At 36.9% G+C, this 72,089-nt stretch overlaps 2 protein-coding genes across 13 annotated transcripts; both read right to left on the bottom strand.

The window, feature by feature from the left end:
- Positions 1–31,610: 31,610 nt before the first annotated feature.
- Positions 31,611–48,554, bottom strand: LOC107808191 (uncharacterized). 2 transcript variants are annotated; one of them, XM_075237049.1, is made up of 11 exons: positions 48,122–48,259; positions 46,124–46,213; positions 40,514–40,580; positions 39,875–39,999; positions 39,017–39,125; positions 38,877–38,940; positions 38,733–38,788; positions 37,781–37,888; positions 34,438–34,587; positions 32,176–32,346; positions 31,611–32,013 (listed from the first exon to the last, which is right to left on the bottom strand). In XM_075237049.1, exons 2-11 carry the CDS (start codon positions 46,129–46,131, stop codon positions 31,780–31,782), a joined length of 1,092 nt encoding a protein of 363 aa, XP_075093150.1. In that variant the 5' UTR covers positions 46,132–46,213; positions 48,122–48,259; the 3' UTR covers positions 31,611–31,779. The 2 variants fall into 2 exon arrangements, with proteins under 2 accessions (XP_075093150.1, XP_016488171.1); XM_016632685.2 differs by lacking the exon at positions 46,124–46,213 and having other exon boundaries at positions 48,122–48,554.
- A 1,852-nt stretch (positions 48,555–50,406) lies between these two features.
- On the bottom strand, positions 50,407–58,731 carry LOC107808198 (uncharacterized). Of its 11 annotated transcripts, none has more exons than XR_012702187.1 (12): positions 58,567–58,715; positions 58,211–58,360; positions 56,981–57,316; positions 56,175–56,333; positions 55,020–55,100; positions 53,081–53,173; positions 52,757–52,849; positions 52,537–52,680; positions 51,310–51,417; positions 51,074–51,125; positions 50,888–50,985; positions 50,407–50,791 (listed from the first exon to the last, which is right to left on the bottom strand). XR_012702187.1 is itself a non-coding variant. In XM_075237046.1 (11 exons), exons 3-11 carry the CDS (start codon positions 57,074–57,076, stop codon positions 50,954–50,956), a joined length of 855 nt encoding a protein of 284 aa, XP_075093147.1. In that variant the 5' UTR covers positions 57,077–57,316; positions 58,211–58,360; positions 58,567–58,717; the 3' UTR covers positions 50,407–50,953. The 11 variants fall into 11 exon arrangements, 9 of the variants coding, with proteins under 9 accessions (XP_075093147.1, XP_016488180.2, XP_016488190.2 ...); XR_001653089.2 differs by having other exon boundaries at positions 50,587–50,791; positions 52,757–52,852; XM_075237046.1 differs by having other exon boundaries at positions 50,407–50,985; positions 55,020–55,097; positions 58,567–58,717.
- Between the last annotated feature and the right edge of the window lie 13,358 nt (positions 58,732–72,089).

Raw genomic sequence — 72,089 nt, 5'->3', positions numbered from 1 at the left:
AATAAAACAATAATAAAAAATAAATTTTTTAAATGACAAAATAAATTTCTAATATAGGTAATTTTACAAAAATTAAATTTGTATCTTAAAACTAAAAAAGAAAGAAAATTTATGTAAAGAAATAAAATGACAGTGAAAATATTATTACAACATTTAGATATGTTCAAACAATTACGAAAATATTTTTCTATGATTAATATCTGAATCGAGTGCAGTTAGTTTGAGTTTGAATACATAGCATATTTTTTTTAAAAATGCGGACCATTTTAGAAAATAGAGTGATAAGAATTATTTGAATTTGAGATGAGATTATTTTTTTGTTTTTTAAAATATTATGTAAAGAACTAAAATGACAGTAAAAATATTACTACAATATTTAAAAATAATGTGTTCAAATAATTAAGAATTTTTTTCTATGATTAAATAAAATTTAAAAAATACAAAATAAATTTCTAATATTGGTAATCTTACTAATGAAAATTAAAAATTAAATTGTATCTTATAGCTAAAAAAGGAAGAAAATTTAACTGCATCTAATACAAAATTAATTATAAGAAGACTCAATACATTTGGAACATGATAATCAAATAACTTATATATTAATATTTTATACTAATTAAAAGTTACAATTTAAAATAAAATATGACATTATTTTGGCTGTAGGTAAAACATTAATATAAAAACTAATTAACATTTGTAGTAGGAAGAGAATGTACATAAAAAAAATAGAAGTAATGTGAGGATACTTATACTTTAAATTAATTTAAAAATAGATAAAATAAAATAATTAAATTATATTTAAAAATATTATTGATAAATTTAAATGATTAAAATATTATGAATAAGAGGATAAAAGCATAAAAATATACCAAATTTCAAGAATAAAATTTTTATTTTTATTAAATACTATTAAAAGGATAAAAAGTAAGACATTAATTTAATTATAAGCTAATAAACAAATTATATGATAGTATAATAATATGAAATATTAAATAATACAATAACTATATGAAAAGAACAAAAAAAAAGAATTTATGTAAAAGTGATGTGATGAATAAAATATATTTAACTTCCATATAAAAATAAAGTGATAATAAGAATTTTGTTAAGATAATATGATCTAATGTACTCGAACAAAATAGATCACAATATGGCATGTTTAGTATTCTTTAATATCGACAGCGGAACGAAATACAAGTACCAAAATTAAGGGGTTGGGTTGCTACAAATATATATTAAAAAGTTTGGTTGTTCACTACGAGATTTGAACAATAATTTCATATCATGTTTCATAATTAAATTCTCATGTTATATAATTTTTATCTGAGAGGTTTATATTTTAAGGTTATTTGTACATGATTCAAACAACCTACATCGCAATTTGAAATAATTTGTCTGCGCATCGCGCGGGTACTGATACTAGTATTATATTAAAAAGAGAGTAGTATGCATTGTGGTTAAGCCAAGTGGCAAACTAAAATGAAGTCACTTGACAATTTTAGGACAACATTAATAATTAAAAATTATAAATGGAAACATAATTAATGAAAGTAGTTTAATAAATCTTATACATAATCCAAATAGATCTTAGACAAATCCAATCTTTATATCTATATTTATATTTATATGTATATTTGTATCTATATATATATGTCTATATATTGATTCTCTCTCTCTCTCTCTCTCTCTCTATATATATATATATATATATATATTGATTCACTCATAGATTTTCTTCTATATTAGCTAGAAATATGGAGGTAAAAAATTAATTAAAAAACTAGAATAAAAAAATAAAAAATATAGAAAGACATAAATTGAGATAAGCTATGACTATTTGTACTTTGGAGCTATAAAATAAAACTAAAATTTAATTACGATATTAAAAATTTATTGAGTTTAAAAATTAAATAAATTCAAGCAGTAAATTAACATCTTACATAAAATATACAATTTATTTATAAGTTAAAAAAAATTAAATAATCAAGAAAATATTTTAATGACAAGAATAACAAAGTCATATTAATATTGATAAATCATGCAAACAAATATTTTATACGTAAATATTACTGCAACATTTAGATATAATGTGTTCAAATAATTAAGAAAATATTTTTCTATGATTGATATTTGAATTGAGTGCAGTTACTTTAAATTTGAAAGCATAACGTACTTTTTAAAAATGCGGTCCAAATTAGAAAATAGAATGATAAAAATTATTTGAATTTGAGATGAGAAAGTTTTTAAATTTTTATCAATATTATATTAGAATGAGTGTGGTAGAAACAGATATTAAATTCAAACAAGCTAATAGAAATTCACATGACAATGTAATAGTATTAGTTATTGAATAATATAATATTAAAAATAAAGAAGAAATAGATAAAAAAAATAAAATTCAGATTTTTTATCATAGAGAAAAGGGTAAAACTTATTTAAATTTGAGATGAGAAAGTGTTTTATATTATGATAAGAAAAATCATAATATGGATAAGTCCACATTACTCAAGTCTAATAGATAAAATCAAAAACTAAAATATTGAATAATAAAAATAAAATTAGAGATAATGTGAGGAAATTTGTAAATCATAAGTTTAGAAAATAAAATAAATTTAAATATACACTACTTAAAAAATTTATAATTTTTGAGAAATATTTTAAAAACAAAACAAATATTTATTTATGATTACAAAAATTTATATATATTAATACATAGAGAAAAAATAAAAATTCATATTTTTATCATAGAGAAAAGGGTAAAATTTATTTAAATTTGAGATGAGAAAGATTTTTATATTATGATAAGAAAATTCATAATATGGATAAGTCCACATAACTCAAGTCTAATAGATAAATTCAAAAACTAAAATATTGAATAATAAAAATAAATTAGAGATAATGTGAGGAAATTTGTAAATCATAAGTTTAGAAAATAAAATAAATGTAAATATACAATACTTAAAAATATTATTAAAACTTAAAAAATTTAAAATTTTCGAGAAATATTTTTAAAACAAAATAAATATTTATTTTATGATTACAAAAATTTATATATATTTATCTATATTATATAAAGAAAAAATAAAAATTCAGATTTTTTATTATAAATAAAAGGGTAAAACTTATTTAAATTTGAGATGAGAAATTTTTTTATATTATGATAAGAAAAATCATAATATGGATAAGTCCACATAAATCAAGTCTAATAGATAAAATTGAAAACTAAAATATTGAATAATAAAAATAAATTAGAGATAATGTGCATAAATTTGTAAATCATAAGATTAGAAAAAAATAAATGTAAATATACAATACTTAAAAATATTATCAAAACTTGAAAATTTTAAATTTTCTAGAAATATTTTTAAAACAAAATAAATATTTATTGTATGATTACAAAAATTTATATATATTTATCTATATTATATAAAGAATAGTAGTGATAATGATATTAAATAAAGTTACAAATTAATGAAAAGCCACATAAAACGTAAAAAAACTATATATTAGATTAAAAAATAGCAAAATTATATTAAATTATTAAAAATTTACTATTAGAAAGAAAGGGAAAGACTATTTGAATTTGAGATTAGAAAGTTCTTAAAACTATGATGAGAATGCTCAAACTATGGAGAATACCACGAAATTGAAGTCTTATTTATGAAAAATAAAAAAATAAAAAAATATTTAAAAATACATAATATAGGTACTAATGAAAATTAGAAATTAAATTTGAATCTTAAAACTAAAAAAGAAAAAACTTTACGTAAAGAAATAAAAGGATAGTGAAAATATTACTACAATATTTAGATATAATGTGTTCAAACAATTAAGAAAATATTTTCCTATGTTTAATATCTGAATTGAGTGCAGTTAGTTTAAGTTTGAAAGCATAACATAATATTTTGAAAATGCGGTCCAATTTACAACATAGAATGATAAGAATTATTTAAATGTAAGATGAGATTTTTTTATTTCATAATTTTTTTTATTTTTGAAAATACCATGTAATGAAATAAAACAGTAAAAATATTACTACAATATTTAGATATAATGTGTTCAAATAATTAAGAAATATTTTTTTATGATTAAATTAAAATTTTAAAACTATAAATTAATTTCTAATATAGGTAATTTTACTAATGATAATTAAAAATTAAATTTATATCTTAAAACTAAAAAGAAAAGAAAATTAACTGCATCTAATACAAAAATAATTATAAGAGAACTCAATATATTTGGAAACGTAATAATCAAATAACTTATATATTAATATTTTAGACTAATTCAAAGTTACAATTTAAAATAAAATATGATATTATTTTGGTTATAGGTAAAACATTAATATAAAAACTATTTAAAATATAGTAGGGAAGAGATGTATAAAAAAATAAAGGCAGTGTGATTTATACTTTAAATTAATTGAAAAACAAATAAATTAAATAATTAAATTATATTTAAAAATATTACTGATAAATTTAAATGATTAAAAAATTCCGAATAAGAGGATACAAGCATAAAAATATACCAAATTTCAAGAATAAAATATTTATATTTATTAAACACTATTAAAAAGATAATAAGCAAGATATTAATTAAATTATTAAGCTAATAAAAAAATATATGACAATATAATAACATTAAATAATAAATAATACAATAACTATAAGAAAAGAACAAAAATAAAAAAAAGAATTTGCATAAAATGATGTGATGAATAAGACATATTTGACTTTCAGTCAAAAACAAAGTGATAATAAGAATTTTCTTAAAATAATATGATATAATGTGCTCAAACAACACAGATCACAACATGATATATTTAGTATTTTTTAATATTGACACCGAAATGAAATACAAGTACTAAAAAGGGATTAGGTTGCTACAAATAAAATAAAAGTTGTCTACTACGAGATTTGAATAATAATTTCATATCTTGCTTCAAAATTAATATCTAATGTTATAAATTTTTATATGAAAAGTTTGTATTTTAAGGTTATTTACACATGATTCAAACAGTCTAGATTACAATTTGATATACTTTGTGTCCGCGCATCGCGCGGGTACTAATACTAGTATCTATTAAAAATATTAAGTGGCTGTAAAGAAAAAAATAGACACACTTAGCATGAATAATAAACATCTAAACCTAAAAAGTAAGCACATTTAATGACTGGGTTCTAAACTTCTAACTGCTTAAGATTTAGACAGATTAAATGCAAACAAATGAAGATTAAAGCTATTTGGGCAAGCTTTCTAAAAATTACTTATTTTAATGAAGACTTTCGTCAGAATAATATTTTAGAGAAATTCTTTTAGGGAGAAATATTTTGTGTTTGTGAATTAATTTGATAAGTAATTTTTTTTAGTATTTGATAACTATGTATTAAAGGGTTTTTTTGAGACTCGTCCCAGGGCAACACTATTAAAACGCCTTGAGGCTTATGTGTGAGGCTTAGTTCTATGAGGCTTACGCCCCCAAACACCATACTATACGTCCTAAACATGCCTAACGCTCAACGTTGGGTGCTGCCCAACCGTTCCTACGCATATCATGTATCGAATTCACTAATTAGCAATGTTGACTATCAAAATTCTTCAACAAACGAATGATTAAAATTCCATCTATATGAATATGAAAATTATTAATAACTCAAGTAATGAATCATAGTATTGCATATTTACTAATTGAGAACATTGTGAGACGTTGTTTGAATATTTTTTTTGAAAAATAGATAACCAAAATTTATATCTTTACTTGCTAGATCTTTATGTCTTAGTTCCATGTCTCTCAAAATTATCATACATTTATTAGTTTGCTATTTGAAAGTAATTTTGTGTTTATTCATGAAGAAGTAATATTTAAATTACAGGATTGGTAAAATTAATTGAGTATTTACTTTGGGGGGGGGGGGGGTAAATGTACAATTTTTAATAATTTTTAAACAAATTATGAGTTTTAATTGCTTGAAAGTTAAGACGTTATAGTTGATTTATATTTCATACATTAATAATTTAAACAGTATTACATTGTTTATACTTGTAAAATATGTTAAATATTTTATTTTCTATGAGTTTCTTTATTTTTTTTTAATTTTCTTTCCTGTTTAATGTTTTAAAATATTTTTAGGTAATATATTATATTATTAATTTATAAATTTAAAGATCCATTGGGCTTACACTTTGCCTCGTACCAAGTAAAACACCTCGCTTCGCCTTGCTCATGCCTCCGCCTTTTAAAATACTGCTTGATAAAGAGATTGTGTTTGACCGCCCTTTTTAAAAAAGTGACTTTGAGTGTCAATGACGAAAAAAGACAACACTAAAACTCATTTTAAATTAGTGTTATTTGATTAGAGAAATAATTTAAATATTTTTATGAAATTTTTTTATTAAGCTTTTATTTCTATTTAGTTAAAATTTAAAAAATAAAATAAAAATACATTTAAAGGTTTTAAAACAATATAAGGCCCCATTTGTCCATAATTGTTTTTTCTTTTTTGTTCAATTTTTTTTTTCAAAAATATATTTTTCCATGAAATTTTGCAAGTTTTTGAAAACATTTCGAGAATGAATTTTTCAAATAATTTTCAGAATATTTCTCTTTCCCCACTCACAAAACTACAATATTTTTTCAACTGAAATGCATATCCAAACATAATTTTAAATTTCAAATATCATTTATTAACTTAACTCCAAATACTACTTTTTAAAAAAAAATTACATTTTTTATGTCCAATCGTAGTTAAACCCACAAAATGGAAGATCAGAAAAAAAATTGTATACTTGTGAGAGATAGATGGATTCAATTAATAAGAGGTAATTTGGTAAATAATTTTTTTTAAGGATTATTTTGTCATGAAAAAATAAACTTTCTAAAATTCGGAGCTTACCTATAATAGTAAAAAAATGTTCAACAACAACAACAACAATATATCCAGTATAATCCCACATAGTGGGGTCTGAGGAGGGTAGTGTGTATGCAGACTTTATCCTTACCTTGTGGAGGTAGAGTCTATTTCCAATAGACCCTAGACTCAGGCAAGCATATGTACCACAGTAATAACAAGAAAACAAGACGGGACAATACAGAAAAACTATGTAAAAGCAACATACATAATACAATAGTAAAATGATCGAAATGCAAAAAATGACAGGTATTCAAAAAAGCCTACTACCAACCAAATGCGAGAGTATGTACTAACACTATTGGTATGAGTAATCTAGACCACGTAACTTACTATCCTAATCCTCGACCTTCACACTTTCCTATCACGGGTCATGTCCTCGATCAACTGTAGCTGCAACATGTCATGCCTGATCACTTCACCTCAACTCTTCTTCGGCCTACCTCTACCTCCCATCTGGCCTCCAATGTCAACCTCTCACACCTCCTTACCGGGACGTCTGTGCTTCTCCTCCTCACATGTCAAAACCATCTAAGTCGTGCTTCTCATATCTTGTCCTCAATAGGGACCACACTCACCTTGTCCTGAATAACTTCATTCCTAATCCTATCTAACCTGGTATGCCCACGTATTCATCTCAACATCCTCATCTCTGCTACCTTTATCTTCTGGATGTGGGAGCTCTTGATTGGCCAACACTCATCCCCATATAACATAGCCGCTCTGACCACCACTCTATAAAATATACCTTTAAGTTTTGATGGTACCTTATTGTCACACAAAACACCAGAAGCAAGTCTCCATTTTAATTTTCCTATCCCCATGTATAATAGACCCAAGGTACTTAAAACATCCCCTCCTAGGGATGACTTGTGAATCCAACCTCACATTTCCTTCCACTCCCTGGGTAGTACTACTAAACTTACACTTCACGTATTCTATCTTGGTTCTGCTCACCTTGAAACTGTTAGATTCCAGTGTCTGTCTCTACACCTCTAACCTCTCGTTAACACCGTCTCGTATCTCGTCAATCAAAACAATATCGTTTGCAAATAGCATGTACCATGGCACCTCCCCTTGAATGTGGCGAGTCAGTACGCCTATCGCCAGGGCAAACATAAAAGGGTTGAGTATCGACCCCTGATGCAACCCTATCATGACTGGGAAATGGTCCAAGACCCCTCCCACTGTCCTCATACAGGTCTTTACTGCATCATACATATCTTTAATCACCCTAATGTAGGACACACGTACCCCTCTAGCGTCCAAATATCTCCACAAAACCTCTCTCGGGACTTTATTGTAAGCCTCTTCTAAATCGATAAACACCATATGCAAGTCCCTCTTCCTCTCCATATACTGTTCCATCAATCTCCTAACAAGGTGAATGTCTTCCGTAGTCGAATGCCCCGGCATAAACCCAAACTGGTTCTCCAAAATAGACATCATTCTCCTCACCCTTAGCTCTACTACTCCCACATCTTCATAGTATGACTAAGCAATTTAATACCTGTTAGTTGTTGTAATTTTGGATACCACCCTTACTCTCTTACAAAGGAACCATCGTGCTCATTTTATGCATAACACCATAACCTCCTCAACTCTAATCCGCCTGCAATACCCACAGTCACAACGACTCTCGGAGGATCCCAAATCACCCAGAACAATATCTTTATCCCCCTTCTCGTTCAAGAGACTATAGAAGTAAGTCTGCCATCTCATGGATATGCGCCTCATCCAACAAAACTCTACCTTCTTCGTCCTTGATACACTTCACTTGGTCCAAGTCACATGCATTTCTCTCTCTCACCTTGGCTAGCCTAAATAGCCTCTTATGTCCGCCTTTACCCTCAAGTTATTCGCACGAATGACTAAATGCTACAGTCTTAGCTGCCGTAACTGCTAACTTCGCCTCCTTCCTAGCCAACTTATACCTCTCCCTGTGAGCACGTGATTTTTGTTTACGCGACAATTACTCCAAAAGAAATCAAAAATAATAACAAATGGTCTTGCTGTACGATTTTTGGAATTTACGTGGCATTTTTGGTAGTTATTTGTGGTCTTGTCCATTCTTATTTAGTCTTATCAAACAAAAATACAAAAATATATGTCGTGTGTAATTAAACCATAATTCGGTTATTAAAAGGAAAATCACAAAAATATGCATCTTTTATTCTATTTGTCGCCATGGTGTGATTTTACCTATTTAAATATTTTAATATGTGTGCGATAATTGTGTTAAGTGCTAATTAATGGGTGTTTAATTTCACTTTAATTAGGTATTGTGTTTTAAATTAGAAAATAAAAGAAAAAAGTACAAATTGGTTTAAAAATCGGATTGGGCCTGTTTTCTTTAAGAAAATTTGAGGCTCAAAAGCAGCCCAAGGCAGCCGGTCCAAGAGACCCACCTCCCAGGCCACCAAATGACGTAGTTTGACACCAAAACTACGTCGTTTCAAGAACAATCCATCTCAGCCGTCCAAACCAAGTTGATCTGACGGCCCTCGTCATATATCCATACCCATTGTTTAAACCCGACCCGTTCAACCCCGGACCAACCCAACCCCTTGCATTTGAAATGACATCGTTCCTCACCAGCTGAAAGATCCTGGCCTTTCATCTCGCTTCATCCAACGGCCAGGATCTGATCACTCACTAACTATATAAACCCAAAACCTTACCCCACGCCCCCATCCAAACACCCCCCTTCATCGTCCTTGTGCACCTTCACCGTAAACCCGGCGACAACAATGCCGGTGACCACCACCTTAACACCCTAGGACCACTCAACCGCCCTGAACACAGATCCACCAACCGTTTAGTTCGAATCAATCCCTAGGTTCTCGAATCTTCATTTGAAGATTCGAGCAAAACCTCGATCTACACCAACCTACCTCGGATTCACACCAGCCTTTACCCTAGCCTCACTCGTGACTAAACCAAGCTTGGTTTGGTCCGAATCTACCCACAAATACCAAAACCCCAAATCTGAAGGTTCGAACCCTAGAACACAAGAACTATTGGAGTCCGTTTAGATTTAACGGAAGGTTGGGGTCTAATAGACCCTAATCGAGGTGTTCTCGGTCGAGAACACCTCGATTAAGATCTGTTCGACCTCAAATAGGCAAATCCAGCTCGGGCCTGGGTCATCTGTGTTTTAAGCTTATCAGAGTAAGTTTCACTATTCCTTTTTGTTGTTTGTCTTAGTGTGGTATTAGTTTATTAGCATGATCAATTAGTTTGTTTGCTCATTCTGAGATTTGTTGTCAGTTTTTCCCCATCTCCATGAAGACCTTTTATTCTATCAATTGTTATGATTGTTTATGGTTGAATACGTATAGTGATATACATATTTCAATTTGATTAACATCGTTGAGTCAATCATGCCTGTTGTTTTCCCTGTGTCGTGCAAAATTGTCAAAGACAGTTTGATGCCCTATTTGTATTATTTGTTTAATTAACTGATGGTCTACGTTATAATTAGTATAGTCGATTAGATAAACGTCGTCGATTAGTTTTATAGGACTAAATGTTCAAATGTCCTGATTCTGATAAGCTTCATATTGATTGATCGAACCATTGTCGTTTAGTTGATTGTTTGAAACTATCTGTGAATGGTTTGTTAGTTGCAGTACAATACTTGGAACTCAGTTAGGATAGTTGTTGAATTTGAACCCCCATAAGTTCAGAATTTCAGTTTGTTGAAGTTGGAATGAAACAGTAATAGTCAGAGGTTTTAAAAGGGGTAGTTTGGGGCTGTAAAGTTCTGAAATGCTTAAAGGCAGGTGGGCTGACAGTAAAGTATTAAAACATTGATTCAACTAATGGAATTAATTGACCAATAGTGGGATTAATGATATATTGAGTACGTTTAATGGCTGGAAACCAGTGACAGCATGTGTTTTGTCAGAAGTTAGGGAATTAGAATAATTGGACAGCATGTGCTGTCAGGATACATTCCTGCTGCCCATGTCTGATTTAGTCTAATAAAATGATAAACCATTTTAAAAAGAGGGCTGTTAGGGGGAATCTGATGGGGAAGGGCTTCCTTTATGGCTGTGAGTGGAAAACAGGAGGGGGGATGGGGAGTTTGAATTGTTTAACAGGCTGGTAGATGGTATGATGCTAGGCTATAAATAGAGGAAAGTTTACATTAGTTAAGGGGGGGATACAAGACAGAGACAGGACAGAAGCTAGAAAAAACTGGAAAAGAGAGTAGAGAGTTGAAGGGAGTTCTAAAAACCAGAAAAGATATTTCTAAAAAATCAAAAAAGGAGAAGGAAAACCCAGGCTGTTTCATTGAAGTTGAAATTCTGTTTTGCCTCACCCTCTTTCTCTGTTTGAAAAACCAGAAATTGTGTGCCATTATTGTGTCGGATTCACCTATTACCGCCTGTTGATTGACATTGGTATTTCGGAGTCCCAACTGAGTCTGCTTGAGTGTGATTGTTTGGGTACTGGGTATTTGTTTCATTGGATCATTTATGTTTGGTTCATCTGGGGTTTGATTCTGCTTTACTGTTGCTGCTGTCAAACTTTTGCTGCTGCCATTCCTCTTTGCTACTGCTGCTGACTTCTCTACCTTCTTCTTCTTCTTTGCATTTTAGCATTCCAGGTACACATTTTGAATCCCACACTGACGTAACCGTAACAGTTGAAAGCATGAAATGAAATATGTTGGAGAAGTTTAATCACTTGCTGCAATAATTATAGTTTTATAAGATATTGTTAGATTCGTATAACTCGCTAGTTTGTAACTCAATAGCATGAAACAATAGATAGTTTTGTACTTAACTGAAGTTTAGTTTTTTTTAGTATTATGATTTATAGTTGTTTGGTTGTACGAAGGATGCAATTATGCAATTTGTGGAATGCACGAATAGTTGACATAGTGATAACTAGATTCCCTTTCAGCTATATGTTGTATGTATAGGGTAGAATGCTTTAACCTTGCTAAATGCAACGTAGTTTTAATTTTTTGAGTTTTTTTTTAACTTTATCGGATCCCGTTAGGCAGTATATAGGACCACGTTCGAATCCCATTAGTAACAATTTCTAGTAGTTTAATTCTATCAATCTATTTAAATAAGTTAGCTTAAATTCAAACTCGAAGGACGTTTAGTGTGAGCTTAGCATGCTATTCACCTTGCCTACAATTTCTTTTCAAATTAAAAGCATGTTCAATAAGGTACAGAATTCCTCACCTCGCAGATAATTAATCCGATAATTGATAAGGGATCAGAGTTGGCCAAGCATGTAATTTAATTAGCATGTATTTTCTTTTCTTCCATTTTAGAGACAAACATAATAGAAAATGCAGTCGCTGTAAGTTTATCCTTTCAAAAAATGAGACGAGCCTCGCCAAATAACATGCACAAATTGTGGGGCCCTCATAAACGTACATATCAAATTGCTTAGAATTTGGGATGGGCCGTTCAAGTGAATTTCACGGCCTTCCTCAAAGATAATAACGTGTAAGACTCTTTAGGCGCGACTTTAATTAAATTACATCCCTAAATTCGGGTGCGCATTTATGTGACCCAAATCCAAATCTCAACGGAGTTGGAATGTATTAACAACTACGGGTGCATTGATTGTGACGTGGTTCGAGATACATCTTCACGACGTTGCAATTCTATAAAAACTACATGGTAATAATAGAAGCGGTTCAAACTCAATAAAAGCACATAAGTCATAACATGTATTTAAATCAGATATTTAGCCCTTATAACAATTTAAGCGACCGTGCTAGAACCACGGGATTCGAGGGTGCCTAACACCTTCCCTCAGGCCAACAGAATTCCTTACTTAGAATTTCTGGTTCGCAGACTTCTTTTGGAAAAGTCGAAAATTTCCTCGATTTGGGATTCAAGATAAACCGGTGACTTGGGACACCAAAAGCCAAACCTTTCCCAAGTGGCGACTCTGAATTAAATAAATAATCCCATTTCGAATATTGTCACTTAAATTGGAAAAACTCGCTCGCGCATCTATCCCTCGGGGCGGGCGCGCAAAAAGGTGGTGTGACAGCTCTGGCGACTCCGCTGGGGATTTAAACCCAGAACCACTGGTTCAGGGTTCAAGAATTCGAGTTTAGAATAATTGTTATATTTGGCTTTATCTGATTTTTACATGTTTGAGCCTAATGTGCTAAATGCTGCTTTTACCGCTTTGATATTATTTGACTGTATATATAAACTGTGCCGAATCCTTCTCTCTTCACCTCCGGGGATGTGCTTACTGGTTGAGACTCCCTATTCTGTTAGTGTCATACCCTGAAATAAAAAAGAGGCTCGGACAAGTTACGAAGCCGGATGGCCTTTTGGTTCCCGGTAAGTTGCCCCCTCCTCGACTCGAGTTGTCCGCTCGGGTACACAGTCTAGAACATATACCCAGGTTATAAACCTAGTATAGCAAAACCTCATGCCGGATCCCTAGTAGGAACGCTTATTTGCATCATGTTGCATTTGACATAGGGGACTCAACACAGGGGTTGGGTCCGTCTAGAACAGGCAACCTGAAATGAAAACACCATCTTGCTGCATCCCGTTTGTTTTGCGCATTTATTTGCTTCAGATCTACATGCTGACCGGTTTTTAAAAAGGGTTCAAAAAAGAAGAGAAAATAACAGCGTAGGGATATAATTACTTATTTTTGAAAAATAAAACCAATGTCCAAGTAGTGTCAAAATCTCGCCAGAATTTTCTTAAAAAAAAGAAAAAAGAAAAATGAAAACAAAATTTGTCTTTTAGTTTGACTTATTAAAAAATATATATATATAAAAACAAAAAAAAATCTTTTAATCACTTTCAAAATAAAAATTTGTAAAAGTAAAATAATCACTTTCAAAATAAAAATTCGTAAAAGTAAAAAAAAAGAAGGGAAAATTCAAAAATTCAAAAAATGTTGTTTCTTTTGTAGTATCTCTTTTATAAATTCAGACTAATAGTCCAAATACTTCCTTACAAAGATTTTTCTTTAGTCTTTATCTCTTTTCAAAATAAAAAAAAATAAAATATAAAAAATCAAGAAAAATATTTTTTTCTTTTCTTTAAAAAGATTGTATTCAGAAGGGGTTTTACTCTACGCTTGATCAAGCCCGAACTACGCCGGTTTGATTCTCGCAGGGTGCGAGATACGTAGGCAACCCTCATTGGGTCCAACCTCCCCGTTTTCGGAAATAGCCAAAATATCAGAATTTTAATTTATGAGTCGGGTGATGCCGTTTTGTCGAGAATAGCCAAATGTTCTCGAAAGGGACGCCGGAAGGCTATTTTTGCATAAACATCCATTTTAGTCATTTTTAAATTTTGACCAAATTGCCCAATGGCCTTAGGATCCTCGTCCCCGAGGATCTGCGAGGCCATGTTCCCAATATCGGGTCACCATTCCTAAAAAAATAATAAATAAAAAAATCAAGTGATGCTTTCGTTGTCAAAAACAGCCGAATGTTCCCGAAAGGGACGACGGAAGGCTGTCATTGCATAAACGGTCGTCTTTGGTCATCGTTTTTGATTTTCGACCGGTTGATCCTCGCAGCCTTAAAATCTTCGTTCCCGAAGTGCTAAAAGGCCGCATTCGAAAACCGAGTCCATCATTTTACAAATAGTTTTATTTTTTGAGTCTAATGAAAGCTTTTCGTTGGCATAATCACCTTAATAAATGTGCAGGATGAGCACGATACAAAACAAACCCTTTTCAATAATGACCAAGATCCCTTTCGAGTTGCGATTATGGTGGAATGATTTAGGCAAGGAGGGGCAAGACAAAGTAAAGAAGTATCTGAAAGATCTCCCGGATTTACTAGACATTTAGCTTCGGGGTGATATTATCAGATCATTGGTCACTTGCTGGGATTCAGCACACAATGTATTTCATTTCTCGGACTTTGAGCTCACCCCGACATTGGAAGAAATAGCGGGATACATCGGAGGTGATGAAGCCCCGTTAAGGTTCAAGTACTTGATTGCACCTAGGGCCGTCACGGTACACCGGTTTCTGGATTTCCTAAAAATACCCCGAACATTTCACCATCCAGATCTTGCCAAAGGTTTCTGCAGTCTCCGCCTCATATATGCTAGATACGGCCACGTGGGCGGGTTCAATAAGCCAGACTTCAAACTATGCAGTAGAGGTAACCGACAAAAGTGGGACGAACACAGGCTGGTAGCTTTTATGACAGCTTTTTTGGGTCTTATAGTGTTCCCAAGGAAAGATGGAAACATCGATCTAAAAGTAATTGGGGTCGTCAGTACCTTGCTCACCCGAGATAAAAGTACTCTAGTGCCTATGATTATGGCTGACATCTTCCGGGCTCTCATTGCTTGCCGAGCCAGGGGCGATTTTTTCGAAGGATGTAACCTATTGTTGCAAATGTGGATGACACGATCATTTATGCCACCGTTCCCCGCTCTTGGGTTACGGTTCGCCCGAGAAAACTTGTATTGGAGAATTCTACACAAGAATCAAAGGGTTTAGTCTACCCGAGGGAGTCACAGCTTGGACGTCATTTTTCCGAACTCTCACTGCCAACCAAATCCAGTGGGCGCTCGGATGGTTGCATGTTGAGGAAATCATATACATGCCGGCAACCAGGCCCCACTTTCTGTTGATGGGACTTAAAAGCATCCAACCCTATGCACTGTATCGGGTTTTGAGGCAACTTGAGAGGTATCAAGTAGTGCCGAAAGATGAAGACTTGAGTACCCAAGTGATTGAAATCAGTCTGGACGGTCGTTTCCCCGAAGAAGAAGTTCGCAAAATCTAGAGTGAGTGCCAACATATGACAGCAAACACTTGTGTGATGGATACGGCTAAAGGGGAAGTTGCTCCGGGGTATCACGCTTGGTTTAGAGGTGACATGTCCTGCGAGAGACCAGATAAAAGACCTCATCTCAAAGATTTCGTTGAGTCATCCCAAGAGCAATGGAACTGGTTAGCAAAGGAAAAGGGGTATCGGGCAGAGATCGGTGATTTGAAGCAACAGGTTGACAATATGAAATTCAATAACAGTATGCAAATCGCTGCGGATCGAGGCAAAAAGAATAGATTGGCCCAAGAAATTGAAGAACTTAGGGCCCAAATCCAGAAATTGAAATTGGCTCTTGATAAACAACCAAGTAGTCGATCAGACGAGCAGTTGATAAAAGGGATGAAAAGTGAAGTCAGGGAATGGAGAGATGGTTTAGAAGAGTCTGAAAACGTCATGACAGAGCTCAAGGTACAGTGGGGTACAAGAGCAGATAAGCATCGCCGATACTTGAATCAATTGAAACGCGACCACGAGAAAACAGTTGCCAAAATGAAGAGAGAGATGGCTACACTTGAGGTTAAAGCAGTTAAGCAGGCCGAGGATTTCCAAATTGAGAGCAGATACTGTTACGACTTGTTAGCCCAAATGAAGGTAGAAGTGCGGCAACTGAAGAATCATCATATGCAGGATTTTCAGGTTTTGAAAACGTGCAGTGATCAGATAAAACGCCTGCTCATAGAGAAGAAGCAAACCAGAGATAAGATCAAGACCATTGCCCACGCCATCATCAGACGGTGTCTACGGTGTGAAAATATGACCAGCATTACCGTTCTCTCAGCAGTGATGGGTTATATCAAGCAGACCATGCATGAGCTGGAACAACTTGAAAGGGATCTCACACCTAGGACCGCAGCGAGGCCGAACGATGCCCAGCGGGCGCCGATTCTCGAAACCTTAATGTATTCATAGGTCGAGTCTGTCCGTCTTTTGCATCAAGGTGTATTGGTCTGTTGAGTCTGTACTTTTTTTTAGGCTTGTTATTTTCTCTTTTTTCGAGAGTGTTCATTTGTAATAGATTGTTCAGTAATAAAATGTGTGCTTCTTTTACACTCATCTGTTTTGAACTACGTAATGATCTGATTCACGCGGCATCGTGATACGTAGGCAATCCTCATCGGATCCGGTCACATTTTTAACTGCAAACATTGAAAACAGTAATAAAAAAAAGAAAAAAATATAATAATAATAATAATAAAAAGTGATAAATAAAGGGAAGCCTAAAGAGAAGCCGGAATGACGTATGTCTTCGTTGCAAACATGTAGAAATTCACTTAACTGTATAGGTGCACCACGCCCCAACGTGAGATTACCTATCTGTTATTTGTTTCGAACTAACCGTTTGTTTGCTGCCGAGTCTTCCAGGTTTTTAGAAAGGTGGTTGGTTTGGTGGAAGTCTGGTCTCACATTCATACTTCACAAGGTCAAAAGAGAGTGTTCAGTTACCCGTTGTTAAGACAAGAGGGAGTATTCACACTTACTTCACAAGATCGAGGGGAGTATAGCGATGTCTTCGGAAATTCCTTTGCCGACAATTCCTGTCTCTGAGGAGAGTTCAATCTCGGCCGTCCCGACTTCCGAGTCAGCAACTGCTGAGGAAAACAGAATCCTGAGGCTCCGCATGATAGAGATGTTGGATGACTGGAATAATGGAAAGGAGCCACCGAGTGTAATCCTTGGGTTCCCTGAGTTGTTCTACAGAACAAGTGGGACTTCCAATATCCCCATAAGCTATCCAACTACCCCATTCGGGTACCCGGCCATTTCAGCCCACTCCGTAGGATCACCCTCTGAGTCTTGCCCTTGGATGTCGACGACGGATGTCGCTACAAGCATATTCACCGCGCTGCCCTGTCCAATCATGACACAACCCACTACACACAGGCCCAATTTTGACTCTTCCTCATTCGCCTTTCAAGCACCATCCTTCTCACTGGAACCAACTCGGTTCACCACCAGCACTCATCCTCAACAAACTCAATACGAGTTTGCACTTGGACAGGATCAAAACCCCAAAACTGCTGAACAAGATGAGATGGCGAAAAGGATGAGGAGCCTCAAGCAAAGTTTGAAAAACATGCAAGGTTTAAACGGGCAGAAGAGTGTCTCCTATACCGATCTATGCATGTTCCCTCACATGCACTTACCCGTGGGTTTCAAAACCCCAAAGTTTGATAAGTATGACGGGCACAGCGACCCCATTGCTCATCTCAAAAAGTATTGCAACCAACTGCGGGGAGCCGGAGGCAAAGAAGAATTGTTGATGGCATACTTCGAGGAAAGTCTGGTAAGAATCGCCTCAGAGTGGTATATGGACCAGGACATATCTCGTTGGCATATATGGGATGATCTTGCCAGAGATTTCGTAGGGCAGTTTCAATATAATATTGACATCGCACCAGACAGAAATGCCTTGTCAAACTTGAAGAAGAAACCCTCGAAAAGTTTTAGAGAATATGCCATCAAATGGCGCGAGCAAGCGTCAAGGGTAAAACCTCCCATGGACGAGATAGAAATGGTCACTACTTTCCTCCAGGCTCAAGAGTCCGACTATTTCCAAAACATGATGTCAGCCATGGGAAAGCCTTTCGCAGAAGCGATTAAGATCGGGGAGATGGTGGAGAATGGTCTGAAAACGGGTAGGATTTTGAGTCAGGCAGCCATAAGGGCAACCTCCCAAGCCATCCAAAACGGGACCGGAGGAATGGCAAGAGGGAAGAAAAAGGAAGAGACATCCATGGCGGCATCAGAGGCAGGAGAATATCATGATTCCAGGCCTTGTTCTTCAGAAAGAACCCCGCAACATTATTTCCCCCACCAAAATGTGACCTATCCTCCTTAGCCCTACATGGTCATGAGCACCCAGCCTTACGTCCAGCGGTCGCGGCCATTCAATCGAGGCCAAGCTCCACATCCCAGAAATCAGCCTCCTCACCAAAACCACTACAATCCTCGACCTTCCCAGAATAATTTCCGTCCTCGGGAACCACCCAGGAGACCTAACTATACACCAATTGGTAAACCCTACTCCACTCTATCCCTAAGCTTGTCCAGATGAATTTGTTGCAGCCCATACCACCAAACGGACAGAACCTGGGATCACCATCATATTAGCGGGGTGTCAGGTGTGCATACCATTCAGGTGCAGAAGGGCACGACACCAACAACTATTGGACATTGAAACAAGCTGTAGAGAATTTGTTAGAGCAAGGGAAGATTGTGTTGAAAGACGAGGATGTCCCAAATGTGACCAATAATCCGCTGCCCGCCCACAACAACGGGTTGATAATTGGGATGATTTGTGAAGACAAGGAATTTGATCTGGCGCTTAAGGCCATAATTGCTATTGCTAATACAGAAAGGAAGCCCAAGGCAACCCCGAAGCAAGAAAAGGAAAAAATTGATGTATCCAAGCAGGCCTATATGGTATGGGGGACGATCAAACCACCTCGGCTGAACGAGCCAGTGGTTGTTGGACGCATACCACAGAAGCCAAAATACAGTAAAGAGGAAGATGATAAGGCGTTCCCACTCGAAGAGAGTGAGGGAATATGTGAGGCAATGAGGAAAAAGCTATGCGAAACACACATGGTCCAGCCAGGAGAGGGCACTAGCACCGCTGAGGTATCGTACATGGGACCAAGCGTCAAGCTTCAAAACTGGAAGGCTACGCCATTCTTGATCAAACGGAAGTCCTAATGGACTTGTCCTGCCACTTTCTCTACACCACGAGCTACCCCAGGGTGTAGCTCAGATGTTTTCTTTAGTTTCCTATTTTTAATTTCCTGAATGTCAACCCTATTTATCTTCCCAATTTCAAGAAATGAAATCATGTTTCATCATTCACCTCCTTTTTAGAAGTTTTGCTATATTTTCTTTTTTTAGTTCTCTTCAATTTTGATGATGCAGCTTTAAATAACATGACATGCTTGCGGACTTCATACCCAGATCCCAAGAACTCCGTCAGACTTCAAAAAAAAATGAGTCAAAATTTGAAATATAAAGAATTTGAGAAAATAGAAAATTGGTTCATGGTTTGGAAAATATCCGTCACTGAAACAGAGTTTGAGTAAATGGATTTAGACCCGTACGGAATGTTAACCTTAATGACATCGGTTTGTCACGAGCAATTGTACCGACAAAGAAGGGTCCATACGTCATTGGAAAATATTGCCAAGAGGAGCATTTGTATCTGGGCGACGTCGAAAGAAATGACGCCGACCCCGCTATGAAAGCAGATGCAGTACTATGTCTAGATTGCTCCGGCGATGTCTTTGCACAGTTGGAGATGACGAAGGCTTTCATTCTCACTACCCAACCACTATCAACCATTTTGCAAACCCATTTGAGCTGGTTACTCTTCTTTGATTACCCTCTTTGGAACCTGAAATTATTATTGAAAATAAAATGAAAGAAAAAGAGAAATTGAAATGAAAAAAAAAAGATTTTTTTTAGAAAAGATACAATGAAAATGAGAAAAGGAAAAGGAAGTGAAAAACAAAGTAAAGTGAAAAACAAAAAGAAAATCCAAAAAAACAGAATGGCACGAACTACGCTTGACTTGATTCCGAAAGGATACGTAGGCAACCTCTCCTTGGGGTTCAGTCACACCAAAATAAAAACCCAAGAAGTCCCCCAAAAGTGAAACTGGGGCAGAAATTATAATGGTTCGGCGATGATCCCGCTCAAAAGGTTCCAAAGTTGTAGTTCAAATTCTTTTCACCTCAAACCTTGTCCAAGTCCTTCTGATCAATTGGCAAAAATAGGAAAGTAGAAAACTTCCTTGTTGGAATCTGATTGAAAGAAATAAAATGAGAGAGTCTTATCGGTGAAAACCTTCGGGCACCATGAGGCGACAAGAGTAGAGAAATCAAAAATGAGAGAGGTCGATTAGCGAAAACACGCAAAGGGCGTTAACGGCCGAAAACAGGATACTTTATCACTAAAAGTCCTGGAAAGGTTCTCCGTTTTGGAAACACGGATCAATAGGTGCATGAGAAGCTGGAGTTTGATGCGGATCGAGTATCCAGTCCAAGAAGCATGTCATGTTCTTTGAAGCCCGCAGGTACTCCAAATAAGTCCTTCTCTCCTTTGCCCGAAAGGGACACTTCTAGTTTTAAACTCATTCTCCATTATTTGTCTTCTTTGAATCCCTTTTGGTCTAACACTATTCCAAAACCAAGACAAAGAAAGGATGGCAAGACTGATTTACAAGACTTTCGTTTGATACACGCTAATATGCAAAAGGGACCCAGCCTCAGCAGGGGCATCAAGACGACCTCGACTGGCCATGGCAGCCTATAAAGGCAATTGAAGTTGAAAGGGTTGAGTTTCACATGGTTAATCGCCTCACCGAAGTTGAAGAAACCAAGGTACCCCCAAATGCTCTAAAATTGAAGTTGGAAGAAGGAAGACAGAAAAGAAAGGCCTGCAAAGGAAAATAAAGTTGGAAAGGTTAAGTCCCACGCGACTAGCCATTGCAGTTAGGTTTGAGGATCAAAAATTCCCTAATGCTCCCACAGGGTCTCCCTTTGTACAAATCCCCACAGGGTCTCCCTTTGTAAAAATCCCCACAGAGTCTTCCCTTGTACAATTCCCCAAAGAGTCTGCCCCAGCAAATCCCCAACGAGTCTGCCTTGTACAAATCTCCACAGAGTCTCCCCAATAAAAATCCCCACTGAGTTGGCCTCGTAAAGAATCCCCAAGCAGAATGGGATGAAAGAACCAAAGCCTTACACGGGCAAATCATCACAAAATCCGGAAATGCGAGTCTGATCAGTTTAAAAGTGGTCGCCTGTGAATCCAATCAATGGCAGAGTTTCTCAACAAGAATTAGGCCGAGACAAAGCAATTGGAACGATCAAGGCCACTGAACCAACCACCATTTTCAAACTGACAATTTTTCTTTGTTTAGGAAAATTGAGACAGGTGCAATCCAAAGCAACCATGCAAGAAGCAAGTGTAGCCCAAAAGAAATGAAGCGCGCGAGCGTTGAAACAGCTTTGCAGCAGGAAAATGACCAAAAGTAAGTTTCCCCGGAATTCTTTCATGCATTTTTGATAAATAAAGGAAAACCAAAGAAAAGAAAGAAAACAAGAAATAAAAATGAAAATCCCAAAAGAAAAATCATGGTAGCGTAGGACCTCATTCCTCAACTATCCCGGTATAAACCACGGATCTCCCTGTCATAACCCAAGGAGCTTTTTCTATCCAAATCCCCGGCATAACCCGAGGACTCTTACCTTTTACCGGCATAACCCGATGAATCTTCCCGGCATAACCCGTGGACCCTTTCCGGCATAACCCGATGAATCTTCCGGCATAACCCGATGAACCTTCCGGCATAACCCGATGACTTCCCCGGCATAACCCGATGAATCTTCCCGGCATAACCCAATGAATCCCCCGGCATAACCCGATAAATCTTCCCGGCATAACCCGTGGACCCTTTTCGGCATAACCCAATGAATTTTCCGGCATAACCCGATGAACCTTCCGGCATAACCCGTTCACTTCCCCGGCATAACCCGATGAATCTCCCGGCATAACCCGATGAATCTTCCCGGCATAACCCGATGAATCCCCCGGCATAACCCGATAAATCTTCCTGGCATAATCCGTGGACCTTTTCCGGCATAACCCGATGAACCTTCCGGCATAACCCGATGAACCTTCCGGCATAACCCGATGACTTCCCCGGCATAACCCGATAAATTTTCCCGGCATAACCCATGGACTTTTTCCGGCATAACCCGATAAATCTTCCCGGCATAACCCGATGAATCTTCCCGGCATGACCCGATGAATCTTTCCGGCATAACCTGATGACCTACCGGCATAACCCGAGAACTCTTTCCCTTTTCCGGCATAACCCGACGAATCTTTCCGACATAACCCGGATAGTTTCCAGCATAACCTGACAATCCTCCCAATTTAGGGCTTCGATCCCTAAGTTGAGCAAGTTTCCATTTAGCCAGCATTAGGGCTCCAACCCTGAACTGAGCATTTTTTCTGTTAGCCAGCATTAGGGCTCCAACCCTGAACTGAGCATTTTTCTGTTAGCCAGCATTAGCACTCCAACCCTGAACTGAGCATTTTTCCATTTAGCCAGCATTAGGGCTCTAACCCTGAACTGAGCATTTTTCCGTTTAGCCAGCATTAGGGCTCCAACCCTGAACTGAGCATTTTTCTGTTAGCCAGCATTAGGGCTCCAACCCTGAACTGAGCATTTTACATGTAGCCAGCATTAGGGCTCCAACCCTGAACTGAGCATTTTTCTGTTAGCCATCATTAGGGCTCCAACCCTGAACTGAGCATTTTACATTTAGCCAGCATTAGGGCTCCAACCCTGAACTGAGCGTTTTTCCAGTTAGCCAGCATTATGGCTCCAATCTTGAACTGAGCGTTTATTTTCTGTTTAGCCAGCATTAGGGCTCCAACCCTGAACTGAGTGTTTATTTTCTGTTTAGCCAGCATTAGGGCTCCAATCCCTGAACTGAGCATTTATTTTCTGTCAACCGACATCAGGGCTCCAATCCCCGAGTTGAGCACTTTTCTATTCAGCCAGCATCAGGGCTCCAATCCCTGAACTGAGCGTTTTTACCTTATGGCGACATTAGGACTCCAATCCCTGAGTTGCGTTTTGTAGACTAAAGTTTTCCAATCCCCTCATCAATACTGTAAGTTGTTATGTCGATTAATTCACGAAATTTTCCTAGTGAAACTGGGGCAGAAAAATTTCGTTCGTTTGTTTTGTTTGTCTCAGCAGGTCTGACCTCGAGGCGCATGGATCGAGATGACCTATGGGATGAGTCTCAATCCAGAATAAAGAAAAGAAGAAAAGGACAAAAAAAAATATGTTCCGAGATATTGGAACAAACAAAGGGCGGATCGCTCCAAATTTGATCAAGGTCCCGAGTTCCGCCAATCCCGTCTCACTCAATATCGCAGAAATAAACAGGTGCCCACAACTTGCAAGCATCAAGATTCGGATCAAAGTCTACAAGCAGAATCAGCTAAGACCCAAGATCAAGTTGCAAAAGAATTATAGATAGGAATTTTGTAACTAGCGGTTGACACATATAAATAGTTAGTTCAGTTTCAATTTCCTTTGGTTGTAATAAGGGAGTCAGTAAAGCAGTAGCGGCAACAGCAGCAACAGTAACAACAAGCATTGCAATCCCATGGTAGTCCCAACTACCAAAGTTTCCCGAACTACATTGACCTGATTCCTGTTTAGCCCAGGATATGTAGGAAATCTTCGAAGCAAAGATTCGGTCAAATCTTTCAAAAATGCGCTTCACACGGAGTATTCCAATAGGCAAAAATCGCTCATATCCGCTCACTTTATCTTTGCACGAAAACTCTTCGTGTTTTCGGACAAAGAGGGGCAGCTGTGAGCACATGATTTTTGTTTACGCGACAATCACTCCAAAAGAAATCAAAAATAATAACAAATGGTCTTGCTGTACGATTTTTGGAATTTACGTGACATTTTTGGTAGTTATTTGTGGTCTTGTCCATTCTTATTTAGTCTTATCAAACAAAAATACAAAAAATATATGTCGTGTGTAATTAAACCATAATTCGGTTATTAAAAGGAAAATCACAAAAATATGCATCTTTTATTCTATTTGTCGCCATGGTGTGATTTTACCTATTTAAATATTTTAATATGTGTGCGATAATTGTGTTAAGTGCTAATTAATGGGTGTTTAATTTCACTTTAATTAGGTATTGTGTTTTAAATTAGAAAATAAAAGAAAAGAGTACAAATTGGTTTAAAAATCGGATTGGGCCTGTTTTCTTTAAGAAAATTTGAGGCCCAAAAGCAGCCCAAGGCAGCCGGTCCAAGAGACCCACCTCCCAGGCCACCAAACGATGTAGTTTGACACCAAAACTACGTCGTTTCAAGAACAATCCATCTCAGCCGTCCAAACCAAGTTGATCTGACAGCCCTCGTCATATATCCATACCCATTGTTTAAACCCGACCCGTTCAACCCCGGACCAACCCAACCCCTTGCATTTGAAACGACACCGTTCCTCACCAGCTGAAAGATCCTGGCCCTTCATCTCGTTTCATCCAACGGCCAGGATCTGATCACTCACTAACTATATAAACCCAAAACCTTACCCCACGCCCCCATCCAAACACCCCCCATTCATCATCCCAAACACAGACCTCCCAAACCCTAGCCGCCCCTGTGCACCTTCACCGTAAACCCAGCGGCAACAACGCCGGTGACCACCACCTTAACACCCTAGGACCACTCAACCGCCCTGAACACAAATCCACCAACCGTTTAGTTCGAATCAATCCCTAGGTTCTCGAATCTTCATTTGAAGATTCGAGCAAAACCTCGATCTACACCAACCTACCTCGGATTCACACCAGCCTTTACCCTAGCCTCACTCATGACTAAACCAATCTTGGTTTGGTTCGAATCTACCCACAAATCCTAAAACCCCAAATCTGAAGGTTCGAACCCTAGAACACAAGAACTATTGGAGTCCGTTTAGATTTAATGGAAGGTTGGGGTCTAATAGACCCTAATCGAGGCGTTCTCGGTCGAGAACACCTCGATTAAGATCTGTTCGACCTCAAATAGGCAAATCCAGCTTGGGCCTGGGTCATCTGTGTTTTAAGCTTATCAGAGTAAGTTTCACTTTTCCTTTTTGTTGTTTGTCTTAGTGTGGTATTAGTTTATCAGCATGATCAATTAGTTTGTTTGCTCATTTCTGGGATTTGCTGTCAGTTGTTCCCCATCTCCATGAGGACCTTTTATTCTATCGATTGTTATGATTGTTTATGGTTGAATACGTATAGTGATATACATATTTCAATTTGATTAACATCGTCGAGTCAATCATGCCTGTTGTTTTCCCTGTGTCGTGCAAAATTGTCAAAGACAGTTTGATGCCCTATTTGTATTATTTGTTTAATTGACTGATGGTTCTACGTTATAATTAGTATAGTCGATTAGATAAACGTCGTCGATTAGTTTTATAGGACTAAATGTTCAAATGTCCTGATTCTGATAAGCTTCATATTGATTGATCAAACCATTGTCGTTTAGCTGATTGTTTGAAACTATCTGTGAATGGTTTGTTAGCTGCAGTACAATACTTGGAACTCAGTTAGGATAGTTGTTGAATTTGAACCCCCATAAGTTCAGAATTTCAGTTTGTTGAAGTTGGAATGAAACAGTAATAGTCAGGGGTTTTAAAAGGGGTAGTTTGGGGCTGTAAAGTTCTGAAATGCTTAAAGGCAGGTGGGCTGACAGTAAAGTATTAAAACATTGATTCAACTAATGGAATTAATTGACCAATAGTGGGATTAATGACATATTGAGTACCTTTAATGGCTGGAAACCAGTGACAACATGTGTTTTGTCAGAAGTTAGGGAATTAGAATAATTGGACAGCATGTGCTGTCAGGATACATTCTTGCTGCCCATGTCTGGTTTAGTCTAATAAAATGATAAACCATTTTAAAAAGAGGGCTGTTAGGGGGAATCTGATGGGGAAGGGCTTTCTTTATGGCTGTGAGTGGAAAACAGGAGGGGGATGGGGAGTTTGAATTGTTTAACAGACTGGTAGATGGTATGATGCTAGGCTATAAATAGAGGAGAGTTTCCATTAGTTAAGGGGGGATACAAGACAGAGACATGACAGAAGCTAGAAAAAACTGGAAAACAGAGTAGAGAGTTGAAGGGAGTTCTAAAAACCAGAAAAGATATTTCTAAAAAATCAAAAAAGGAGAAGGAAAACCCAGGCTGTTTCATTGAAGTTGAAATTCTGTTTTGCCTCACCCTCTTTCTCTGTTTGAAAAACCAGAAATTGTGTGCCATTATTGTGTCGGATTCACCTATTACCGCCTGTTGATTAACATTGGTATTTCGGAGTCCCAACTGAGTCTGTTTGAGTGTGATTGTTTGGGTACTGGGTATTTGTTTCATTGGATCATTTATGTTTGGTTCATCTGGGGTTTGATTCTGCTTTACTGTTGCTGCTGCCATTCCTCTTTGCTACTGCTGCTGACTTCTCTACCTTCTTCTTCTTCTTTGCATTTCAGCATTCCAGGTACACATTTTGAATCCCACACTGACGTAACCGTAACAGTTGAAAGCATGAAATGAAAGATGTTGAAGAAGTTTAATCACTTGCTGCAATAATTATAGTTTTATAAGATATTGTTAGATTCGTATAACTCGCTAGTTTGTAACTCAATAGCATGAAACAATAGATAGTTTTGTACTTAACTAAAGTTTAGTTTTTTTTTAGTATTATGATTTATAGTTGTTTGGTTGTACGAAGGATGCAATTATGCAATTTATGGAATGCACGAATAGTTGACATAGTGATAACTAGATTCCCTTTCAGCTATATGTTGTATGTATAGGGTAGAATGCTTTAACCTTGCTAAATGCAACGTAGTTTTAATTTTTTGAGTTTTTTTTAACTTTATCGGATCCCGTTAGGCAGTATATAGGACCACGTTCGAATCCCATTAGTAACAATTTCTAGTAGTTTAATTCTATCAATCTATTTAAATAAGTTCGCTTAAATTCAAACTCGAAGGACGTTTAGTGTGAGCTTAGCATGCTATTCACCTTGCCTACAATTTCTTTTATCAAATTAAAAGCATGTTCAATAAGGTACAGAATTCCTCACCTCGCAGATAATTAATCCAATAATTGATAAGGGATCAGAGTTGGCCAATCATGTAATTTAATTAGCATGTATTTTCTTTTCTTCCATTTTAGAGACAAACATAATAGAAAATGCAGTCGCTGTAAGTTTATCCTTTCAAAAAATGAGACGAGCCTCGCCAAATAACATGCACAAATTGTGGGGCCCTCATAAACATACATATCAAATTGCTTAGAATTTGGGATGGGCCGTTCAAGTGAATTTCACGGCCTTCCTCAAAGATAATAACGCGTTAGACTCTTTAGGCGCGACTTTAATTAAATTACATCCCTAAATTCGGGTGCGCATTTATGTGACCCAAATCCAAATCTCAACGGAGTTGGAATGTATTAACAACTACGGGTGCATTGATTGTGACGTGGTTCGAGATGCATCTTCACGACATTGCAATTCTATAAAAACTAAATGGTAATAATAGAAGCGGTTCAAACTCAATAAAAGCACATAAGTCATAACATGTATTTAAATCAGATATTTAGTCCTTATAACAATTTAAGCGACCGTACTAGAACCACGGGATTCGAGGGTGCCTAACACCTTCCCTCGGGTCAACAGAATTCCTTACTTAGAATTTCTGGTTCGCAGACTTCATTTGGAAAGGTCGAAAATTTCCTCGATTTGGGATTCAAGATAAACCGGTGACTTGGGACACCAAAAGCCAAACCTTTCCCAAGTGGCGACTCCGAATTAAATAAATAATCCCATTTCGAATATTGTCACTTAAATTGGAAAAACTCCCTCGCGCATCTATCCCTCGGGGCGGGCGCGCAAAAAGGTGGTGTGACACTCCCCGTTCGACCTCTTTTCTTCCTCGTCAATGCTTTCCACTAGCTTCAGATACGTCGCTTTCTTGTTGTTCACCTTTCCTTAGACCTCTCCATTTCACCATCAGTCTCTGTTGCGACCACCATTGTAACCCTTTGAGACCCCTAAAACCTCTCTAGCAGCTTCCTTAATGCACTACGCCGTCGTGGTCCACACCAGGCTCGCATCCCCACTACTCCTCGGAGCTCCCATAGTCAACAACTTAATCCCCAACTCCTGCGCTTTGTCTTCAGTCAAAACTCCCCACTTGATCTTAGGTTGGCCACACACCACCCTCTTCATCTTCTTCCTCGTGATCTCAAGGTCCATGACCATGAGCCTATGAAGGGTCGTATTGTTCTCACTCGGTATGACCTTGCAATACATGCAAAGACTTTTATCGGACCTCTTGCAGAGAAGATAGTCAATCTGGGTCCTAGCCACCGAGCTCCGGAATATGACCAAGTGTTCCACCTTCTTCGAAAAATTCGAGTTTGCTATCACCAAATCAAACGCTCTAGCAAATTCCAGCAGTGAAGTTCCCCCCTTATTTCTGTCTCCAAAACTGAAACCACTATGTACATCATCATAGTCCCCAGACGTTGCTCCAGTGTGGCGGTTGGAATCTCATCCAATAAAAAGCTTCTTAGTGTGCGGTGTACCACGCACCATCTCATCCAAATCCTCCCAGAAACGCCTCTTGACTTCCTCATCCAAGTCAAAAAACTGTTCTACTAAAGCTCGAAATTCAAAATTTTTTTTTTTTACCTCACTAAAGATATTTTTGACTTCCTAGAAACTTGACTAGACAATTTCTTAAGTTCATCCTGAATAAAAAAAAGAAAAAACAAAGAAATGTATTTTAGGGAAGTAGGCGAATTGACAATCGTATCCTCGGAGCCCTACTGAATAAGAGACCTTAAACGGAAGGCCAAGATTAAAAACCTTCTTTCAATCCAAGGGCCTACAACTTTCACAAATCCTTTTATAAGCTTCGCAGAAAACCCTAAAAAACCATTCTTGTCGCATCGTCTTCGTCTCAGCAGCCTCGGAGGCTAAATAGCTCTTCTGCTTTTCAAGGCTTCTCTGTTAATCTCGCGAAAATGGTGAGTTATCTATAGCTATTTGGACTTCGTTCTTTGGTCTTTATTATTTCGGATTTGTTTTAACATGTGATAATTTTGATTATTAAGACTCTCCCAAATGATGTCGACTTGTTGAACCCTCCTGCCGAGCTGGAGAAGAGGAAACACAAACTCAAGCGTCTTGTTCAGTCTCCTAACTCTTTCTTTATGGTGAAAATGATTCTTCAATTTGAAATTATGTGTATGCTTTTCAGATTTTTGAAATTAATGTCCGATTTGTTTGTTTTTCCTCCAGGATGTTAAGTGCCAGGGTTGCTTTAACATGTAAGTTGTCTTATTTGTTGTTTTGTTTTGGATATAGAAGTAGTGTTTGTTGTATTAGATAATTGATGATTGGAATGAATATGTATGTGCAGAACAACTGTGTTCAGTCACTCGCAAACTGTGGTGGTGTGCGGGAACTGCCAGACTGTGTTGTGCCAGCCGACTGGTGGCCGTGCTAGACTCACCGAGGGTTGTTCTTTCAGGAGAAAGGGAGACTAAAGATGAGAGAGAGACTACTTGCTTTGCTTTTAGAGTGGAAGTGAAAAGGTTTTATATGGGAAACAAAAATTCAGTTTTGATGCAATCCTGTATGTTTAATGGTCCTTTTTATTTTATCTGTAGTCTTGAGTAAGAAAGAACCAAGGGTTTTGAATCTGCAATGATTGATGATGTTTTGTTTTTTAGTAAATTGGATTTTGAGTAAAAATATCTGTTGAATTTTCGCTTATATTTTGTGCTTCTTTCCTGAAATTCCCCCCTTCAATTTGTTTGCCTTTTTGCGTGCTGTTGTTGAAATTTGAAATTTGGTTTGATCTTAGCTTCTTGTTATGTAGCCATGATATAATCTTGGACCAAATCATCAGAAGCCCAACTGAGCTGCCAATCTTTTTGGCATCATTTTGGAGGGCCGTCCCTAAACAAATTAAACAAACATTGTTGAACTTACTTGTTGTTTTATGCTTTTGTTTGTAACGGAAATAAATGTTGGTTTAAGGTATTGTCCTCGTGGCATGTATTAGACAGAGCATTTAGAGGTACTGGATCTTATGATACTATAGGTAGAGCAGCTCTAGGTATTCGATGTTTTCATATACTGCTGTTATTGATTCCATCCCATACTTTTTTAATCTTGATCTCATTTTAAGGGTATGAAAGCAGTAAAACGTGACTTGTCACAGTTCACTCTTTCATAGAGTTTCTTAACTTAGATGACGGGATATAGAGTTGTGCTCTCCTTCTTTGTCCTAGTAGTAAGGCCAGCCACTTTGCAGGAGTAGCACCTTACCTATCAGTCTTGGCCTCTTTATATCCTGACTAACAAATCAGAAGCCTTGAATCTTTGTTTATTCTGTCCGTTTTGTTGAAGCTGAGCTCAAGCTTTGTATTATAATTTAGGTAAAAGATGAGCCAACATGGACACACCACTCACTCATCCCATCCATGCTATCTGTGATTAAAATTTTCCACAGCTTAGTTCCGTGTAATACTACAAATCTAGTAAGACATTTATTTTACAATGAAGCTTTGAAGTATCGATTCGTTGAGATTGCCATTCACCAGTCACTCAGTCTGTCAGGGTCAGAGATGCGTTATTACGGACTTTAGAAAATATCAAAATTTGGGCATGGATCAATATTTGCTTTTGCACTTCTATTTCTTTTCTATTGTCTCAAGTAGGAGAAAGTGTTAATCTTCCAGTAACTTGAATTACTTGAGCTGTGATTGGCTGGTTTAATGTTCTTAAACTGTTCTAGAACAAGGTTCCTCATGTTAATTTTCACCACTATCTTTTAAGCATAAGAATAGCGAAACAGATATATCGATGAGACTTGAGGCTTAGGTCCCGAGCTTTACCCCCTCCCTCGCCCATATTTCCTGAGTGAATAGATTTCTGTATCTTAGTTTACCTAATGTGATTCTGCAAATAATAAAGTTACCATTCGAGAGAGTTCAGCAGAGGTTCCTGCATCAAAAATAAGAAAATGAAACTAAACTGCAATGTGACTGGAGGATTTGAAGAGTTGTCACAGATCATTTGCTAATATTTCAGTAGGCAAGAAGGTAGCGGAAGCTACCATTTCGAGAAAGCAGGCAAACTTACTTTCCTACTAGTGTACGTTAACATTTACCCTCCCTTCGTCATAGGGTCTGAGTTAAGAGTTAAAACTCAGGATGATAGTTATTCCAACTTAGCCGATCGCGCACAGAGTTCACGGTCAATCCAATATCCAACTCCACTACCAGGTACAAATAATGGACCTTTCTTTTATACCAAAAATCCAGGAAGCATACATTCACAAGATATATGACCCAAGAGAGGCCAATGTTTCTATAGCCTTGACAAATGTCAAGTATAACTTCCATTACAACTTACAGCACCATTGAGGAGGCTCATATACATACATTTTAGTAAATCATTGTAAAAGTCTTGGACTTGAGTTAGACAACATCCATGATGTTATTGTCTCCACAAGCAGATCCAAGTCCTTTGAATTCCCCGAGCTAAGAAGTATAGAGTCTACATTACCAAGTGTATTGCCGACTTCCTTTGCAACACTTTCCCATGGTGTTCCTGCAGTCAAATTTGCCAATAGCTCCCCGCTCCTGTTAACAGCATCTGTCATTCCTGGGGGAACATCTGGCAGAGCCTGAAAGTTGAAAAAGGGAAAAATATACATCGTTTCAACCTCTGAAAAAATGGCACTATAAAAAAGCAAATTGGCCAGGCATGAATCTGCCAGCAGATTTATTAATCAGACACTAGATGTGATGAGCTTTCATTTCACAGAGTTCTGTGGTTTAGGGTGAACCTGCTGTAGAGGAAGCGCATGGTCTCCAGGAAGAGAGCGGATGGACATATCCAGCATTGAGCTGATAGCAGAACCTGAGCTGAGCACTTGAGCTAGTGTTGAAGTTTCGTCGATTGTATCATCTTTGAACTTTATTAAGAGATTCCTCGATATCCCGTAGTAGGACCTTATCTGTAATATATATTAGGTTAAAAAACTTACATAACCTTGGACAATGAAAATATACATTCTGTGTTAGGTACTCTGCCCCGTTCTCTATGGCATTCTTGCTACCTTGATAAACTAAATAAATTTTGCCGTGACAATGATTTTGAACATTTTTTCACATATTGTTAATCTTAACTATAAAATATTATGATGTATAGTACTTTTGTATAGTAACTTTTGTGTAGTTTTTGAATATGTAAATTCTATTTTATAAAAAGTACGAAATCAGTTACGAATCACACCGAAAAACAGACCCACCATTCTCTTTGGAATGGAAAGTTTCACTGTAATATAGACACTGTTGCATATGCAACATTCAGCGTTTTCAACATGTTAAAATGAGCAGCGCACCACTAACATCTGTATAGCACGTATCTGACGGGGGTAGAATACCAGTGCATGAAATTTTCAAATATTTTGAGCATCGTATGATTTTGAGACTCGGGTAAGGACAGTAGGAGGCCACTCGGAGCATTTTCCGGTTGTTATGGGGTTACACCAAGGATCTGCGCTCAGCCCGTTCTTATTTCCCCCTGGTGATGGACGCACTGACACACCATATTCAAGGGGAGGTGCCATGGTGTATGTTATTCGCTGATGACATAATTCTGACTGTGAGACGCGAGGCGGTGTTAACGAGAGGTTGGGGGTTTGGAGACATGCCCTTGAATCTAAGGATTTTAAGTTGAGCAGGACTAAGGTAGAATACCTGGAGTGCAAGTTCAGCGCTGAGTCGATGGAAGTGGGCATGGATGTGAGGCTTAGATCACAGGTCATCCCCAAGAGAGGTAGTTTTAAGTACCTTGGGTCAATTATCCAGGGGACGAAGAGATCGACGAGGATGTCTCACACCATATAGGGTGGGGTGGATAAAATGGAGGTTAGCATTTGGAGTCCTGTGTGACAAGAAAGTGCCACCAATACTAGAAGGTAAGTTTTATAGAACAGTAGTTAGACCGGCCATGTTGTATGGGGCAAAGTGTTGGCCGGTCAAGAACTCTCCAGAAGATGAAAGTAGCAGAAATGAGGATATTGAGGTGGATGTACGGGCACACTAGGATCGATAAGATCAGGAATGAAGATATTCGGGATAAGGTGCGCATGGCTCCTATGGATGACAAGATGCGGGAAACGAGGCTCAGATGATTTGGGCACGTGCGGAGGAGAAGCCCTGATGCTCCTGTGAGGAGATGCGAGCGGTTGGCTTTGGTGGATAGGAGAAGAGGTAGAGGGCTGCCTAACAAGTATTGGGGAGAGGCGATCATGCACAACATGACATGGCTGCAGATTTCCGAGGACATGGCCCTTGAAAGAAAAGGCGTGTAGATCGAGCATTAAGGTTGTAGGTTAGGAGGTAGTCGATCTCTTTTTTTTTCTTTTTCTTTTTCCTGCTTCGTATGGGGGGTGAGGCTAGTTTGATAGGGTTGGTAAGACTGCTAGTGGTTAATGTCGTGTTCACACTATCCTTCCGTTTTTCATAGGATCGGGCCTTATTTACTAGTTTTGTTATTGCATTTCATCTATTTCATCTAAATTAACCCAAAAAAGTTTCAATAAGCACTAATAAAGTTTAACAAAAAATGCAAATGCAAAAACACACACACACATCCATCAGATGTGTGCAATTCACCATCATTATCTACAAATTCATTGCGCATCATCATAACAAGTTTCAGAAAGCATCCAAAATCTGGCATCACATCAAATACTATTGAATCTGAGTATCCAAATCAAGCTCCTGAAATTATTGGTCTCATGCACAGTGATTAAATTATTATCCAGTGTAACTTTCGCAATACCATTGACACAATGTGAAAAAGTAACCTATATTTAGGATCCAGGCTCTACAATCTACATAGCACTATCAAAGAATCAACTCATACCATGGTACAAAGCATATATGTATGTATTTATTCCTCATTTGCATAGTCGTTGAACTGGTAATAGAATATAAACTCTACACAAGTTCTACAAGAAAATAACAACAAAGTAAACTAAAGATGTTCACGACATGTATCTAGTCAATGAGTACTAAGATCTCAAAATTTTCCATACCAGTCTTTGAGTTTCTTCTGGTCTTGGAGTAAAATTATCTTTTCCCTTAATCAAGTCCATGTACAGAGGCGGCAGTTGCTCAACCAGTGGAAAAACTTGCTTCACAATTGAGGGGCTAAGGTTCTCTATTTGCTTCATAGTCATCTCTGCCTGCAGATAATCGAACACAGGAGTGGAGTAAGAAGGATACAGTTCCATGTTGAAGTTTATGAGAAAGTGACTAACGACTAATGAGAGTGACACAATATTTGCACCTATATAACTAACAGAGTGACACAATATTTGCACCTATATAACTAACATTTAATACCTATGCCTACCACTAAAGCATTTCATGAAAAAGTGACAGTCAAAATAGGCACGAAAAGGGTGAGCAGAACTTTCAAGTGGAGAGAGAGAGAGAGAGAGAGAGAGAGAGAGAGAGTTAGTTTTTTCTTGTTCAAACAACTAGTAAGTGCGCCAAGAAAGTAAAATTCTTCCTACTTTTCTCCCTTTCTTCATCCCAATCAAACAAGGGAGAAGAATTTAACCTTCTGATATTTCATTTTTCTTTTGATAAGGTAAACTTCCGTTCATTCATCCACCGTTGTTTTCTGTTTCCTAGTTTGCAAACTAAATCTAAGACCTTCAAATCCTAATGCAGCCCAAACAAAATGCAAGAGAACCATAGCTCCCATTTAGACGTTTCTTAAAAAGGTGCTTACTCTTTCCATTGAAAATCTTTTAACACATAAATTAAGCAAGAAAAAAGGAAATATAGATGTGCTGACACAGTTTAGGAGAAGCCCTCACTTTTGAAACCAAGTCTTAGAGCATGAAAAATACAAAGCAATGACTTCAAGAGAAAATCTAAAGCACAAACAATCGTCTTAACAAAGAGACATGCGATCTTCTTGACACAGAAATCCAATCTTATTTGACACGATGATGAAAATAAAAGGCAGCTGATTTCCTGACTGTAAAGACACAACAGTTTTCATAGAAATATCATCAGTCAGCAATCAGGTTCAGATACAAGATACCGATGCATATCCTTTCTCTTCAAGTGTATGGTAAATGAACAGCCCTGAAACTGGGTGATGCTTAGGATGGGCACTATGCCTCACTTAAGCAATGCTTTAATGCAGGTACCAAGGCGTTGAGGTTTGCACCTTATTTGTTGATTGTTCTATTTTTAAGAGAACAATTAAGTAATAATTTTAACTGGCAAAGAGATATTAATCATTGAGGCATGGAAACCATCCCCTGGAGACGGCACTTTTCTCTCTTGGGAACTTGCACTCTCCTTTTCTTTCTTTTTCTGATAGATTTTCCAGGTGGAATCTTGACATCTCAAGCTTCAGATCAGCTCTTTCTCTTTCTTCTTTTGATCCTCTCTTTGTTTCTTGTATCTATCAAGAACCTTGAGCCAACTATATTCTTATTTTGTCTATCAGAAATTCAATAATTTGGGAAGATACATCAGAGTTGTTGCAATCAAAGGGAGTAGCATATTAAAGATTATCATTCCAGAAACTGGAGAAAATATAGGGTGGGTAGATTTTGCTAAATAGATCAGTAAGTTTGTGGAAAAAGTTATGGACCATAATGGCGCTACAATTAATTAAACTGTGAAAGGAGCTATGCACAAGTAGCTGAAATCAAGGTGGCCTAAAGATAGCATCATAATTATAGAGGATGAATAGGAGACTAATCACTTCAAAATTGATATAAGTTCTCCGAAGCAGGACAGAATATTTGCATAGATGTCCGGTTGGTTCCTTTGGTAACAACAGTTTGATCCCCCTATTGAAGTCCAAAAATGGGTGGATAATAACTGGAGAGTCCCGGCTGGAGTAAGAATTAAAGAGTTGAGTGGGATGTTGTTTAAGTTTGTTCAAGAACGGAGGCAAGAAGAATTAAAATGGGAAGATGGTTCCTCGACAAATTGGAATTACACTAAGAATGTGGCCACCTATCAGTACTTGCCATTGTGAAAATTGGAGGTGGAATCACTTGGATTAAGCTGATAGGGTTTCCGGCATATTTTTGATGGACAGAAAAGAATTTCAACAAAAAAAGGGAGAAGATTCGGAAAACTCTCCCTCTTACTGTTTTGTGGTCCTCTGAGAGGGAGACAAATTGAAGATGATTTGATTGAAAAGTTGTGTCTGTCTTTATGGGGTATAATCTCAGAGTGTATATGAAGTACATACTCTTTGAATTCTTAACATCAGTATAGGAATAACTAGGAAAAGATTTGGCACAACTTTTGTACTCCCCGAGCATATTATTATTAGTGTGGCAATTTCAACCTAAAATGACTGACTTGCCAAACTCGCCTGTAATAAAACCATAGCCAACTCACTTATTTAAAATATGGGTTAATATGGGTTGAAATGAATTGAGTTATAACATTTCCATCCTTTTTTTATAATGGAGAAATCTTCGAGGTTCGAAACTCTGTTTCCATTTCTAACGCGAATAAAATCTTCATTATACTTGCTGGGTCATGAAAGTTACCAAACTTCAATTCTCTCGGGCCTGTACTGTCCATTCACCCCCATCACTCTCCTCTTCAGAAACGACCGGCCTATTCCTTTCAACGTCCTTCTTCTGCGCTCTGCAGGGGAGACATAGAAGTAGACCTTCCAGTTGTTGGTGCCGGAAGATCCACAATTTTCAGAAAACAGTTTCTTGATAAAGGGATCCAGTTTGTAGGCCTGCTCAATCGATTTTTGAGTCAGTTCAATTTTGTGATTTGGGGTTGTTCCATAATCCTTGATGTCAACATTTGCCATGTTCTCGCCATGGTGGACTAGGATTATGCGCTTCAGCCTATGTTGCACGGACTCTTCAAAATAGCCGCTGCACCCGTGTTGGATCCTCTAAAAAATGCACTACTTTTGGACGATCCGACACGGACCCATCGATATTTTCGGAGAGTCCGGGCAACATAGGTTTCAGCAAATGGGTGCTGGTGTGAGCGCCATCGAGCAATCACACAGTTACATATAGGCAATTTTACTACTCTTAGCATCCATCCATCAGACGAACCAAAATGGGCCAAAACTGTTGTTTACCAAACCCATTTATCACCAATGCATTTTTTGACCTGTATAAGATATGGGCAGTTTGGACAATAAACCACATTTGTTCGGCCCGTTTTCAGCCCGCTCAGATCCAACCCACCTCACCCATTTGACACCACTAACCATAGTGCCAGCTTTTGTTGTTAGTAAAAATTTGTTTGCTTAGTTATCTTGACAGAAGGAAAAGAAACATCTATAATGTCAAATGTGAAAGTCATCTAATAAGAACATTCAAAAGAAGCTGGGGAAGATGGTGAAATTCAGCTACTTACCCCAAGACGAATGGTTGGTGACGATGCAATGTCCGATAAAACCGGTCCGATATTTTGCATCATTGGAGCAAGAACAGATGAGAAAAATGGAACTGCAAGGCTGGCATCCTGGACAAAAAAAAAAGTAACAGGAAAACTTTATTATATGCTCAGATGGTGATGGATTACCCGGGCCACCTAGCTTCGGGACACAAATAGATTATTGCACACGTTAAGATGTTCAGTAACTTAAAACTCCTAGTGGTCTACAGGAGTAAACGTAACATGTATTTCTGTTTTCACTTTCACAAACAGCTACAGTAAGACTACAAAACTTGGATATCAGACCTTGGCTCTTAGATAAAGACCCTGGCAAGAAGCCGTCGAGGGCCAAGATTTCAGAAAACCATGTCAAACTTGTCAAGTGTTCATAGCTACAAGATTTGCAAGTATAATTGCACTAGCATTATTATAAGCACCATAAACTAACAAAGAGGGCAGATAGAATGGTCATCTTAATTATACTGATAGGCTTATTAAATGGGGCTGTAATGTAGATCCAATCTGTGCATTAAAATCAGATCCAATTTCTAAACTTCCTCAACAGACTTCCTAAGAAATTTGAAGTGTGAGGAAGTTAACATCCTAAGTCACACATTTTAGGATGTTATACCTAGGTTTAACCGTGAAGGTAGAAATTAAAGAAGCTGTATCTAACTTGTCTCATGAACACGCAGCAACTTGACCACCCTGAGCTTATGAAGCTGAATAATCTGACATAGTTGCTTGTACCTCCTACTCCATCCCACCCGACCAAAAACGAAATAAAAAAGAAAAAGATAAACAAATGAAAGCAAAACATGGCAAAAAGTCTGTATGCATCAAATGCATTTGCATTTGGCTTTGCATCCCTCAAACCGATTTTAACGTTGTATGAGTTTGTGATAAAGCTGAAAATAAATTAATCAAGTACCTTGTTGTTGAAAGCCATCAATACATTCCCATTTTTTTTCACAGCATATCTTGATCCTGATCATCAAGCATCAATGTGTCAAGTACTATGGACCAAGTTGACCAAATTTACCTCTATATAAAAATATGAATACTTTTAACTTACCAATCAAAAGGTGAATTACAGATCCTAAAGAGTGCCCAATGCCAAATACAGGAAGGTCTTGTACCTATGTCACTAATGGACATGCATAAGAAACAAAGCATTATAGAACAGTCTCATCTCAGGCAAAAGTTGAAACTCACTCTATCTTGGAGAAACCTAAGGCACCTATCAAACTTAAACTGCACTTCATCTGCAATGTAGAAATGGTCAAATCCACTAGCATAAGGCGTAGCAATCACCAAGACATCCCTGCCTCACAATGTAACATAAGTAAGTTGTAGCAACCAACATATCTCCTCACAATGTAAATAAGGCCAAGCACTATACCTACCCCACTTAATAGACACAATGGATAAAGGAAACAGAAGGGAGACATAAAAAGGACAAGAATTATAGTGCTTGCAACATCATGATTAGCATGTAGTTTTATAAAATGATACAGCTGGAATGTACATCTGGTAGTCTAATACAGCTGGTAGCGCAAAAAGTTTTGCTTCTTAAGTCTGATTAAACAGGTGGAAATAGTCTAATACAACTAATAGCAGAAAAGCTATGATTCTTAAGTCTGATTAAACAGATGGAAATCCCTTCGCCAAACTAGTAAAGTAAAACATGATCTTCAGTTGGTAAGCACCTTTTAAAACTAGTACTTCTTCAGTTGAAGATCTTTAGCAAGATACTACTTAAAAAGTGGACCACTGTTCTTCCTTACCTAAAATCTGAGAAATCAACCTTCAATTCATAATTACATAGAGAGAATGGAAGAATTATACAGTACCATCACCCCATTGGTGCTGTGGTTGGTTAAAATTTTTTACTTCTCCTATCCTGCTTATGAGTAACGCAAAAAAGAGAGAAAAGCTAACAATAAATCAGAATAGTTCCAAGGCGCATACAGGTCACAAATACAACAAAGAAGTGGCTACTTTCCAATCTTAAGCACATAATTAACATAGAAAGAAAAAGATGGACTCTGGAATCAAGATCAAAACACTCACATTTGACTGAGCCGCTCCAGGAAAAGGCGGTAAGAAAGCTGAGGAGCAGCCCCAACAAAAACACCTCCAACAAAATGTACGACTAACTTTGGCTTTGAGGTTTTTGGCCTCAATACCCATGCTCCCTGGAATAGCACAATGAGTTGATTTCATTAATAATTTATCAAAGCATTGCCACAAGTATATAGAACGTGGATATGTGGGTACACTTTTTGTTCTCCTTCTTATGCAGCCAACTGTCTTAATAACTGTAAAATCACAATCGAGATTCTATCGAATCCACGTCAATTTGCAACACACATTATAATGACATAACAAATACTGATTCAACATTATGCTCACGATGCATTGCCCATCAGGACTAATTCCTTCACCTAACAGTCATTCCGAGCCTTCTCAAACTAGAACATCCTTTTTTGTCTTTAAGCTCATTTGGAAGGAACAGGAAAAGTTGTTTAAAGATTACAATCGAAAAATGCCGTAAGAGAATGAAGATTGGACAAATTAGGGAAAGTGATAAAGGAAGAAAGTTGGATATCAATATTGACTGGTAACTTTACACAAAAAGGAAAGACATTTGTTTGATTCAATTCCATTGAAGAAACTAAAAGACATTTTTTGGGAAATTCATTTATTAACCTCGATTTCATCCCAGTCCTGTGAACTTCCCCAACCTTGAGATTGCTTCACTGTCTCTGTAAGTAATCTGTGAATAAGCATATGTAGTAATTACTTTTGGGTTTAATGAGCATAAAAAGACATTGTTTAACTGATAACACTAAATCAAGATTCACTAATCATCTGAAAAGAACTTCAATTTCACAACTGTATATGGTTATGTAATTGACAATATTATGGGTATATCAGATTACACAAACATGACAATTTATACCAATGAATTTGAATTTTCTAGGTAGCTAAAAAGGCAAGTTCAACAGTCTCCCACATTCCATCACCAAGATTTCAATTATATACACATCCAAGTGCATGCATTCATCAGTTTGTGCATACATACACATGCAATTTGCTAGCAAATAGCAATAGCTACAATAATTGTAACACTGCTTTCAATTTTTTCTTGCTGTGATTCAATCACTGGAAATATTACAAGTATCACATTTTTCGTTTTATGGAACAAACTGTTGAGACTGGTGTAACCTGAAGTTAGTTAACCAATGCTAGGAGTTAACTAGGGTCAGGTAGTTAGTGGAGCAGTTAATTATTGTTAAGTCAGTTAGGGAGGTTAAGTTGACAGTTGGAAATTAGTTGGACACATGTGCGTGTAAATTGTATATATGTATCAGTTGATTCAATAAAGAAACCCTTTCATTTTCTCATTTTCATATTGGCTTGCTGACTTGCTGTGCAAGCTATCCCCTTTCTTCTCTCTCGATTGCTCACCTACATTTCTGCATGTATAGCTGAGAATCTCCCACAATGTAAGCTCAATTCTATGGAGTTTAACATGGTATCAGAGTCAAGTGGCAATTAGTGTAGTTGTTTTACTTTTCCTAGAAATTCATCGAATTCGAGTGTTACGAAGCTCAGCTATGGCGATTGATGATACAGAGCCAGAGAAGCTTAGTCACAATCATCTGTGTATTTGCATTCAACGGATACTTTAGGAACAGTATTGATCTACCTTCAATTGACCGGACCAGAAAATTACTTCGTATGGACTCGTACTATGCGAATTGCAATCCTAGGAAGAAACAAGCTAGGGTTTATAGAAGGCACCTGCAAAAAGGGAGAATTACGGTCCAAACTTGGTCGATTTGTGGGAAAGATGCAATGCAATAGTTTTATCGTGGATCAAGAATTGTGTATCGAAGGAATTGTACAATGGAATTGTCTATTCTACGAATGTTGTGTCAGTGTAGGGAGATCTGAATGAGCAATTTGACAAAATCGATTGCTCAAGGATTTTCCAAATTCATAAGGAGATGGCGACTATCAGTTAGAGGACAGCACTATTTCTGCTTATTTCTCAAAGTTACGGTTATTGTGGGCTGAATTTGACAGCTTAGCTCCAACTCCAGGTTGTGATTGTGCCAAAGCTCGAGAATTTGTGACATTCATGGAACGATTGAAGCTTTTACAATTTCTGATGGGACTTAACAAGTCGTATGAGCAAGCTAAAAGTCAGCTGCTTTGATGGTCCCAGTACTTACTATCAACAAGGCTTACTCTATGTTAAGGGAGAGAAAGAGTCAAAGGAACATGTCCAACACCTTTTCTACAACTGAAAGTGGAGATGTCACAGCACTGATGATGGCAAAAGGAGGATTATGTCAGAGACCTAAGAAGAATTTAAATCCGCAATGTGATTACTGTAAGCTTAAAGACCACACTCATGAGGGTTACTACAAACTGATAGGATATCCAGCTGATTTCAAGTGCAAGAAGAAGCCAAATTTCACTGCTGCTCATAATGCTTCAGTAGGTGAGTATAGAAAGCAGGATGCAAGGGAAGGTACCTCCAACTATTGTGATAATCATGCTACTGACCACATAAAAGGGCCTTACTTCACACCTCAACAATACTCTCAAAATCTGAAACTGCCCAAGCAGGGCAATACTGGTGAAGTTTCAACTAATATGGCAGGTATTGTTAATGTTTTTCTAGTAAATTCACACAAGAAGGAACGGTTTGTTGATTCTGAAGCAACCAATCATACGGTCTCAGATTTAAATGTGTTAGCTAATAAAACAGAACTTGGTGCTCATGAACAAAAAAGGTACACCTACCCAATGGAGGAACTACTGCTGTGACACATATTGGGTCCTGTAACTTGACTGAAAGAGATATTCTAGACAATGTCCTATAGATACCGGATTTTAGTATAACCAGTTATCTGTATCCAAACTACATGCAGTGCTCAGTCCTGCTGAAGGCAAGGCATCACAGTTACAAATAAAGGAACGGCTGCAATAAAGGAGAAGGTGGATATAGAACTTTGACACAGAAGACTAGGACATGCAGCAGTTGGAGCAATAAAACAACTTCTAGGGTTGTCTCAGGAAGTTTACAGGAGTGCAATTAAGAATTGTATGGTTTGTCCATTAGCAAGACATGCTAGGTTGCCTTGCAATAATAGTACAAGTAGAACTTGTAAGATTTTTCATCTATTGCATATTGATGTGTGGGGCCCTTATAATGTACGAACTTTTGATGGAAATAAAATGTTTCTACAAATTGTAGACGATCACTCTAGAATTACTTGCTTGTATTTGCTGAAACTTAAAAGTGATGTAATTGTGGTGTTGAGAAACTTCTTTAAGATGGGGCAAACTCAGTTCAGAACAGACAGTGGAGGGGAGTTTGTCAACACAAGTTGTTCTCACCTTTTCCAATCCCTGGGACTTGTACATCAGAGAACATGTGTGCACACCCCTCATCAAAATGGGGTGGCTGAAACGAAGCGCAAGCACATATTGGAGATTGCAGCAGTCAGATTTCAGGGTGACATCCCTTTGAAGTTCTGGGGATACTGTGTAATTGTTGCAGTTTATTCGATCAATAGAATACCATCTGTGGCATTACAGGGGAAATCTCCTTATGAAGTCTTACATAGGAGGAAACCAAATCTGCAACACTTAAAGGTGATGGGATGCTTGTGCTTTGCCAAGAAGTTGAATAATCATGACAAGTTTGCTACCAGGGCACTTGCAGATATCATGATGGGGTATTCAGAATCTACCATAGGATACAAGATTTAACTGCTCAAACCTTCTTTATGAATAGGGATGTCAGTTTTAGAGAGACCTTATTTCCATTTAAATACAAGAAACAGAAACAACCACCATTGTTTTCTGATCTTGGTCCAAATTCTTCCTTGCCTCCTGTTTCGACTTCAGATGATATAGAAGTAGAATCACAAACAGATGAATTAGTAGTTGATCAACTGATGGATATTGTTGGAGATGGTCCTCAACATGGTGTAGCACCTGATGCAGACTTTTTTCTGGATGACTTAGTTCCAGATGCACCTGCTCACCTGGAGAATGTGGTCTCTCCACTGGAGAAAACCCCTAGTTGGATGAAAGATTACATCACTCCATCTACTAATTGTTGTGCCTCAAACCTTCCATATCCCATGCAACACTCAGTTGACTATACCAATAGAAGTTCAACTTACAGACAATTTTTGACAGTTTTTACCTCAGTAATAGAACCTAAAACTTTTAAGGAGGCTTCCAAAGATCCTAGATGGATAGAGGCTATGAAGGCTGAAATTTCAGCGTTAGAAGAGAACAAAACATGGGAATTGGTACCTTTACCTAAGGGAAAGATTCATTGTTTGTAAATGGGTCTTCAAAGTAAAATATAAGGCCAATGGTGATATAGAGAGGTTCAAGGCAAGGCTGGTAGCCAAGGGTTACAACCAGCAAGAAGGGTTTGATTACAATGAAACATTTTCTCCAGTGGTAAAGATAGCCATTGTCAGATCAATGGTCTCTCTAGCTACAATTGAAGGTTGGCGCATGCATCAAATGGGTGTGTACAATGCCTTTCTATAGGGTGACCTTCCTGATGAGGTTTATATGAAGTTGCCCGAGGGCTTTGCAAGCCAGGGGGAGAGTCCAAACCATGTGTGTAGGCTTGTCAAATCCTTATATGGGTTAAAACAAGCAAGCAGGCAACGGAATATGAAATTGGCTAAGGCACTAGTAGCTCAGGGTTTCACACAGACAACAACAACAACCCAGTAGAATCCCACTAGTGAGGTTTGGGAAGGGTAGAGAATACGCAGACCTTACTTCTACCAGGAGGGGTACGGAGGCTGTGGCTGTTTCTGGAAGACCCTCGGCTCAACAGACGAGAGGGTTTCACATAGATTAGTCTAGATTATTCTTTATTTACACGGAAACAGGAAAACAACATAGTTGTCATCTTAGTGTATGTGGATGACATGCTGATCACTAGAAATAACCTGAAGCTGATGGAAAACACAAAGGAGAAACTACATCAAGCATTCAAAATAAAAGATCTTGGAGAGTTAAAATACTTTCTGAAATTGAATTTAGCAGATCAACAAAGAGAAAATTAATGAGTCAGAGTAAATATGCCTTAGAGCTAATTGGGAAATTGGGACTAAGTGCTTCAAAGCCAGCCTAGACTCAACTTGAGTGTAATTAGAAGTTTACAAATAAGGAGTAAGATGACATTATAGGGGTTAAAGATGACGACTTATTGGAAGATAAGGGGCAGTTTCCAGAGGCGGTGTTAGGATTTGAAATTTAAAGGTTTGGAATTCTAGCATTTTTAAGTTATTGTATTCTAAATTAATGAGTTAAATATATTAAATGGATTCTTAAGACAAATACAAGATATGGACCAAAGTGACTGGGTTCGGCCCAACCTGCACCATCAATGCTAGCTCCGCCACTGGCAGTATAATGCTCATCGGGAATTGCTATATTTGACATTAACCCGATTGGACATAGCTTTTGCTGTCCAAACTCTGAGCCCATTTATGCAGTAGCCCAAGAGAAGTCATTGCGAGGCAGCCCTATAAGTTGTGAGGTAGATCAAGAGGGAACGGGGACTTGGAACTTTGATGAGTAGTGAAAAGAGCAACGTTCTAAGTGCATAATGTGATGCAGACTGAGCATCATGTTCCAACACAAGAAAATCAGTAACTGGATTTCTTGTTAAACATGGGAACTCACTTATATCTTGGCAGTCCAAAAAACACAGCACAATTTTAACTTTTAAGAAGCTCAACAGAAGCAGAATATAGGAGCATGACATGGACAGTTGTAGAATTCGTATGGTTGATTGGACTGTTCAAAGAATTGGGAGCAGATGTAAGGCTGCCTATTGATCTATTTTGTAACAATAAAGCAGCACACGAAATTGCAACAAATCTGGTATATCATGAGAGAACAAAGCATATAGAAATTGATTGTCATTTTGTAAGGGGGAAGATTCAGCAAAGACTAGTGATAACACATCATGTAAGCTCCAAAGAGCAACAGGGCACTTCTGAGAAACATCATGAGTACTTGGTATAAACTGGGAGTACTCAATATCTTTGTACCTACCAGTTTGAGGGGGAGTACTGAGACTGGTGTAACCTGAATTTAGTTAACCAATGTTAGGAGTTAACTAGGGTCAGGTAGTTAGTTGAGCAGTTAATTATTGTTAAGTCAGTTAGTGTTGTTATATTCACAGCTGGAAATTAGTTGGACACGTGTGCATGTAAATTGTATATATGTATCAGTTGATTCAATAATGAAATATACCCTTTCATTTCTCATTTTCAGATTGGCTTACTGTGCAAGCTATCCCCTTTCTTCTCTCTCAATTGCTCAAGTACATTTCTGCATGTATAGCTGAGAAACTACCAAAATGTAAGCTCAATTCTATGGATTTTAACACAAACGATAATACACATAAGCAAAGGTGGAGCTAGGATTTGAGTTTATGAGTTCTGAATAAAAAGGCAGCTTACTAGGTTTTGGATAAATTATTTATACATATTAAATGGATTTTTAACACAAGTTCATGGTTTGGGCCCAACTACTAGGTTCTGTCCTACCCATAAGCAGAATAATAGCTCCGTCTCTGCACAAAGATATCCAGAAGGTGGGTTATGAACCTTACTATGTTGCTCGGACTCTCCGAAAATATGGCCGGATGCGTGTCGGAATCTCCAAAAGTAGTGCATTTTTAGCATTTGTGTGGCTGAGCTGATTACCCATATGTAAGACATAAGCTTCTATTTAGAAACTAGCTATATCCAAAATGCCGCCTTTCCTTGAAATGCTACGTTGGTCTGAACGATCCATTTTCCTTTTTATCTATTCTTTCTTGTTCTGCATTTTCTTGTTTCAAGAAGGCAACTTTTGGGGTTTGTCTTAGGATTTCTGTCAAAGCTTTTAGTCCCACTGGGCAGGGGCGGCCCGACGAACTTTGTGGCCTAAAGCCAAACTTTATGAAGAGCCTTAACTTTCTTTTTTTAAATTTTTTATTTATTTATTTGAAGTCTATTTTTCTAGCTTTCTTTTAGATGCAAAGTTATTAATATTTTTTTTTATAATCAATTTCTCCTAATAAGACTTTCACAATTGATAATATAGCTAATTCATTTAACCTCTCTCGAGACATTATTCATCTTAGGCAAGATTTTATCAATTTTAATTTTAAAAAGCTTTTTCTCGCTGAAGCAACGGTAACAGGAGTTATTAACATTATTCTATAAGCAATATAGGCATTTGAAAAAGAATTAAATCTTTTTATTTGATGAATATATCAACTAGATTGTTATCTCCTAATTGTACTATTATCCTTAACAATTTTAATTCAAAAAAAAAATCTAAACCGTCAATATCAGATTGATTATTATACTTTAAGGAACATGCAAGATTAAAGCAATATTTTTTCAAATTTCCATCATCTATTGATCTTGGTTTTTTACCGCTAATAAAAAACAAAAAATAATTTCATATGCTTCGAATTGTTCAAATCTATTTTGAAGTAAAAAATAGCCTTGTCTATTATGTATAAAAATAATCAACTCTAAAAGACTCTTCGGGAGATTTTGAGATTTCATTATCAATATTCTCATTAAATTGTTTCTTCCTATATATCACACGTTTCTTACGAAATTCGGGCTCGATATTCATTTCAAATGCAATTTCCTTGTCAAAAATTATATAAGTTGCAAATCCTTCTTCTCTATATTTGTTAAAGAAAGAAATCAAACATTTTCACTTCACATAACTTTTTCTAAAACTTATATATAGCCTATTAGGTTTAACAAAAAATTGGGCCCCCACAATGTGGAACCTAAAGCGGTTGCTTTATGAAAAGGCCGCCCCTGCCACTGGGCAATCACCTCAGCCACACAGTGAAAACTAACCTTCAAGCTATTCAGCTCGGTCAATCATTTTGGTCTGCAGCTCTATTGTGTGTGTGTATATATATATATATATATATATATATATATATATATATATATATATATATATATATATATATTATATTTGTGAAAATCCTACTCGGTACTCGATGAAATAAGGACTGGAGTAGGAAGAATATTGCATGTCAATTTTGCTCACTGTAGTACTCAACCATACAAAGGCAAAAATTACACCTTTAGAAACACTATTGGAGCGGAATCGGAGAAAAAGAAAATCAGAAGGGATACCCAAAGCACTTAATTTCCACAAAGCCGGATGTTCTAGCAGGAAATTACAATTTGCAGTATAAATATTGAGAGGAATAAATGGAAGACAGACCTCTCAATATCTCTATAAAGCTGGATTCCAGTACTTGTTTCCGGTTGATTGTTGTCTTTCAGGTTGCATCTGATTCTGTTGGAATTCCGATTATACTTGTGATGGAAGTCATAGAAGCGGATGCTGCTGCGATTCTGGAAATTTCTGGAATCAGAGTATCGGGAAGGAAGCTGCACAATCGGCCAACTGGCCTTAGGAGCAGTGACACTGTTCATTTTGCAAGCTAAGAAAATGGAAATGAATACTCCACACAGACAGGCTCTAAGTAGGCTAGCGTTTGCTTGCCGTGCTGTTTTTCTTCTTTGTGCTAAACTGGTGGGATAAGTAACTACCGGAAACTGCTGCCAGACATATTGCCGGGTCGGGTTAGATTCTGTTCGAATTGGTTTAAAGTCAACTCCCCTACTTCTGTGAATAAATTCAGGAAAAAGCTTGAATCTTGATTTTTCCTAATTCGTCTTTTAATAATTTTTTAATTGCAGTATAATTAATTAATATTTAATTTCTTTTTCACCAATTAACATTTAATTGCTCCGCAGCTTTCTTGGCAATACGTTTGAAGAAAAGTTAAGTGTATGTAACATGATTTGTCACTTGTCAGAGGAGTAAGAAAATTTTCCAGAAAAGAAACCAAAAAAAAAAAGGTAAGAATCAAGTGTCATTTTTAATGTTCTTATTATCTCTGTGTAGTTACTTTCCTTGTGAGAATTCTTCTCTGCTTAAAAGATACTAACGACAATGCCAGCTAACAGGATAAAATTATCAAACAGTGAAAATAATGCTCTAAGTCAATTAACATTAATGTAAATGTAATTATATTGAAACTCAAGTAGCAGAAATGAGGATGGTGAGGTGGATGTCCAGGCACACGAGAATGGATAAGATTAGAAATGATGATATATAGGAGAAAGTGGGTGCGGCTCTCACTAATGACAAGATGCGGGAATCAAGGGTCAGATGGTTCGGACATGTACAGAGAAGAAGCTCAGATGCACCAGTGAGGACCGTGAGCGGGTGGTCCTGGAAGGCATGAGAAGAGGTAGGGGGCCTAAGAATTATTGGGAAGAGGTGATCAGACAGGAAATGACACGACTTTAGATTTTCGAGGACATGACCCTTGATAGGAAGCTGTGGAGGACGAGTATTAGGGTTATAGGGTAGGGTCTTAATTATGTGAGGCTAGTGTGATCGGATTTTTATCTTAAACTGCTAGTGGTTAATGTTGTGTTCTCAATTTATTGTCCCTTCTCGTTTTTTTGTGCCGAGGGTCTTTCGAAAATAGTCTTTCTACCCCTCGGGATAAGGGTAAGGTCTGCGTACACACTATACTCCCCAGACCCCACTAGTGGGATTTCATTGGATCGTTGTTGTTATTGTATTGAAACTCATGAAATTTAGACTATATTTTAAATTCAAGACATAATAAATTATTATCTCAGATTAATACCATCGCCAATATAATTAGCTTAATTATTTAAACACAACTAGATGAATTTAAGTAAAAATCTAATTTTATTAAGATAATTAATTTAGCCAGTTTTCAAATGAGGAACTCACATAACTCCGTTTATCCACAACTATAAATAAAACTCCTCCATAAGCCAAATGGATCATTATAAAGATGCAAGAGAGCCATAAAAATCAAGAAACATTTTCCGTTATACCAAACACACCCTTAAAGTTCTTGATTTTTATGGCTCTCTTGCATCTTTATACCAAACCCCACTAGTAGAAGGATTCTACAAGTTGCAAGCAATGAAACATTTCCATACAAGTTTCAACACTCATTCCCATACAAGTTTCAATACTCATTTCCATACAAGTTTCAAGTGTTGAAGCATTTCCATATATCGAAAAAAACATTTCCATACAAGTTTTAAGTATACAAGGATTAAGAACGACAATACATCAAATATCAAGGCATTCCAAATCAAAATTACTTGTTCATGGCTTTTGATCCATAACTACTGTTCATGACGGTCATCAAAGTGTTCGTGATGAATAAATCAAAGTCACATTTAAGGTTGTAATCTAATTCAAGATCAAGCTTCAAGCCAGCAATAACCCAGGTAGGGACTGGGGAGGGTAGTGTGTACGCAAGCCTTACCCCTACTCCGGAGGAGTAGAGAGGCTGTTTCCCGTAGACCCTCGGCACAAGAAGGAAAGAGACAGTGTATCAGTACAGCTAGATCAAGCTTCAAGCCCTTGATTTTAAAGTAATTAAAATCAAGATCAAGCTATCAAGCCATTGGATCAACAATTAATAGAGACGAACCGATAGATACCTTCTCAACCTGAGACAAATTCTACAGCTTGCGACATTCATTGTCCAATTTGTTACACGGTTTTTCCTGACTTGATTTTCACATGCACGAATTTTTTTGTCACAGGCATATTGCGATACTAATACAAACTTAAATTAATCATCGTGTCATAGCAATGCATAAGTGAGGAATGAAGGGGTAGTATGCCCAGTGTTCTGCTACAGAAAGGACAAGAGACTCGATATGATTCGTATCAATCATTTCCCTCGGTGGTCTTTGAGTTTCAGGCAAACATCTTGTGCTCATCGGCTAGAACTCAAAGCAGATAGTAACATTTGCTGTTGGTGCCTGTTTTGAGCCACATCCAGCAAAAATTTACATAATTCCTAACTGCTATCATAATCCCCTGCTTAACCGTGCAACCCATTTTAAGGTTAGACGTAGTACTGGCAAAATAGGAAATTATGACCTTAAATAATCAGAATGCTGCCAAGCACTAGACCTCAGTGGTTAGCACGTAAAGATCCTCATCAGAACCACCTTTGAGTCATCTTCGACTGCCCCATTGTCATTTCTCTATCTCCTCCTGAATATGACCGTCTGCATTAAAAGATGGAAGTTAGATATAACATTGATGACCACTCAGATATTACCAAGTCCAAGCCTGCAAAGAAATGTAAACTCTAACCAGGAAGTCCAACAGCCAAGTTCGCCTGCTGATCTGCATCACAGTTTGATTCCTAACAAAAAGAGAGTTGAAATTTTACATCTCCAAAATACCAAAGTAAGAACAAGGTAATTGACCAAACCATAATGAGGGCTCTAATCCGAATTTGGTGCTATTATATAATAAGCTTGTGATTGATAAAGTGAGACAATCATATAAACCAAGAATAAAGGGGTAGAGAAGATTTTTTAGGTTACCCGAAGAACATGAATGATGCGGAAAGAAAGAAACCTATCCTTCAGTTGTTTTGCCTGCTGAAAAAGCGTAGAGATGTTTTGATTTTTAACCTTCCACAGACCCTGGATCTGTTCGGAAGGATATACACTTTAATGAATCAAAACCAAGCAGATAAAAGCAAAGAATAAAATAAGAAACCAAACTATAAAATAAACTCTGATGACACCAATGCAAACCACCTTGTCAAAAGACCAACTTTAGAAGCTATAATAAAACATCTCGGAGATACAACTAAGCTCGTCAAAGACTTTAAAGAGTTCATAGAGAAAACAAATGTATGTTGACTATTTTTCCCACTAAGAGAATCTTCTTGAATGGACAAGAACTATTTGCCAGCTTCTACATTTTCCCTCTATCTTTACCCAGCAGCAAAAGGAATCACTCTTTTCGGGGTTTGTCCAACTCAGCCAACTTACTGTAAACTCTAGATCAATGGCATTGTCACTAAAACATGCAGCCACTATTTGTCTAGGAACATCTGTTAAGATTCCCCATTGCGTTGAGATACTCAAACCAGGTCGTCTTGCACTAGGTAAAACTGAACACTGATGACGGAGACCTGATTCATTCACCCATTACCAAACTTACCAAACTTTCGCTCTTTTTCAACTGAGAATCTTTAGTTGGATCGCAAGTTAATCATTACTACCTTATGCTAGAAGGGTCATTTATTTACATTATAAAAGCTCTATCCTATTGAAACAAAAGAACTACATTGAAGTGACTTGACAAATGGGTCCACGGCTCAAAAAAATTGTCAGACTTCCTTGACCTTTTTTCAATTAACCGTGGTGTCTGGGCTAACTTGCACGCACATCGACTAATTCCATACGGTACCTGCTACCTCCCACCAGCACAGAGGTACCCGGTAATTCTGTCCACCAAAGCTTGGATATATGAGAAGAAATCACCTAGTGTTTTTTCATCCGCTGGGATTTGAACCTGAGACCTGGTTTTCAATTCTCTTCATTGACCAATAGGCCACACCCTTAGAGGCCCTCCTTGACCTTAAAAATATGCATATAAGGATCCCATTCATATAGCTGAAGTTGAAAGAAGAAAGAAAACTTTGCTTGACCTACAATTCCAAATACATGTTTGATTGTGCAGAGACACAAACGAGAAAGTAGATATCAAGAAATAAGAAGTCAAAATACAAGAATAAACAAATACTATGGGCAACGGACCTGCATACAAACAAGTTTGGAGTCACCCTGAGCACGAATACTTGTAAACCCTTTGCTATGTGCATATTTCAAACCCAAGATAAAGCCTCGATATTCAGCAACACTGGTTGTTGCTATTCCTAAACCTTCACGCAGCCTACAAATCTATTAATCGGAAAGTTGTATAAGTGCGCCGAAAATAAGTAAAAGGAAATACAAATCCAAGAAAAGTAATTATTACCAAACTTCCATCATCAGCTCGTACCACAGCTCCCGCACCAGCTTGTCCCGGATTACCTTTCGAAGAACCATCAAATTCAAGAGTGCAAGATCGCTGCTGAGAATAACCAGGATCAGGTTCTTTCCATCCCAACACCATAAACCATCAAGAAAATTTATAGGAGATCGACCTGATAGTTGGCCGCAAATTCATCATAAATTCGTTAAATTAAGATTATTAGCTTCACCGACTTCCCATTAAGTATAAAGACAATTTATTTTGTCAATTAGATATACTGAAAGCATTTATGTTTTACAATTAGCTATCATCTTAACAGCCACTCACACCAGATGATAGAGCTTGGTCACCCTTAGGAAGATCTAACTTGATATGCTTTCTTAGGGAATCATTTGAAATAACTGCTGATCCAACAGCATCCTGCAAATAAACATGCCAATAAACAAGATAGATTCCAGTACTGTGGCAAGCCATACACGTTATGCAGGGTAGGAAAACAAGAAATTAGTATTTCTTTTTTGTAAGAAATGTATGTCAGTAGTACTTTTTTCATCAGTAAGTACTAATGAAACTACTTTGAGCCAAAATTTACGTAATATACCTCTCCAAGAGCCAGGTAGTAGAATGCAGTACAGCAATAAAATACCATTGAAAGTATACAGTTTGACAATCGCAACTCTATGTACTTCACATACAAAAAGATGTCAGAATTCATCAAATTATAACATTTATACAATCTAAATATGTTCTCTATCAACCAATAGGTGGTAACAGTTCCTCTCTAGTGCTTAATGCAAACTTCGCGAAAAGATTCGCCTAAGATAAGAACACTAATTAAAAAGACAATGGTTATCCATCTAGTTCATTAAAACTATTCAGCACTCCCGAAAATTCATCCTAAGTATTTGTTTTGAGGAAAAAGGTTTCCCATCTAGTCATTAAACCTAGCCTGCACTCCTGAAAATTCAGGACAATAGCTCTTAATTATCTTTTTCACTAATAGGAAACTTTTTATCCATATTTGAGGGTGCCCTTGAAAATGTTAGTCAATCAAGGGGGAAAGTTCAAGTCAGAAAGAAATAAAAGAACATCAAAAGATGTATAAAACATTTTCATATATATATATATATATATATATATATATATATAAATTGTTTTCATTTTCACCATTTTTCTGTTTTGTCAAAGCACAGGCGTGGTAAACTGGGATCATCCAGTCATCTAATGAAAATACTTGACAGACAGGTCACATGTAATTTCAGATCTCCACAATGCTATTAAACCAGTGGACAGAAATGTTTGTCAATTTTATGTGGGAGAAAAAATTTCTTAACAAGAAGGACATTAATATCTCTTGTTTATTCTTCATTCTATGTTATTGATGTTTCTCATCTAAATAACTTGTTGCTATAACGAGAAAAGACACCTTTTGCTAGAAACAGTATTTTCAGATCTCTAGCTACATTTACTAGGATGTGGCTCTTTGTAGTGAAGTTCAATCTTATAAAGTTCAATACCTTACACGAGTTCATTAAGATAAAGAAAAAACAAAGATAACAACAGCTGCAAAAATTTGATGACAAGCTACTTATCTTATAAGCCACCCAGCATGACCTAATTTTATTTTATTGAAACACCACTACTTTTATTTTTAATTTTTTTTGTAAGCAACCAGCATGACCTATTTTTATGTTTGTTCACACAAATACAACAGTTGTGGAGACCAGTAGACAAATTACTACTGCTACTGCTATATCGAGATATTACTACACCAGCTGCAGAAACCTATTAACAAATTACTACTATTCCGTTTAAATACATCTAGCTCATCAATAGGTGCTTTATGGGAGACTTTCAACCTCATTAGATAATCATTGTCTACAAAAAAGAGCTACCGAGACATAATAGATAAACAATGATAGTTCACTCACAATGGATTAGTATGAAATTTTCAAATTGAAAATGCAGATCTACTTTAGGAAAGGAAAATGCCTTCCAGCTGAATAAGTAGATTTCTCGTGTAAGTTGTAAGACCATTGATTATGGCATCTTAACGAACATTCAGCAAACAAACCCCAAGTGTTATAATCAGCCTTTATATCCAGAGAGGTGCAAACAAAAGAATGTACTCACTTCCTTGGATAACCAAAAACTGTTGGCACATTAAGTTAACTCTCACTCTGTGGTACAAGAATGAGATATGCTTCAAAAGCAACTGCTGCAAACACCGACCGACTTACAATAACCTAGTAAAGTCCTAACTTACCGTATATTCTGACCACATTGCTTCCTGTGACCTCTTCTTTGGCATATGCTCAGACGCTCCACCTTTGGAAGAAGATGGCTGCTGCAAAAGATTTAGTGCTAATAAACTTGTATGACCAATTCAAAAGAAAAAAGAGGAAACGGCAAAGATGTGCCATTTCTGGTAAATGGTCATCACATACTTTACTATTACAGTCAGCTTGTTCGATATGGACTTGTTATCACGAACAGTGCTGGGAAGAAGAAAAGGGAGAATAGATACAGAGGAGAGAGTAAAATAATATAGCAAATTAGAGAGATGTAAGCATCTTTCAGCAATCTTCATAAGTACTACTAAACAAGAGTATTCACATCAATAAGTACGAAATTTAACTTATATCGAGTACAAAATAATTATTGAATCAGCTGCATTTAGAGATGATCTTCGATAATATTGGCTATGCAGAAGAATAGCACTGTGGTATCCGTAGTGTACCATGTATAATGTAATTTACAGAAGCTCACACTTACTCCCTGTACCATTTCTTCATATAGTACGGGAACAGCACAAAATTTGTAATCTTTTCCTTAAATAGGGGATCTGTGAGGACCTGAGGAGATAAGTCTTCATCCCTTCTGTATCATAAAGGCAGAAATTGAGTTTTAAATTTAGAGTATTCCAATGCAAACAACATGGTGAGACTTCACCAACTCTGCTAATGACAGCAAGCGTTAAACTTTTTCTCTATGCGACAAAATCAGCCAGAGAATCATGGTTTTACTTCCAAAGATGTGTTGCAATCAATACATCAGGATTCTATCTTTTCTTTTGGTTTTGTCTCTATTTTAGGATTCTTTTCGATAGGTGGTATGAATGCTATCATAAGTGGAAAGGAGAGTTTTTAGTAATCAAGTAGTTTTCACAATGAACAAACATGTTATTTTCTTGCATCAACCTCACAATCGGATCCACAGGTCAAAATTTGGATCAGATTGACAAATTTAACTATCTCCTTTTTTCCTTTTTATTTTTGTTTTGCAAATCTTGTGTGTCATCCTGGAAAGAGAATGGTACTCTGAATAAGGTCTGCCTTTGTCTAAAAGTTTTGAGATGAAATACCTTACGCATAAAAGATAAATAGACAGCTTTTGCACACAAATTAGTACAATGTCTGACCTGAAAAGGGCATGGTACTAGAGTCCCAAAGAGACCTTCGGTCAGATCTGCAGCTCTGATAGAATAAAGTGCATGTTTAAGCCCACAAGATAGAAGATATTCCTCTGTGTCCTTTGGCATGGAGTAGCCTTTATACACACTAACCGGAGGATCACATATCTGCCAGAAGCAGGGGGGCAACTGATTAACACACTACTAACACACTGCAAGATATATTTGCCAACTCATGCACATTGGTATATAAACATTGATAGAAATTCCTATACTACTATAACTGTATCATTAATTTGGGAAAACCAAGCTGAAGCTAAAACAAATACTTTTAATTTTTGTGATAAATAATATTAATCATAAAAAGAAAGCATTAAAAGAAATGTTGAAATATGCACAGAAATTATGCTCCAGCTTTATGTCAAACAATGTAAATGAAGCTGTAGCAAACAAACATGGTCAATCTTTTATGATGTTCTCAAGGTGCAACAACCTCTGAACATATTCACGAGGAAAAGAACAGATAAGGTAAATTCCGTGTAGCATTGGCATCAATACATCTTGACTACAAATTGATAAGTGAAGTTGATCCAGTTGCAAGAGCACTCCACTTCCAACCAACAGATTGGGAGTTCAAGCCATCAAGGCAAAAAAGGGGAAAGGGTCACAGTGGCGCCATATCAATATACTTACATACATCTATAATTTGTTTGATAGGTAAAAGGAATAAATATACACAAACACACATACATACAAACATACATACACACACATATACATATAACTGCAGATTAAAATTCCTCCAAAACAGTTACCGAGGATCCAACTTGAGTCTGGCAGTCACTCAAGTTTCTGTAGACTCCAACAAGATCTCCTTTCTTAACAACAAAGAAGCCATTATCTTCCTTCATTATTGGAGTAGGATCAAACTTTCTGAAAGAGAACTATCTCCACTACACTTGTTAGATGCTAACTCGTATTCAGCAAAAGTCAAAATCAACTTCTAATTCAAGCATGAGCAAAAGCTTGCACCGGAATTCCACAAATTGAACTCTTCAAGGCAAGATGTGTAGTTCTTGTTACGATTGTAATCGAGCATGCATGAAACAAGCTATTCATTACATGGAAGTTCCCTCAGACTGGACGTGTTCCTGAAAAATTAAAAAAAAAAAAAAAGAAAGAAAGAGAGAAAGGAAATACAAAAAAGTTTCGTTTTTAACTCAACTGAACCATGCATGTATGTAAATAACTTCCCTAAACAGCGTAGGGGAGAGAACGTAGGAAAGGAAACTATTATCTTATCCACTATTCTCTTTGTTCCACTACTACAATCACAACATGACCAACTGAAAGTGCATGCTAAATCAATTTGCAGTTAAAATTATCGTATTAACTCCACCAAGTTCAAAGCCTTATGGATTATGTTTGTGTTTGGTACGCGAAAGTCATTTTTCAAGGAAAATGTTGTTGGTGAGTGGAAAATATTTTCTAGGAAAAATATCTATTAAAGATTAATAAAAATATTAGAAGAGTGTTTTGATTAAATTTTTGAGTTTTTGAGGATTAATAATAAGTGTTAGTTGGATCAAGTAATATGAAGTTCAAGTTTTAAGATAGCTGTTGTTAGTCCATGTGCTCGTAACCGAACCTTGGATTGATACAATTAAAATTAATAAATGTCATGTGTGCATCCTGCACCTTGATATTTTTAGATAACTCTTAAAATAATCACTCCTTTTTCGGGGGAGTTTTTCCGGTTAAAATGACAGTTGTAATGAAAACACTTCCACCCATAAGTGAGGGAAGTCATTTTCTCCCTCTGAAGAAAAAAAATTCCGGCAACCAAACAACAGAAAATGACTTTGTGGTGGAACATTTCCCTGAAAAATGACATCTGTCATACCAAACACACAGTCACACGCTATAACAAATCCATGTTCTGCTCTATTTCAGACAGTATATTCCCTTTTTTCCCCATTGTGGAGCGTAAGCAACCATATTTTATTTAATTTGGAGCCGCTAATTATGGAATAAAAAGAAAATACCTCAGTTCCAGCTCCAGAGTTTAGATAGTCAAGAATGTTAAACTGGATTCTTCTTCCCTTTGCCTCAAAAATTCAAACATTGACCAAACGCCCAGCAGTAAAAAAGCTAAATTATTTTTGCCTGAGTTGTTAGACAAATCAACGACTCCGCTGCAAAAAGAGATGAACTTTTCAGGAATAGTTGTAAATAACGTTAAAATGGAGGAAATTAAGAGAAAAGAGTATAGGAGTTCAAAGAAAGCTGACAAGTCGAAAATGATTACGCAAAATTAGAACCCTAATTTTGAAAAATCAAAGAATGGGTAGTCAAATCATTGTGTTAAGCTAACACACAGAAAAGAAATGACATAACATACGCTCAATTAGTCGATGAAATTGCGCAAATCTTGGACAACATGAACAACAAGAGCATAGGGAGTAAGTGTAAGGGAGGAGAGGGAAGGGGAGGAGAGGTGGTGGGGGGTAGAGCGTGGGTGTGCGTTCAGCAATAGCAGGTAGGGTGTTCAAGAAAAACCGAAAATTGCCAAATAAAAAAGCCAAATAAACTAACCTGAAATTCTGACATGTTCATTAGTTTTGTTTGATTTTAAAAAATTTAATCAGAGGGAATAATTACCATGTACTTCGAAAATAAATTCTCACATAAGCACAGTGCAATAGATTATTAATTTGTCCAATTTTTCAATATTGAATGGATTGAATTTGTAATTCATAGAGTTACTGGAGAAAAATTGACTAAATTGAAAAATTAAAAAAAAAACTAACGAAAAAGCTGAAAATAATTGGTTTGGCGGATGAAAATTATTTATATCCCTCAAGTTTGCTTTTAAAAATCAAACTCATCCTTCAACTTTGAACAATTATCATTCTACTCCTCATATCAAATGTCACTTCTTAAAATGCTTATTTTACGCTTTATAATTTTTATCGCATATTTTTGTTCTTTAATATAATGATATTTTTTATTTTAATTTATGTTATCAACTTACCTATAGATAAATTAAAAAAATAATCGAAACAAAAAAGAATGATAATAGTCAAGCATATAAGTTAATGATATTCAACAGTGAAATAAATGGTAAAAATAAATAATTTTAATAAATAATTTACTCATATCAGTAATTTAATTAATATCAGTCAAAATTCAATCTATTTATAAATTGAAAATAAATAGAGTGAAAAGTTTGTAAATTATACAATGCAGGTAATAAAAAAAATGGGCGAATAGAGGTAAATTTGTAATAAATTTATCAAAACATATCTATTTACAGTTTACATGAACTTTAATTATAATTTTTTTTTTTTAAATCTAGCAACAACAATCAAAACTCAAAAATTTATACACACATAGAGAAAAACAAATATAGTGGAACTTAAAATCACACACACACTGACATACATCATATGAATTTTAATAATAATAATAATAATAATAAAGTAGCAATACATTTTGTAACAAATTCATAATATAATTATTTTATTTTATAATGGTAGTGAACTTAAATTAAATTATTTAATAAGATATAATATTTTTTACTTATGAATAAATATCTGCATTAAAAATTATTTAAATAATATAAAAAAGTATTACATATATGGGGAGTTGAAAATATCAAGGGCAAAATAGACATTGCATAGGATAAAAGGATGGAAATAACAATTGTTCAAAGTTGAAGGATGAGTTTGATTTTTAGAGTAAACTTGGGGATGTAAATGATTCTCACCAAAAATTAACCCAAACCAACCATGAACCCCTTAGTAGCAATAATAGTCTTTATAAGCACAATAGTGTAACAAATTTCGCACAATTGATTTCATAATTCTATATATGTTTCATCTTTCGCTTACAGAATCCATATCTTAATGTACCTGCATTGTTCAAGTTTTAGGATTTTTCTTTTCCGTAGGAATTTGGACATAATATAGTTTTTTTCAACCAAAAAAAAGATGTACAAACCAAATATGGGAAGGAACCAAAAAAATGCTCTCTCTTCTCTTTACCTCCAATAATCCACCTTCTCCCCATTGGTGCCTCCAATGAATAATAACATCGAAAGTAAACGAATCTCACCCAATCTACCAATCAATGAACCGCCTGATATTAGTACTATGCAATTTGATGACTCCTTTACAAGTTCCCAAACTAACTCTTTCCTACATAAATTACTCTCCACATCGCATGTTCTTCATGCCCTCCACCAATCTCATTATGCTACAACTACTATCGATATCAGTGATGAAAGTGACACTAACTCTGACCTGGACAATTTCGTTCCACTGTCTTCAAGTGATAAAACACACGACTCTACTAGTGTTTGGGCTCAAAGTAGGACACCAACTACTCAAGCAAAAAATATTTGCACAATAAAAACCAACAGAAGAGGTTCCCTTAATTGATTTGGGATCTGACTTTTTTCTACTCAAGTTCCATAAGGAAGAAAATATGTTACATACTCTACATGATGGGTCGTGGTTTGTTTTAAATCACTTCTTATCTGTTTGAAGATGGGAACCAAAATTTCTTGCTTCTACGACACAATTCACTTACTTTGCAATTTGGATTCGTCTGCCTGAACTACTCACAAAATTCTACGACTTAGAAATCCTTCAAAAATTGGGCAACAAGATAGGTAAGCTCCTTAAGATTGATGCATGCACCTCTACTACTACTAGAGGGCGTTATGCAAGAATCTGTGTAGAAGTGCCTTTTGATAAGCCACTAAAATCTCATATTTATATTGGAACTCATAAACAAATTATCTTGTACGAAGGCCTTAATTTATTTTGTGTTAATTGTGGTCGCTTGGCTCACAACAATAAACAATGCACCTATCTTCTTCACCATCCAGTTTCAGATAAAGCACCCATAAATCCATCACTCAACAACTAACAAGTCCATTCCACTACAACACAATCCCCACCAACTAAAGACCATGAGTGGAAAACAATTACCTTTCCACAAAAATTGACCTCTAAACTACCCATGCACAGACAGGTTCTCAATGGTGAACCGTCAAATTATGCACGTATGCCGCCACCACGAAGATCGATGCACAAACAAGCCTCAGATAAGTTACCTAACCCTAAACCACCTTCCATTCAAACGGCTTTGGTAAGTGGAAATGACAACCCCATCCCTAATAATATTACACATAACAATATGTTTGATTTACTAAATAACATCGACTCCTCTAACATCTAGATGGAAACGACTATACCTTTGGGCCAGCCCAATCCTAGCTCCACAAATAATTATTTTGGTCCAAACCATACACACACCAGCAACCCAAACCATGTAAAACCCCTCTCGTCTGACATAACCGCCACTCCCACTACTCCACAAACACAACACGTAACCCCCATTGCCATTAATCCCTCTATCCCGTCTCCACAGCACGCCACCTATTCCCCAGCCTTGACACTTCAAGGGTCTAGTATAGAGACCCAAATCAAAGCCTACTTTCCAAAACCCTGTTACACCCCATATTTTCGTATGTAAAAGTACGCCATAAGTAAATTGATGAAAGCTCGGAAATGGGATGTTACATCCCGCATTTTCGTATGTTAAAGTTTTATCGTAAGTTAATCGACATAAGTTCAGAAATGAGATTATTTTGAGATTATAAGCATTATGCTATCTCAAATAAGTGATGAGTAAATTCGTGAAGGTGAGAGGGTAAGCAAATCGAAGAAAATGAGTTTCGTCGAAGTTTGACATTTTGGGATAAAAATACGGTCCGAACTATAATACCCGATATTTATGGACTAGTACCATACAAGGTACCACATGGACATAATAGTAAGGTGTACAAAGTGTATTAAAAAACTGAGTAGTATTTTAAGTAATTTGATAATTATTAATTATGTGAATAATTGGGTAATTATTGATCAATGGGGGATTCATAAATTAATTAAGAAATTAATAATAATCTTGGATAAATTCAAAGACCCTCTAACGTGACAGTAATTGTATCAATCAAGTGACTCTTATATTAGGTTGAAAGGTGCCACATTTAAGAGGATTATGTGACACCAAGTCTTACAAGTGGGGACCACACCACCAAGACTTAAAATCCTTTTCTAATTCACAAATGAAGACACTTTACATCTAAGTTAAGGTAAAGGGCTTCAGCAAAGATAAAAATTACATTAGCAACGTGAGTTGCTTCACCATTTCATTCAAACGAGATTGCTTAATATTATAGCAACATGGGATTTGCGATTCGAAGGGAGTACGGTGTAATCTTCCTCAAGAATATCATACAGATTATTCCTTATTTTGATCTCGCTGTTATGTGTTTCGTCGCGATTGGCGTGTGTTAGAAGGATTGTCAAGAGAATCGGCTCAGGTATGTTAAGCTTATTCCGTCTTTCTTTTGGCATGATCTATATGGCACAAACGAAATGAGCAAATGCACAATTTTCATAAATGACTCTATCCATAGAAATACTAGAGATGCTTATGTTCTTGATTCCCCATGTATCATATTATTCTATTATCTGTTCATGGGTCTCAGAAAATACGTAAGTTGATAAAGTTTATTTCATGATATTAATCAAAGGCATAATGGTCTTATGACACTCCGAAAGATTTTATTGACGTACTTCTCATGCATTGCATTTATTTATACATGTACATTAACCCATGACAAGATGGATTTATATACGCGTATATATATATATATATATTATATGTATATGGGATATAGGAAAAGGTTATGGAGTTATATACACACCACCACATGATCTGCTGGTATACGTTGATAATTTTGCCCACAGTAGCCGAGATGATATGATGGGATGCCCTTAGAGGCTTGATGATGTTATGAACACATGTACCTATGCACGACATGACATTCATACACATATGCATGACACTATAAGTATTTCATGGTTCACAAAGTTATTCAGACTTAGATGTTGGGTCTTTTACTCCATGTTTCTCTCATGTCTATCATTTACTGATTTTTATTCCTTACATACTCGGTACATTATTTGTACTAATGTCTCTTTTGCTTGGGGACGCTGAGTTTCACGCATGCAGGTCCCGATAGATAGGTCGAGAGTCTTCCAAGTAGGCTATCAACTCAGCGGAAGATGTTGGTGCGCTCCATTTGCTCCGAAGTTGCTTGGTTGGTCAGTATGATTTAGACGTGTATTGTTTAGAATGTCGGGGCCCTGTCCCGACCTTTATGATAAGTATGTACTCTTAGAGGCTTGTAGGCAGAGGTCATGTATACGGATACTTGTATGGCCTTGTTGCCTGTCACGACCCAAACTGGAGGGCCATGACTAGCACCCGTCCATACTTGCCGAGCACCAACGTACATTTCATCTAACATTCATTATTATCTTTTAGGGCTGACGAGATCAATATAAATGGTAGACCAGGATCATGGACAACCAACAATAAAAACTGATGGCATGAACATACATAGCAGGGGATGACTAGACAATCAAGAAACTACATATAAGGTATGAGCTACCACGCTACCATGAAAGACTATATAACAAAAACCAGCCGACAAGACATACCAAACTATACATGAGTCGACACTTGTCTATGAGCCTCTAAATGAACATAAGTGCTGCAACATAGCCGGAACAGGGCCCCGACATACCCATAATGTCTATAACAAAAATGCATACCAAGACCAAGGCAAGTCCGGAGAAGGGATCTCGCCAATCACCGCTGAACTGGACAGCCTACTGTGGTGGGGGAGTTGCACCTGCCTGTCTATCAGGACCTGCAGCACGACATGCAGTGTCCACAAATAAAAGGATGTCAGTACGAATAAAGTACTGAGTATGTAAGGCAGGGAACCATAAATACGATCAGTATGTAAGCAAGGATAGAGAATATAACCTGTAACATCTTAGTACCTCTGAGGGCTACTGACATGAAATGCATGATACATATGTATAAATACATAAACCTTTAAAACATTCGCCTCTGTGGGCATCATCATCATCATATCGTACCCGGCCATAATAGGCTCGGTAAAAAATGTACCCGACCATCATAAGGCTCGGTAGAATCGTACCCGGCCACGTGGAGCTCGGTAAAACCCAACTGATCAGTGGTTGCACAACAGGTGACGTACCCGGCCAACTATAGCGTGGCTCGATAGAGTAAAATAGATACATATATATAATGCATGCTCGACTCATGGAATCACATTCTAAACCTTTCGGAGTGATGTAAGGTCGGTATCCTCTGTACACATTATTAGGACTAACTCTTCACTATGAACCTTATAAGAATCAGGAAGTACCAACAACATTGATAACATAAGAATAAGAGAAGCAACATTAACATCAATCGTTCCATAAGAGGGAAAATAATGTAAGTACTGCTAGCTTCTAAGAGTAGAGTATCTTGGAAGCTCGTTCATTACATTATGTACAATCGGAGTCGTGCAAAAGAAGGAAAGGGATAGCCTCACATACCTTGTATATACTGCCCCAATCTCAAGCTATGCAATTGTCAAAACTCCTTAGTCTACAATAAGAGAAACGATACTATCGTTATTGTAAGCACGTGATTTTTGACCCTCCCCGGGAATTTTTACATTCTTAGCTTAAATATTTAATTTAGGACTAATATAGCCATTTTAACTATTTTTACTTTATTTCTCGCAAAAGAAATAAAGTACATTTCATCTAACATTCATTATTATCTTTTAGGGCTGACGAGATCAATATAAATGGTAGACCAGGATCATGGACAACCAACAATAAAAACTGATGGCATGAACATACATAGCAGGGGATGACTAGACAATCAAGAAACTACATATAAGGTATGAGCTACCACGCTACCATGAAAGACTATATAACAAAAACCAGCCGACAAGACATACCAAACTATACATGAGTCGACACTTGTCTATGAGCCTCTAAATGAACATAAGTGCTGCAACATAGCCGGAACAGGGCCCCGACATACCCATAATGTCTATAACAAAAATGCATACCAAGACCAAGGCAAGTCCGGAGAAGGGATCTCGCCAATCACCGCTGAACTGGACAGCCTACTGTGGTGGGGGAGTTGCACCTGCCTGTCTATCAGGACCTGCAGCACGACATGCAGTGTCCACAAATAAAAGGATGTCAGTACGAATAAAGTACTGAGTATGTAAGGCAGGGAACCATAAATACGATCAGTATGTAAGCAAGGATAGAGAATATAACCTGTAACATCTTAGTACCTCTGAGGGCTACTGACATGAAATGCATGATACATATGTATAAATACATAAACCTTTAAAACATTCGCCTCTGTGGGCATCATCATCATCATATCGTACCCGGCCATAATAGGCTCGGTAAAAAATGTACCCGACCATCATAAGGCTCGGTAGAATCGTACCCGGCCACGTGGAGCTCGGTAAAACCCAACTGATCAGTGGTTGCACAACAGGTGACGTACCCGGCCAACTATAGCGTGGCTCGATAGAGTAAAATAGATACATATATATAATGCATGCTCGACTCATGGAATCACATTCTAAACCTTTCGGAGTGATGTAAGGTCGGTATCCTCTGTACACATTATTAGGACTAACTCTTCACTATGAACCTTATAAGAATCAGGAAGTACCAACAACATTGATAACATAAGAATAAGAGAAGCAACATTAACATCAATCGTTCCATAAGAGGGAAAATAATGTAAGTACTGCTAGCTTCTAAGAGTAGAGTATCTTGGAAGCTCGTTCATTACATTATGTACAATCGGAGTCGTGCAAAAGAAGGAAAGGGATAGCCTCACATACCTTGTATATACTGCCCCAATCTCAAGCTATGCAATTGTCAAAACTCCTTAGTCTACAATAAGAGAAACGATACTATCGTTATTGTAAGCACGTGATTTTTGACCCTCCCCGGGAATTTTTACATTCTTAGCTTAAATATTTAATTTAGGACTAATATAGCCATTTTAACTATTTTTACTTTATTTCTCGCAAAAGAAATAAAGTACATTTCATCTAACATTCATTATTATCTTTTAGGGCTGACGAGATCAATATAAATGGTAGACCAGGATCATGGACAAAAATCAAAAATTGCACTTTATTTTTGTACTTTATATAATTTCGAAAATTACAAAAAATATAATTCTATTAAGATTTTGTAGTCATTTTAATTTGGGAAAAAAATGCAAAAATATTACTTTATATTTTATCTTTATATAAAAACGAAAATTACAAAAAATAGTTCCATTAATATTTTGTAGCTATTTTAAATCTTGAAAAATATTTAAAAATATATAGTTTTGTTTAAATACTAGTCTTATTTTTGGTAGTTATTTTGCTTACATAGGACTAGTTAAGCAACGTGTTCCTATTTCTCGGGTCCGGGCAAAAGAATAATATTCGGGTTCAAACTACCCGGTTTTAGGCCTAATTTTCGGACCTAGCCCATAATAAACCGAGTCCAGGACACATGGGGAATCCCACCACGCGTGGGGGTCATAAGTCTCGAACCCCACCACGCGTGGGGCTCATTTTTCTGGGCAAACCCATTACAAAACACGGATGAAAACATTTGGAAAGAGGACTTGGAAAAATTTTGGGAGGGACTACTGTTCACCTTTCTTCTTCATAAAGAAGAAAGAAAGAAAAACCTGGGGATACTGTTCATCATCTTCTTCTTCTTCAAAAGAAGAAGAAGCGAACCCTAGCGGAAAACGGACCACCCTCCTCCTCCCAGCTCCACCATCATCACTACCCAGTCCGACGAGTAGCAGCAGCGTCGTCACCTCCACTGTCCGAACACCACCCCGTCACCTTCCCCCAGCACCACGACCAACAGCAACAACCTAACCTCATCGTCAACCTCCAACTCCATTCCTTACCAGTCCGTCACCTTCACCATCATCACTACCCAGCTCCTCGACCTCACGTCCGAAACCAACAAACCACCAGCAACAACCCTACCCCAAAAAACAGTCGCGACCAGCTCCCCCATCGACTCCCTCACGTCGAAACACCATCACCCTACTGCCCAAAACCACCATGAACGACCACTAAACTCCCTCCATCGCTGCAACCCCGACGACCTCAGCTGTTCGTCGTCCCAGTCCGGTCGTCGACCACCAATGCTGCCCGCTACCAGCTAAACCAGCATGACCCAGCTTCCATCAAACAACAACTGTTGTTGCTTCGTCGCAACCAGCAGTCCACCATTGCTGCTGCACCACTGCCCAAACCACCACCAAACGACCACCCCATCTCCTTCCAAACTCCATCGCAACCAGTTCCACCTCATTCTTCACCCATAACCCCGTTGAACCCAGCCCCTAAAAGTGATGAACGTCCACCAGTAACACACCGGGAAAAACCAGTAGCAGCCACGGTTCATGCTCAGCCCATTCGTGTTCGAGTTTCTGGCGCGAGCTATTCTGTTTGAGCTGTGATGACTGTTTCCATGGTTTCCCGTTTGAAGTCCGTTCGAGTGCCGATGTGAGGTTCCAGCTCGTTGGTCTTGTTGCTTCATTTCGCCGACTATGGCTCCATTTCAGTTTGATGAATGAGTTGTAAATCCCTAGCAGTGTTTATCATTAGAGGTTCGTTTTCTAATCTTTGTTTGAGTTGCTATCGGTTACTATCGCGTCCGAGCTTGAATACATGTTATGTTGAAGATTTTGTTTAAATCTGAGTTTTAGTTTGTGCTTACGTTATTGCTATCTCGAATGGCCATGCTAGACGAAAGAGGTACAAAAGTTTTCATGTTCGTAACTAGCTTGCCGAATGGGTAGTCGGATTGATTTAATAAGCTCTATCATAATTTTATTAGTCATTATTCTGTTGTTTACCAGATGGTTTAGTTCTAAATGTAAGTTCATGTTTAATTGTAATTCGTCAAGCTTGAGATACTCTTCATTAGCCGTGTATCCTACTAGCTTCCATTGTTCGATTAATAAATTAGGATTTCTTTCTAGAGACGAATAAAGCAGAAAATTATAGTCATGTTAAGATCATCCTTTCAATTAAATGAGATGAGCCTCACTAGATAGATACAAGCTGCGGGGCCCTCTAAAACATATGTATTAAATACTTAGATTCCGGGACGGGCCGTTTAGTAAATTTCACGGCCCTACCCCAAAATAATAATGCGCTAGTTGCTTTAGGCGCGCCTTTAATAATGTTATCTCCCTAAACTCGGGTGCACATTTATGTGACCCAAATCCAAATCTCAACGGAGTCGAAATATGTCTCTAGTCACGGGCGCATTGATTGTGGCGTGGCCCGAGATGCATTTCCATGACGTTGCAAATTCTTTAAAAAATAAGAATGAGATGAGCCTCGCCGAATAAAAATACAAATTGCGGGGCCCTCAGTAAATACTTGTTTTAGATTACTTAGAATTCAGGAGGGCCGCTTAGTGAATTTCGTGGCCTTCCCAAAATAATAACGCGATAGTCTCTTTAGGCGCGTGTTTAATAATTTACTTTCTTAAACATGGGCGTGCATTTCATGCGACCCAAATCCCGATCCCAAAACATCAAATAAAATATGTTCCGGATTATGGGTGCATTTCATGTGACGTAGTCCAAAGACGTGTTTTAAATGATGTTCACATTCTTTTAAAAAAATAATAATTATAAAAGCGGTAAAAAGTTAAAATTTGCACATAAGTTCATATTTGTATAAAATCAGATAATCAAGCCGAATATAACAGTTGAGCGACCGTGCTAGAACCACGAAACTCGGGAATGCCTAACACCTTCTCCCGGGTTAACAAAATTCCTTATCCGGATTTCTGGTACGCAGACTGTAATATGGAGTCATTCATTTCCTCGATTCGGGATTAAAATTGGTGACTTGGGACACCCTAAACCTCCAAGGTGGCAACTCTGAAATAAATAAACAAATCCCGTTTCGATTGTCCTTTAATTGGAAAAACTCCCCTTGCACCCTCTCGGGTGCGGAAAAAGGAGGTGTGACAGCTCTGGCGACTATGCTGGGGACTTAACCCAGAACCACTGGTTCAGGGTTAAGAATTCGAGCTTAGAATAATTGTTGTTATTTGGCTTTATTTATTATCTGATTTTTACATGATATATGCTTAATGTGCTAAATGATGCTTTTACCGCTTTAATATTATCTGAATTGTGCATATAAAACTGCTATGAAACCCTTCTTTCTGAGTCTTCTGAATTTATGGTGTACACGTGCGCGTGACCCACCTTTCTGTTAAAGTCATACCAAATAAGACGGAGTTGGGACAAGTAACTAGGCCGGGCAGACTTTCGTGCTCCCGGTACGTTGCCCCCGCTTCGGCTCAAACTGTCCGTTTGGGTAAGCCAGGTCTAGAACAAATACCCAGGTTATGAACTTAGTATAACAAAGCCACATGCCGGATCCCTAGTAGGAACGTTTATTTGCATCATGTGCATTTGACTTAGGGGACTCAACACAGGGGTTGGGTCCGTCTAGGACAAGCAACCTGAAAATAATAGACCATCTTATGGCATCCTATGTGCTACATGTTATATTCAGTCAAGGGCGAATGGGTCATTTGGTCATTTCCAGCATGATGTTATTTTAATCAAAGCATGGGGAACATTTGTGGAATCCAAGAAGCCTTGGAATTCCCTATGTCCCCCACGCTTGCTTTTGGGAAAGCACATGGGGAACATTTGTGGAATCCAAGAAGTCTTGGAATTCCCATATGTCCCCCACGCTTCATATGTTGGGAAAAGCGCATGGGGAGCATTTGCGGAATCCACGAAGTCTTGAAATTCCCTATGTCCCCCATGCCACATTTTTGAAAATATAATAAATATAAAAAATAAAATATATATGTATATATATATATAAAAAAAAAACATTGAAAATTCGAAAAAAAAGATTGTGTATGTTTCCATCATCATCCACAAATTAGAAAATAGTGGAAAATAGGAGAAAATAACAGTGTAGAGATATAACTACTTATTATTAGGAAAAAAAAACAAATGTCCAAGTAGTATCGAAACTCTGCCGGAATTTTGAGGATATAAAATAAAAAAATATGTCTTATTAGTTTGTTTTATTAAAGCAAAGGAAAGGTAGAAAAAATAATCATTGTTTTGTCTTTTTTTTTTTTTAAAAAAAAAAACATTAATAGAAAAGAAAATAGTTTGTCTTGCCATAAAAATGAAAAAAAGAGTCTTGTTTTTAAAATTTGTGTTATTTATTTGTTTATGAAAATGACAAAATTAAAATAATCCAAAAATATTTTCTCCATTATTGACTTCTTTAGGAAGTCTTTCTAATTGTTTTCAAAAAATAATATAATATATATATAAAAAAAAACAAATCCGAAAATATTTTGATTCTTCTTTCAAAAATTGAAAAGAAAATTCAAAATTCAAAAACAAAACATTTTAGAAGCATTTCTTTTATTAAAGGTAAAATTTCAAAAAATATTTTCTTCTTCTTCTTTAGAATAAAAAAAAAAGGGGAAATAAAATTCAAAAAAATATATCTTAGAAGTATTTCTTTCAAAAAAAAAGATCAATAAAAAAAAATATACTTCATTTCTTCTTTTAAAGTAGTTCTTTCACAAATTCACAAAAAAAAAAAAAAAAATTTTAGTTCATCTACTTATTCCTGATTGCCCGAACTACGCGGGTTTGATTCTCACCGGATGTGAGATACGTAGGCAACCCTCATCGGGTCCAACCCCACCTTTTGCTAAAAAGCCAAAAAAAAAACACAAATAAATAATAATAAAATAAAAATATATATATGTCAAATTTTAATTTTGTCATAAAGAAGTCGGGTGACGCTGTTTTATCAAGACATAGCCGAATGTTCCCGAAAGGGACGCCGGAAGGCTGACTTTGCATAAACAGCCACCTTTTGGGTCATGTTTTGGATTTGGTCCAATTGGCCCACGCAGCCTTAAAAATCTTCGTCCCCGAGACGTTGACAGGCTGTGTTTGCAGTATTGGGTTTCCTATTTTCGAAAAACAATAAAAGAGTCATAACTAAGTCAGGAGATGCTGTTTGTCATAAATAGCCGAATGTTCCTGAAAGGGACGCCGGAAGGCTGACTTTGCATAAACAGCCACATTTTGGGTCATGTCTAGGAGTTTGGTCCAGTTGACCCACACAGCCTTAAAAAGCTTCGTCCCCGAGACGCTGAAGAGCCGTGTTTTGCAACACCAAGTTTTTATTATAATTTGAAAAAAAGAGTCGACGGTCAGGTGAATACCGTTCAAATTTTGTCATAATAAGCCGAGCCAGCTTCGGCCGCGTCTTAAACTGTTCTTGCCGAAATAGCCTTAGAGTATCTTTCAGTTGTCGAAAGGTTATTTTCGTAAAAGAATGGACAAGTTTGTAAAGTGTCAAAATAATCCTCCCCGGCCTCAAAATTCATGTGAAAATTGGAAGGGGCCACATTTGCAAAAAATAACTGTTTGGTTGCATTTGTCGAACAGAGAAAGGGAGCTAGCCTTTTGTTTTTGAGTTTATAAATCTCTTGATTAGAATAATGTGGGTTGCTTGAGTTTCAAGTTTGTAGGTCATCTTCAAACCTTTGAAACTCAGTTTGTTCTAATATGAAAATTGAAAAATGTTTACTGTTGTTTATCTTTTATTGGTCCGAACTACGCAAGGTCCGATTCATGCGGGGTCATGATACGTAGGCAATCTCCATAAGATTCTACTACACACAAAACAAAATGATGAAAAAGAGAAAAAAGAAAAAAGGAAAAACAAAGGTAAAAATAAAAAAGAAAAACAAAGGTAAAAAATAAATAAATAAATAAATAAATAAATAAATATATATATATATTGATAATAATAAGGACCGACTGAGTCCATTCTAACATATTTGGTTTTGAATTGTGAAGAAAGTTGAGGTGGTTGGTTTGTGCCTCAAAGAA

The sequence above is a fragment of the Nicotiana tabacum genome, chromosome 18, assembly GCF_000715075.1.
Source record: "Nicotiana tabacum cultivar K326 chromosome 18, ASM71507v2, whole genome shotgun sequence".
NCBI classification, from domain to species: domain Eukaryota; kingdom Viridiplantae; phylum Streptophyta; class Magnoliopsida; order Solanales; family Solanaceae; genus Nicotiana; species Nicotiana tabacum.
The sequence above is the reverse complement of the archived record's forward strand: the minus strand, read 5'-3'. Positions and strand labels throughout refer to the sequence as shown.

Coding starts and splice junctions, on each gene's coding strand:
- LOC107808198 (XM_016632694.2), bottom strand. CDS start 57,076: ATGAAGGAAGATAATGGCTTCTTTGTTGTTAAGAAAGGAGATCTTGTT. Junction 55,101..56,174: donor TAGTACCATGCCCTTTTCAG/GTCAGACATTGT, acceptor AATCTTTTGCAG/CAGCCATCTTCTTCCAAAGG. Junction 51,126..51,309: donor GCATCATTCATGTTCTTCGG/GTAACCTAAAAA, acceptor TCTTTTTGTTAG/GAATCAAACTGTGATGCAGA.
- LOC107808191 (XM_016632685.2), bottom strand. CDS start 48,336: ATGAACAGTGTCACTGCTCCTAAGGCCAGTTGGCCGATTGTGCAGCTT. Junction 40,000..40,513: donor AGGACTGGGATGAAATCGAG/GTTAATAAATGA, acceptor GTGCTATTCCAG/GGAGCATGGGTATTGAGGCC. Junction 39,126..39,874: donor CTGGAGCGGCTCAGTCAAAT/GTGAGTGTTTTG, acceptor ATTGTGAGGCAG/GGATGTCTTGGTGATTGCTA.